At 37.4% G+C, this 55,872-nt stretch overlaps 2 protein-coding genes and 1 long non-coding RNA gene across 5 annotated transcripts; 1 reads left to right on the forward strand and 2 right to left on the reverse strand.

Moving 5' to 3' along the window:
• Nucleotides 1-201: 201 nt before the first annotated feature.
• On the forward strand, nucleotides 202-3,882 carry LOC103960227 (metacaspase-1). 3 transcript variants are annotated; one of them, XM_048591738.1, is made up of 6 exons: nucleotides 202-721; nucleotides 2,085-2,415; nucleotides 3,029-3,149; nucleotides 3,223-3,388; nucleotides 3,428-3,513; nucleotides 3,661-3,882. In XM_048591738.1, the coding sequence occupies exons 1-6, from the start codon at nucleotides 343-345 to the stop codon at nucleotides 3,718-3,720; spliced, it is 1,143 nt and encodes a 380-aa protein (XP_048447695.1). In that variant the 5' UTR covers nucleotides 202-342; the 3' UTR covers nucleotides 3,721-3,882. The 3 variants fall into 3 exon arrangements, with proteins under 3 accessions (XP_048447695.1, XP_048447696.1, XP_009370934.2); XM_048591739.1 differs by having other exon boundaries at nucleotides 3,431-3,513; XM_009372659.3 differs by having other exon boundaries at nucleotides 3,223-3,513.
• An 812-nt stretch (nucleotides 3,883-4,694) lies between these two features.
• On the reverse strand, nucleotides 4,695-13,628 carry LOC103960228 (eukaryotic translation initiation factor 4G). The gene is made up of 10 exons (XM_009372661.3): nucleotides 13,457-13,628; nucleotides 13,141-13,347; nucleotides 12,750-12,886; nucleotides 12,403-12,552; nucleotides 12,114-12,187; nucleotides 11,937-11,993; nucleotides 10,289-11,653; nucleotides 7,093-10,193; nucleotides 5,527-5,721; nucleotides 4,695-5,426 (listed from the first exon to the last, which is right to left on the reverse strand). The coding sequence occupies exons 2-10, from the start codon at nucleotides 13,299-13,301 to the stop codon at nucleotides 5,096-5,098; spliced, it is 5,571 nt and encodes a 1,856-aa protein (XP_009370936.2). The 5' UTR covers nucleotides 13,302-13,347; nucleotides 13,457-13,628; the 3' UTR covers nucleotides 4,695-5,095.
• A 19,163-nt stretch (nucleotides 13,629-32,791) lies between these two features.
• Nucleotides 32,792-35,777, reverse strand: LOC108868155. The gene is made up of 3 exons (XR_007261009.1): nucleotides 35,505-35,777; nucleotides 33,240-34,973; nucleotides 32,792-33,164 (listed from the first exon to the last, which is right to left on the reverse strand). It is a non-coding gene; the product is annotated as an uncharacterized LOC108868155 (long non-coding RNA).
• Nucleotides 35,778-55,872: the final 20,095 nt, after the last annotated feature.

The following is a 55,872-nucleotide window of genomic DNA, read 5'->3' on the forward strand; positions in this document are numbered from 1 at the left end:
TTTGTAATTTTGAACACACAGTTGCATATTTAATTAAATTTTTTTGTTAGACTAGAATTCCCTAGTTGTAATCATTAAAAAAGAAAAGAAAAAAAGAATTGTATTGAATACGCGGATCCAGGCTTTTCTTTTTTCTTCGCCGTTCGCGGGTACGGAAGGATCTTACACGCCATCTCTCTCCATTAATCCAATTTCAGAGTCTCCATTCATCCCCAATCCAAACCCAGTTTACATCTCTCTCTCTCTCTCTCTCTCTCTCAGCAATCACAGAAATCCATAACTTCAACTTCATTCCCATCCTACGCCTGCCCTTTTATCCAAATTCCAGTTTGACCCACCACCATGTATAACATGCTGGTGAACTGCGCCCACTGCCGCACCCCTCTCCAGATTCCCCCTGGCGCAGAGTCCATCCGCTGCGCCATCTGCCAGGGTGTCACTCTAATCGCCGACCCACGCGGCCTCCCTCAGCCTCCAGCCTCCCACGCGCCTCCACCTCCCGCTCCATATTCTCACGCGCCTCCGCCTCCCGCTCCATACTCTCACGCGCCTCCAGGCCCTCCCCCCAACGCGCACGGGCGGAAGAAGGCCGTGATCTGCGGGATCTCGTATAAGTACTCGAGGCATGAGCTCAAGGGTTGCATCAATGATGCCAAGTGCATGCGGTATCTCCTCATCAACAAGTTCCAGTTTCCAGAAGATTGCATTGTCATGCTCACTGGTATACACACACACATATACATATATATATATTTAATTTGAATTTTGCATAACCTAACGTGTATATAATTGTGAATATTTGTTCTTGGTGTGCAATTATATGTTCTGTTTTGGTTTCTGGTGATGTGATTTGAATTGGTATGTTTTGAAGAAAGTGAAAAAGACTTTGGAAAGTGAAAAAGGCTTTGGGAAAATAAAGGTTGCGGATTTCGGGTTAGGGTTTGTGAGAGAAAAAGGTTCGGATGAGAATTGCAGCTGAATATTCTTAGGGGTAGGGTTTGTGAGAGAAAAAGGTTCGGATGAGAATTGCAGCTGAATATTCTTAGGGGTAGGGTTTGTGAGAGAAAAAGGTTTGGATAAGAAATGCAGCTAGGTGGTAAAAGTTTCGATTAGGAAAGCGGATCATTGTCAATGTGTTTGCCTCATTTTTGTGAGAGGGTTCGGATGAGGAAAACAGCTAAAAACCTTATGAAGTAACGTTTCAAATAGGAAACTGGAAGTTTAGTGTTCGGAGTCTTTGGACATTTATCTTAGGAGAGAACTGACGATATGAGTGATTTAAAGGTATGGAAATAATCATTAGTGATAAAAAGGAAATAATGACCCAAAATTTTGTGAACTACTAGGTGTTTAATTTGCAATGTGTGCATTATCTTTGGTAATTAATTACCAAGATCCTGTTAGCTAATCATTCTATGCTTCTTAATTTTCTTTTGAGAACATTAGATAACATTACTTATCAAGAAAACAATAAATTCTCTGGTAATGTTGGATTAAACTGAGCATCTTCCAACTTCCCTAGCTGAATAGTCAGTTTCAATGATTAGATCAACCCAAGGCATGTTGTATGTTAACTTAGGCGACAAATCAGGGCTCTTATTCTATATGACACTTTTGGATGTTCGGTTGACTCTCATACTTGGCTTTTACAGTCCATAGGAACCTTAAGAGTGGTAGATATGTACAGACTGTGTTAGTACTTGCAGGATGTTTAGTTTATATCAGAACTTGCAGGATAATATTACACCTCTTGGATTGTTGTTATTAACAGTTAAAAGCACTAAAATCAATCAAATATGATTTTTTTTTTTTGGTAGCTTTATTCTGATCGTAATCCGTGGTTTTTTTCTTGATAACCTTTTCCCTCTTCATATCAAAGTTTCTTCCCTTTTCCGAGTTAACCAATGACAAAGCAATTGTTTATGTTGGGATTGGACTGCTAGCAGTTTCAAAGAATTAGTTGTATTGCAATTCCCTGTTCCAACGTACTAATCACTCTCTGAACCCTTTGGCGAATCATATCTCAGTTTCTTGTTTTTAGTAACATGTGTACTGTTAATTTATACTCATGTTCTGAACTGCAGAAGAAGAAACTCACCCCTCCAAGATTCCAAACAAATATAACATTAGAATGGCATTATATTGGCTTGTACAAGGCTGTCAAGCAGGCGACTCCCTCTTTTTTCATTACTCTGGCCATGGTTCACGGCAGAGGAATTATAATGGCGATGAAGTTGATGGATATGATGAAACCCTTTGTCCCCTTGACTTCGAAACTCAGGGTATGATTGTTGATGATGAGATAAATGCAGCAATTGTGAGACCCATTCCACCCGGGGCTAAGCTTCATGCAATAATAGATGCTTGTCATAGTGGCACTGTACTGGATTTGCCATTCCTTTGCAGAATGGACAGGTTAGTTTCCAGTAAATTTGGTAATGATCTGTAGATTGACATTTGTCTGACATGCATGCTTATCATCTTATTAGTAACTGGAACCATACGAAAAATCAACAAATATCATTTCTGAACATTGTACTTTCGGTGAGATGGACTTCCAGCTAGTAATCATAGCAGACCTGTCAGGAAAATGGCCATTTCAGAGGGGAGACACTTAAGGCATTTGCCATGAGCCCCTTTTGAGCAAAAGATTTCACACTATAAATTTGTATAGGTCCATTTTAAAGGAAATGGCGGCCCAGTAAAGTCCTTCAAAATTCTTTTTTCTTCAAGTTCTATAGTTTTAGTCCAATGGTTTTAACCAGTTTTCATATGGTCAAGGCGGGATTTTCACTATGGTTCTATAATCTGAACTTATACATGTATGATCTTTAACGTTCAATTACATGTGATGTTTATGAGTATTGTCACCATTGTCGAATTCTATTGTGTTCTGACCCTGATTTCCACTGTGCTTCAAGTTTGAATTTTTTTCTCTTACTGATAAGTATCATGAGTCTGCCTGCTCAATTACCCCTCATCTAAAATAGGATTTCTTGTGATAAACAAATTTCACTTCTTGGTTTAGGAGTGGACGATATGTATGGGAGGATCATCGCCCTCGATCAGGCATGTGGAAAGGATCAGGCGGTGGAGAAGTCATTTGCTTCAGTGGTTGTGATGATGATCAAACGTCTGCTGACACAGCAGTAAGTTTGGGCGAAGAACTCTAGTTTAAACTCCTATTAGAACATTATCTGATATGATGCTTTATGGGAACAGGCTCTATCAAAGATCACATCAACAGGAGCCATGACTTTCTGCTTCATCCAAGCAATCGAGCGTGGACAAGCGGGCACCTATGGAAGCATACTCAATTCTATGCGCTCTACCATTCGGAGTACAGGTACGGGTGGTGGTGGTGGTGGCAGTTTAACATCTCTTCTTGGTGGTGGTGGTGGTGGCAGTTTAACATCTCTTCTTGGTGGTGGTGGTGGTGGTGGTGGTGGTGCTGTGACATCCCTAGTCAGCATGCTTGTGACAGGAGGCAGTGATACTGGCGGGCTAAAACAGGTATTGTTTTGCACAACATTTACTAGTTTTTGAAGTTAAAATGCTGATCTATAGTCATACGAAAGCCCACAAGGCAAGTTCCATATGCATGTTACTTAAAGAGAATTTCCTGCGACTGATGTGTTGCTCTGTTTTACTTTCTCGCAGGAACCGCAATTAACTGCCTGTGAGCCATTTGATGTGTATGCAAAACCCTTCTCCCTATGATTCTTTTCTGTCTACATGCAGCTTAACATGTATATTTATATTGTGAAAAGAAAAGGTATTTTAGGTCTGGATTCTGGATGATACAAATCCTTGGATGAGTAATAAATAGATGAACACTTTTGTTTATTGTTGTGGTGAAACAATGGAAGTGTGAATTATGAATTTGTGTGCGTGTACTTGTTACGGTTCTCGTTTTAACAGGTTAGTAAAGTCTTGTATTGTGTTTTTGGTTGATTACTTGAGGGCTTTGTTGCGTTAGGTTGTAGAAACAGTTACAGTATGATTCTACCAGAATTTTGGTTTCTTGAAGAAAAAGAAAAGAAGCTTAGTGTTACTGTGTTTTGCGATGGCTTTTCGACATTTTTGTTTATTAAGGTTTGCAGTTCTCTTGGGAGCCTAAAACAGTTAAGATTCAAAATGAAAGAAATTATTGAAATTTCTATCCAATTGGTGGTTTGGTCTTTAATTTAAAAATTCATGAGCATTGATCACGAACGTGTTACAATGTGGAGGGAGTCCTTTTAGATTACACTCTTAGTCGTTAGAACTTGTGTCCCTTAATTGCTTCTTAAATCTTTTTATTTTGGACGGAAGTTGCAAGATAACGAAGATTGTTGTGCATCAAAGCTCCAACTGGTCATATTTTCTTCCGGAATGAAAGCCACAACGTAAGAGTAAGAGGATCCTTCAGGCAATTGAACATTATCAAGGAACCATAAAAGCCCTTTGGTCTCGCGTTGCACGGAATCGAAAACTGAACACGTGCTCACGCTTTGTATGGAATAAAAAACTGAACCTATTTTAATCCTAAACTCATGGTCTCGCTTTGCACGGAATCGAAAACTGAACACGTGCTCACGCTTTGTATGGAATAAAAAAATGAACCTATTTTAATCCTAAACTCAGTCAATCGACTTTAAACTTAGTCGATCAACTTTATTGGACAGAATGGAAACCTATGCCGATCGGCTTTATTGAGCAGAACAAACTATCAACTTTATTGGAAAGAATCAAAACCTATTTATTGAACAGAATTGAAACCTGGACATATTCTATCGGCTTTTTCACAGCTTACAGAAACCGACGGAAGAAATCGATCGAGCATTCGGATCTACAAAGTAGTCATGATTGCAAGGAAAAACACACTAATTACTAATTAGGATCACAAAGATACCCAGAGAGAGCAATTAAAAGGGGGCTAGAAAATTTGATGCTCAATTGAACCGTTCATAACTGCAGTAAATATTGTTCAGAAATAACATTAAAACATGGAGAATGACTACTCCCCATCCATCCCATCCCCTCCCCTCCCCTCCCCTCCCCATCCCATTAGATAAATTCCTTCTAACACGATTACAACGAGCATCACTAATCTCTAAATAAATTTCTCTAGTAACCTTGATTTGAGAGGATTTGGGGGCCGAAAAGTCTCCAACCGTAAGTTGGAGGTCTTACGGATCTCGTTCAAACCGCTATCTCCTTTCTCTGACATGATAATCTCCAATACGTTCCCAAGAATGTTGCCTGCAAGCCCGACTTCCAGAAGACGCCCTGGCTTCTCTCCACCTTCACGTATTAATTGACCAATCTGATTCAGGGAAACGACATTTTCTAAAATGACTTTGGCAAAGATAAGGCCAAGAAACTCTGGTGCTCTCGGAGCATCATTCACGGCATCCTCTAAGGTTGACAGAACAGTTTCAAACCTGGGCAGATATAACGTAAGAAATTAAATAATAGAAAAATGCACAACACCGAGAAGACAAGCAATGTCAATAACCAAATGCAGACGTAAACTTTCCCTACCCTTCGATGAGCTGAGATTGACTCAATGTTCCATCATGGGTCTTTGTAAGCTTGACTAGAAGCTTTGCCAAGAGATCTCTTTCTGCATCCTTCCTCTCAAAAGAGTCTGTGACCCAAAGGGAGATCATTGACGGATGGAAGCTTGGTGAGTTCAATTCTTTAATGCATAAAGCAACCTCTTTCTCATCTCGAGCACTGAAAATATGACGGAAACAAAATTAAGGAAGAGCATATGAAAAATCTTAACGAGAGTTATCAGATAACATATCAGAAGTTCTATAATACATCCCACCCATCAAAAGACAATGCTACAGTTATAATTGTCAACATAAACCATATATTAGGTGCGTGAAAAGAAAAAAAACACTGCAGACCTATTCCAAAATGGATCCATACTTCTATAACAATTCTGCTTGCTTTTCCGAAAGTATATAATTAAAATAGACAAACCACATATATGCACGATCAAACTAAACACATTTAGACATCACATTACTTGTCATTGCACTCACTGCATTCAAGTTTCCAAAGTAGCAGTTCAAATGCTGTACTACAACTCCATGCAAAACAACTTCCCAAGGTTTCTCAATATCCATGAATGCACAACAATAATTTCGGCAAAAAATTAAGAGGGCAGATAACACTAAAAAAATAAGACATACATGAAAATTGATAAAAAGATTTTCATCTTCAAAAGCATAAAACCCTGTTACATGCTAAAATAATCCGAACTTATTTATTTCTACATCAGTGTAACTTATGCACAGAAACCCTACAGTATATTTTTCAATAGATGTGAAAAAACATAAACATTTAAACAATTTCAAGCATGCGGTTTAACCAAGACAGCAACTAAAACAACTGGCCAACTGCACATGAAGTGAATTTTTCCAACTGAGATCTAACAATTAAAGATGAGTTGGTTACCAGAGGAACATTAGAATAGATAGAAATCACTGTCTTTGGCCTACATTCTTTTATTTTCTTTTCTAACACAAATATTTGAACTTAGGACCTCTGCCCACACCTCACTCATCCCATGCCACTTGAGCTTGGTTCATGGACCCCATATTCTGACACCAGCTACATTTATGAGACTCCGAACAAATTGTCTCTACCACTTTATAACATAGTATACAAGTAATCTCACAACAAAATCCATCACAACTAACTCAACTCCTTCACTTTTATTGTTTTTTTTTTTCCTTTTCCCTGTATCACCTGTGGGGTCCATTCAATGCCAGAGAAACAATCCCAATTCTACTTATGCAACTTGAAGTTGACCAAAATAATTGGAAGATGACCAACCATTGCTCCTAAATCCTATCCATTCCCCAGGCACAGAACCATGCCCCATTTTCCTTTCAAGAATTGAATACACACTCACATTAAGCAAATTAGGCAGACTTTTTTCAAGCTGAGAACTATCACATCTAAAAGATGCATTGAACTAAGAAAAAAAAAAAAAAAAAAAATTAGAACAGTCTAAAGCATGCATGAGACAATTTCTTAACCTAAAAAAACAAGTACTGAGAAAGGACTGCTCTCTCAAAAATAAGAATATACCTGTAAAATTCTTTAATTGCTGCCAAAGACTTATCTCTAAGACGGTCTTCAGTCAACACATTTTCTGATGGAACATTTTGTGTTGAAACTGCTCCATGTGCACGTGTGGGTGGTGAAGTTGGAAGAGTTTTATCAAAACTACGATCTGAACTCCTAGGGTCCCTACCACCAAAATTTAAATCACGCTCTGGCGCACTTGACTGATCATAAGCAGCTGGACCTGAAAATCTATCTGGCATATATCTTGGCACAAGATCCTCCCTTTCATTGTATGTTGTCCGCTCTGAAAGAGAACTGAAACCATTCAAACCAGCAGTCATCCTCCTAGAGTCTCCAGCAGTGGGAGGCATCTCAGCCAAAGGAGCAGCTGACATTGATGGTGGTCCTCTGATGGACATTCCTTTGGCAAGACCACCCTGGGGACCCAAAGTAATAGAATCATCACCGATGGGTCTTTGAGTCAAAGGAACTGACAAGGTCCTACTCTCATAAGAATGTCTTTCATCTGTGCGGACATCCTGACTACCATAACCACGAGCCTGAGCAGGCATCCCACGGAAACCACCCATATGGGCATTAGGAGAAGATAACATAGTCGATCCTCTTGGACTGAATTCCATAGGAGGCCCCCTTCTAGCTGATGGGTTGATTCCAGGACCACGGGCCAGCCTACTAGACTGTGCCTGCCGTTCTTGTGCAGCATCTCTGTGCACTTCCTCAATCTTTTTTGGTCCTTCAACTTTCCTCCTCTGCTGCCATTTATTCTTTCTCAAATCAATTGCGTCCTTCAACATGAACCTAACTCTAGAAGATAATTTCATGTTATTCGATAAGCTTTTCATTCTTTCAAAATATGCATCCATGTGCTCCTTGGCCTTCGGATGATCAATCATCTCCCCAATTGTGCTCATTAGTTTGCACAAAGCTTCAATATCTTCCTCATCCGGAGTCTGTTGCTGACCTAACAACTTTTGAATGCATGCGTGCATTATTCTCTCGGTCAACATTTTCTTTTTGTAAAGCTCCCCAATTAATCTAATATTACCCAACATTCGTCTTCGCGCTTTAATTCTTTTCTCCTCTCTTTCTTCTTCAGACTGTTTCACCTGACCCTCCTCATCAGCCTTATTGGCCTCCTCTTGCTCTCTTTCTCCCCTCTCAAATTCCTCCTGGCACTTGTTCAAAAGCAATCTCTTAAAAGTAATCTTTTCATTATCTTCACTGAAATCAGGTAACTCTCCGGCAAGATAAAAACAGAAGTTTGCATACATCTCACAGAAAGTAGGCTCCATAAGAGCCTTGTCAAAGATCTGTGAAATGACACCAGTTAGAGTCGTTGTATTATCTATATTGACAGCTTTTACTTGCTCGAAAAGTTTTTCAAAATTTTGTGGAGTTAACTTGTTTAGTATAGCCTTTAACTGCCTTTGCTTGGCCTGCTCTTCATCACTCACTTTACCCACCTCATACTTCCTGTCAGCTTTGTGCATCACCTGTAATGGAGTATGAGGAGATGGCATCAAGCCCTTTGGTTGAAAATTCGTAGCTCTCTGCCACCTGTCAGCATCAGAATTATTTCTTTGCATCCCTCCCTGATGGCCAACAGAGTGGGCAGGCCCAGGCAGGATCCCTCTAACATGCTGCTGACCTGGTGCCGGTGCACGTGGATTCCTCAATACACCAAAATTTGGTCCTTGGGCAGTTCGGACAGCAGCTCCCTTATTCCATCTATCATCATCCATCAATCCACTCCCACGACGGTCAAGTCTTGCAGCCCCTCCTTGCCTGTCAATAATTCTTCCCGGACTAGGGAGTGAATCATAAGGAGCAGTATTCACATTAGCATTGAAGATCTCTGCTATATCAGATATAATTTCAAAACCTTTTGGAAGCTCAGTAAATTGCACAGAAAACTTCAAAAGGAAATCTCTGGAATATTTATTCGTCCCATGTTCATGTCCATCTTTGTCAGAATCCTCCACTCCATGGACCTGCTCTACAGTATCTGAGGTTTCCAGTTTTGGGGTAGAGATGTCAGCAGCATCTTCCCAATCCTCAGGCTCAACTTTAACAGGTGCATCTCTCTCCCTCCCTAAAACATGTTGCTGAGGAGCATCAATAGCTACCTGCTTTGAAATTAAACTGGTCATAGTACTTTCGGTGTCTTCAATACCCTTCTTTTCTTCAGGGTTCTTGTATGCCCCATAAAGATCAGAGGTCACACCAGCAGCATCTGCCTTTGACAGAACTTCTTTTCTTTTCTTCTTCGCCTTTGCTATAGTACTCTTAGTTCTACTCAGTTCATGTTTGTCCCTGAAGCCTGACACCGTAAGAGAATCGCCACCACTACCAATATTCTCAATATTTCCCCCACCACCACCAAAATTCTCCTCACATGTACCTTCAGTTTTTGAAGTTCTGCCTGAAAGTTCGGTAGTTTGAACAGAAGCAGAATGCTGCTCTAATTTGCTAGGTTTTGAAAAAGAAACTTCATTGCCACCCATTCCATCACTTCTGCTTAAAGAGGCATCCATTCCGTCAGATTCTGCATGGAGACTTTCATATTGGCCCTGCCCCCCTTGTGCAGGGTCTGAGGTTGCAACTGTACTTTCTTTAGCTGTTGCCTTCACAACAGAATGCTCCGCAGGTACTTTAGCAGATTCCAGAGGTTCTACGGAAATAGAATCTGCAGAAATACCATGACCTTTAGTATCCTGTTTGTAATTTCCAGACAAAATTTGTTCTGCCTGTTTTTCTGCTCCCGTCAAGTCAAGTTGTCCTTGTTCATCTGGTTGTAAAGAATTGTCTAGTTGACTATGTTGAACAGAATCTGAAGTACCAACAATCATCCCAGGACCAGATATTTCAGAGGTGATGGGAATAGTGCCTTCCCCAATAGCTTCAGTCTTTGATTCAGAACGATCAGTAGGAGCACTAACATCTGACAGTGGTTCCTTCGCTGACTCTGACACAGATGCACTGCTTACTGGAGCAAGAGTTGTATTAGCTTCTACAGTTCCAGAAATATCACTACTAGAAGGTATACCATGTTCTGCAGACTGAGACGGAACACTTGATGTAAAGCTAGACTGCCCAACAACCTGTCATCAAGGGTGTAAAATGATGACACAAATTTAAAAGCTACCGCTAAAGAGAAGAAAATGGAAGGTTATCTGAAAGTACTGAAAATAAGTACCTGAAGCTGTGGTTGAACATTTCCTTTCTTCCCTGTTTTCTTTTGCTGATCTTTAATTGAGTTGGACCGACTAAGAGTTTCCTTTCTTCTGGGTTCAGTGGTGGTCACAACTGGTACAGACTCCTCAGTTGGAGCAACTGAAGAAGAGGACAAAGGATTTGAAACCTGTTTTTCAACTGAAGCAGTAGCAAGTCCACTTGCAGATACTTTTTCCATCACTGTCAATGATTTGAGGATGTTTTGGTCACCTGCAGATTGGATAACTTCTCCCGATTGTCTCAAAGGCTTCGATAATTCACCTTTTTCAACAGCAGCTGAGCTGTTTGGCAATGGGTCGACAGCCTTCTCTCCAACAGTTCCAGCAGGAGGTTTAACTACAACAGGAATAGTTGTTGATGGAACAGAGGCACTTATATTATGTACATCGCGTACGTGTTCCTGGTTAGGTGGATCCACCACATTGTGCACAAGGGACCCAGACTTGCTTACAGGCAGGGTATTATGAGATGATGGATTAATGAAAGGTACAGGTTGGGAACCCTGGCTCACTTGATAGCCGAACCTCAGTGCTTGTGAATTGGGTGGCATATGACTACTAGTTAAGGGATGAGAACTTGGAGCCGGATAATATAGGGAACTGGGATTGTAAGAATTGGCATAATAGTTGGTAGTATGAGGAGGTGCAAATGATGGTATAGGCTGAGATTGAGGAGGAATATTAGGGTGAGTCCTGGGGGCTGATGGCCCACTATCCGAATATGAATCTGTCCGTTTATCAAGCCTCAACTCTTCATGTGTATCTGGATGTGTAATCTTGACAGGAGTTTTACGAGGGCCACCAAACTTTGCACCCTGTTGTTGGGGGTATTGTGACGCCATGCTGATCCCCAAGTTGCCTATCGGAAGTATCTGAGGACCCATTTGGGAGGTAAAAGTCAGGTTCGGTCCCTGATGTATAATTCCCTGGGGCTGCATTGGATGGGGCTGGTGACCTGGAACAAACACTGGCTGCTGTACTTGACTACTACCAATTGGTAATTGCATAGGCATTGGCATTTGAAGTGAACTGGCAATCATACTCTGAGATTGGATCTGCTGGTTGGGGCCACCAAATTGCACCGGAACCTGTGGCTGATGAAATGGCATTGACATGGACATCCCCGGTATTGGATGAGAAGAAGGTTTCTGAGTTTGACTAGTAGGGGGTGCATGTGAGACTTGCTCATCCTTTTTAACCTTGGGTACCATATGAACCTCAGTAGCATTAGGCTGATCAATGGAAGCTGAATCTTTCCTTGGTAACTGCTGCTTAGGAACAGTAGGGACTGGCACTGAAGGCACAGCTCTAAAAGAATCATAGCGCACCTGCATGCTCAAACATGACACAATGATTTCACAACTAATAAACAAAAGTGAAAAGTGTAATCAGCCATAAAAACTGCCCAAGGATGCGGAATTACTCATTGAAATTAAATAACATTTAAATACAAATACAAAGAATACTATTTCATTATATTAGCAAAGAGGACATATAGGAAGAAATGTACTGTACAGATATTCTGTCAAAGAGTATCATGTGCAGTTGAACCCATCAGACTATTCATTAAAAAATAAGCAGGAAGATGAGAGAAAAGGAAAACACGCTAACCTGATCACGTTTCTGCTCATCCAAATTTGGGGGAGCTGAGCTGGTTCGAGCAGGAATCTACAAGGAACACAACCTTTCCGCTTTTAAAAACATGCTATAAATTTGTTCATCACATAGAAATACAAGAAATTTCAGAATTTACATCAAGTGTTCGCAAGCAATAGCATATAACAATACCTGCATCCCATTCATGAAACCAGGGCTTATAGACCCAAACTGAAAGGCAAAGCCCTTGGTCGCATCTCCTGGGGCTAAAACCAACAGAAAAAGTTAAAACCTGAATACTTGCATTTATCAATATATCATAAATCAGCACGTTAAAATCATTATTAAATTGCCTATTTGGGAGAACACTGCCAAGAAAATCTAGCATTGACATCATAATGTTGCTATATAACACTGAAAATATGCCGATATTCCCCAACAGCGAGTACAACAAAATCCATGGTCCAGTGTGTGAACTTACGCTTCGCTGGTGTAGTGGGTGTTCTTGTGTCAGATGCCACAGAGGCAGATTGAGAAGTTGGAGCCTTTGGAACAGTTCGGGAGCTTCTCTGAGGAGCTGATGCTTCAGCTGTCCGGGGAGCTGTGCTTGCAATGGGTGCATCAGAACCTCCTACATTAAATCAATCGCAGGAAAACATTGCAAAGAAATGAAAATCAATCAAAATGGGCAAAACAGATTGTAAAAAAGAACCCATTTATCTCATACGCCTATACTCCTTCAACTAACCATAAAACTCTACAAAACAATCACGATAATATCACATAAATTTTTAGACTGAAAGAGAACTGAAATTTTGAAATCTGTACCATGCAATTGGGGCTGTACATGGGCTCCATTTTGTACACCACCACGTTGTGCAGAAGCACTACCGAAATCCTGAGGACTTATGTAACCACTTGCCCTGGATTGCCCTCCTTGTGCATTGTTATTATTCTTCTTAAAACTGAATATTTAAAATAAAAATCATCAAACCCTAATGTCCAGCATCTCATAAATTCCGAAACGTATAAAAAGAACAAAAACGTAAAATCACAATCCAACGCAATATAATTGCAGAGATTGTTAAAAGTGAAGTATAACTGATCAGAAACAAACCCTACGCAGGGACACAAATGCAAATAAGTAGATACGATACACACACACAGATATATATGTATGTATATATATAAATATATATATATATGCATATATGCATACCTGCGGTTGGAGGAGATGGAAGGGGCGGGCCCACCGGAGGCGGCGGTGCCCTTAGGGTAAGCGGGTGAGTATCCCCTGTGCTGCTGATTAGAGCCAGTTGATCGCCCTGTTTTCCGGTACTGCGTCTCGTTCTTGTCCGACCTTGATTGATTGAAGGACATATATTCCTACGATTAATTCCCAATTAACTTTTCCTCAAAATTTTCTCTGCAACCAAACACGCAGATCCACAAACGCCAAATCAAATCAACCAAACCTAATTAACCGAACCGTAAAGCGAGTGATTAAGAGAGTGATCGGGGTCTGATTGCAGTACCTGGGGAGTGAGAGTGTGGAGAAAGATAAGGGTTTTATTGAGAAACCATGAGAGAACAACTTAAACACAGAGAGAGGAAAAGGGAGAGAGAGAGAGAGAGAGAGAGAGAGAGAGTTGTTTTGGTGTTTTTGGTAAGGGAGAGAAGGAGAAGGGGGAGGGGAGAGAGAGCGAGGGGAGAGAGAGAGAGAGAGGGGGTAATTGTTTGTGGTAACAAACTGAACCCGTCAGGCGGTCAAAAGGTAGGTTCTTTAGGAGATCGGAAATCAGAAAATCGAATGGGTCTTGTTCGTTTTTGCCCCTCTCTTTTCGTTTTTTTATTTTATTTTAATTACAACTTTTTTTAATTACCGTTCAATTTCCTCTCTTTTTAAATATTTTTACTTTTTACAATTCATTCTTACCATTCAATTTTTCTTTCCTCTCTCCTTCAATTTACCCTAGAGACTCACAGAGTACACTGTTGTGTAACCCACCTCACCAAGCAACCTAAAATAATGACAAAAACATAAAAAGATTAGTTGTGCCCCTTTAACTTTCTAGTGTCGCCGCCGCTTAGTCATATAATCTTGTGATATTTTTTTTATTTGTAAGTGAGTTGTTTTAGTTTGTCAATATATTGTAAATGTGACTTACAGATTCACATATATAAATGTTACACACACACACACACACTACTTGATCAATTTAATGAAAGTTTGACAATCAATTCGGCAAAAAGTTAACCTTATACAATTTTAAGTGAAAGGTCTAGTGGTATTCCTCTTCACTTGTAAGTGAGAAATCTTAGGTTCGATTCTTGCTAAAAGCGAATTTGAACTACATTACTGGTAGCCCATTGTGAGGTTAAGTGCACCCCCTCCCCCTTAGTGTAGATAATATTGTTTGTAGGAAATGTAGTTCGTCAATACCTTATCATTTTTATTGTTCACTTGAATTTTAATTTGGTATCTCTCTATGTGATTATGTTTTTTTTGTTGTTTCGTGATAGTGTTCAAACAGTGATATCTTTTGATGAAGCTTGTGTGTCTTGATATTTACGTTTGTGTTTCAAATGAACCGTTTTGAGGTGTCCATTATAACTTCATATGGTGTTTTAGTGAAGCATCTTAGTCTAACAAAAAACATTGTACATATCTCTCCCTTAGGCTTTTCCAAGAGGTTGAGAAATAAAAAAAAAATTAAAAAAAAATCCAAAATTTGGGCCCAAAACCTCTCCCCGAGGTGTATTCTAGGGGTTAGGTCCATCTTCAACCAATCCAGCTAGAGGACCAAAGGACCAGAGGGCCAAAAATAGACTGAAATGACACGAAAACCGTATCCAGCTGAGGGCTAGGCCAAATGGCTCGTGGGCCCCACCAGGCCAAAAAAGAGGAATCAGACCAACATGCTAGCCCCTTTGGGCCAGCCAGCTAGCCCCGAGCCAGCCCAAGCATTTGAATCCAACGACTACTTGCTAACATCAGCTAGCCGTTAAATTTGATTTTTTTTTTTTACAATTTTTTTAATTTAAAAACTCTATTTTTTTTTCCTATAACTATTTTTTTTTTCCTATAACTACCAAAGCCATTAAACAACATTAAATAACACTAAGTAACATTAAACAACTTTAAACAATATTAAGCAACATTAAATAACATAAAACTTAAACAACATTAAAAAAAAACATTTAACAACATAAAACAACATTAAGTAACATTAAACAACATAAAACTTAATTATTGACATTCCATCTCGAAAAATTATTGAGGTAGTTTAATTTAAGTAACCAGATTAATTCAATTAAATAATAAATTATGTTTGGCCCTATGGCCCTTTGGCCCCCTCGGTTGGAGATGATTTTTTGTTATAGGGCTATATATGGCCAATGGCCCTTTGGCCCCTCGGTTGGAGATGTAAGTGTAACATCTCACATCGCCCAGGGGAGTGGATCCTCTAAGCTTTATATGTACATTCCCACCTCCATTTAGCACGAGGTCTTTTGGGAGCTCATTGGCTTCCGAGTTCCACTCCGAAGCTAAGCGAGTAGCGCGCGAAAGCAATCCCATGATGGGTGACCCACCGAGAAGTTCTCGTGTGAGTTCCCAGAAACAAAACCATGAGGGCGTGGTCGGGGCCCAAAGCGGATAATATCATGCTACGGTGGAGTCGAGCCAGGAATGTGGTGGGGGCACAGGCCGGGATGTGACGATTTGGTATCAGAGCCAATCCCTGCCCAAAAGTGTGTCGACGAGGACGTCGGGCCCCTAAGGGTGGTGGATTGTAACATCCCACATCGCCCAAGGGAGTGGATCCTCTAAGCCTTATATGTACATTCCCACCTCCATTAATCACGAGGCCTTTTGGGAGCTCACTAGCTTCGGGTTCCAAAGGAACTCCGAAGTTAAGCAAGTAGCGTGGAAAGTTCTCGTGTGAGTTCCCAAAAACAAAACGGTGAGGGCGTGGTCGGGGCCCAAAGCGGACAATATCGTGCTACGGTGGAGTCGAGCCCGGGATGTGGTGGGGGCTTAGGCCGGGATGTGACAGTAAGAAATATGGTATGACACTGTTTATGAAAATATTAATTTCTTGGAGGGCTATAGGGCTAAAACGAGCTCTTTGACCCTTCTTCGGTTGGAAATGACCTTAGAAAAATAGGATTTTAGGTTTGGGGGGTGGGAATTTGTGATTGCTTCCCACTCCAGGTGGATAAGGTTGAAGTGGACCAAGGGCCCCATCTTTTCTCCTTCTGCACGTGAGACAAGCCCATACAGGCCCCGTGCCAAAGTTCTAAGCAGACAAATTGTCTGCGAGCAGGTGCACCCAACTCACAGCCCAGATTATATAGTCGTTACCATCCAATGGCTAGCGCATGCTTTAGGTTTTGATCCAGTGTAGCGCCTAGCTGCATTAGTTTAATCAATTTTAAATCCAATGGCTCAAATCTAGTTTAATCACTTTTAACGGTAAAAAAAAAAACCCAAATGGCTCAAATTTAAATTTAACAGCCAAAATAATATTATTAATTATCCTAATCAAATCCAAAACCAAAACTCAATAAATACCCATCCATTTGTACCAAATTTGAACTTTTTTTTACATCAAAATATTTGTAAAATAAAACAAGGTAGATTGCACAAAAATTATTCCAAAATTATTAGCCAAAAAAAATCAACGAAATATTAAAGTTTAGCAAATTATAAAGGTGGGGGTTGGAATTATAGGTCTCATACCATTGGAGGAAAAAATTGGCTAACCTCATACGTATAAGCGAATAGTTGAAAATATGAGACTAAATTTTGAAATTTTAAACGTGGGTTGGAGATAACCTTAATGCATGGAGCCCACATGCCATTTTGCTTACCAAGTGTCGATAATTTTGTATTATAAGCACAAGTCATCTAATGAGTTTTGTTTTTTCCTTTTTCTGGTTTTTTTTTTTTTTTTTTTTTTTTGGTCGAATTTTGTTCTTACCTACCGTTTCTCTTTTAGAAATTTGATGACGTTCATTTATCCTTTTGCAGTTAAAACTAGTCAATTTCTCTTTTTTAAGATGCTTTTTATTTTCATTCTTACTGCTTCAATTTCTGTTAACTTTTAATCTTTATCTCCATCTACATGTCCTTTTAATCTTGATAATGTTTCTGTTCTACTCATGTGGGTACCTACTTGTCATTCCATTTATGATTAACATATCTTCTTCATGTGAGCATCATAATCAAAACAGTTTATTCTCTTTACCATCATCTAAAGTTATACAAGTAAAAAACTTCGTACACTGTAGATTTGACAAAATTCCACCTATAAATGAACAAACACCGTTAGCCTAATTGGCGAAACCCCTAAAAGGGGTAGGGTGTCAACCAAAAGACCTCTGATGCCTAAGTCAGAAAAGTTGTAAAGAGAAGAATAGAATTTGAGAGAGTTCTAAGTGGTACGTGAAGATTACCGTTTTCTCTTAATGACTTGGATATTTATATGGAAAAACCCTAGTCGGCAGCTGAGAGGTGAGGTTGCAGACCATACCAGCAATCTTTAATGGTTCAGCACAATCTCTGCAATTTTGTTTGCTAGCAGTTTAAAAGTCATGTGCTAAGAACGCAGTTGCGTCGAACCCCCAATAGGAGATTCAAAAGAGTCGGTACCCTGCCACCATTTGACTGGATATGGCACGATGGCTGGATGTACTATGGGCGACTCGGAGGGCCCATAATTAGGGGTGGCCACTTGGAACCGAAAACCGAAACCGAAACATAAATCCAATCGAACAGCACTGAACGGTTTGGTTTTGCGGTTTTGAAACGTTTTTGGTTTCAAAACCGAACCGCAACAAAGAAAACAGTTTGATTTCGGTTTTGGGTTTTCAAAACCGCACCGAAATCGAAACCTCACCATATAATAAAATAAATAAATAAGTGTTATATTTTAAACTTTTAATCTAGTTTTGCACTTCGGCTCCTGAAGGCTGAAACACATCTTCATCTCCTTAACTCATCTTTTCCTTAACTCATCTTCTTGAAAATCATCTTCAATTCTACGACCTGGTGCAATTCTGGTGCAGATTTGGTGCAGTTTAGCTGAGTTTTGGTGCAGTTTTGCTACATTTTTTATGCTGCTTTGCTGCTGTTTTTTGCTGCATTTTTTTTGCAGTTTTGCCACTGTTTTTTGCTGCATTGTTGTTGCTGCAATTTTGCTGCATATTCATTAATTAATATATGAGGAAAATAAGACCGTCTTATGCATAAATAGGTGTATATTTTAAATTGTACATTTTTTTCTCAAAAACCAAACCGAAACCATTTGAAACCGCACCGAACCGAATCAAATGGTTTGGTTTCATTTCGGTTTTGGCTTCAAAACCGCACTGCAAAAAGTTTCAGTTTCGGTTGTGGTTTCACTCGAAACCTGCACCGCACCCACCCCTACCCATAATAATGTCATGGGCAGCCCGAGGAGCCCATGGCCCGTGCCATGTGTCACGCCTTGATCCGAGATACATCCGAAATCGACACGTGGCAATAGAACAATACAATAATTAAAAAATAAAAAATAAAAAACTAGATTCCGTACGTAAATATAATACAATCTAAATGAGGTGTCTCACACATTTATACAAAGTTTACAATATACAACGCCCGTAGACCCTTAAAATGAAGTACTAAAAAGGAAAATAAAATAAAGAACATTCACCTAGCCATTCTAGATGCTCAACCCCAACACAGTTACACTTGAAGTCCCTTGTATCGAATGATACTTGTCAACCGATGTCTATGCGGGGTGAATGACCTGCTGACAATCTTCGCTTGAAAGATGTCCATGCGACTATTTCATCGTAGTTGACAATCTTGGCCTTCTCGGTCTTGAAGTGTTGTATGTACTCCATGATAGACTTGTTAGGCTTCTTGACTAAAGATGTGATTAAATAGTTTGTTAATAACTCGATAAGATGAATACTACTTTGTAAAAACGATGGCAAGTTCCTCAAAACTGTCAAAAGCCTAGGGGGCCAAAGTATGGAAATCCTAAGTTTCTCCTAGCAAAGTCATGGCAAAGACTTCAGTACATCTAGGCTTCGTCGTAACTTTGCACATCAAGGCTTAATTAACACACCTCGACCCGAATATTTAGTGGCACCGAAGTCAAGGTGTGTTGGCCATCATCCAGAAGGGTGACGAAGCCATGATACGTATGAAGTCGTAACTAAACTTATCAACTATTAGAATTGACCGAAAATCCGGCTGAACTTCCCATAAAATATAGATAAGCTCAAATTAAAACACATGTAAATAACCATATTAATTTCAACACCTCCCCGAAAAGGCCACAACTAATAGGTCTGTGACCCTATAATAATTGAATGATAATAAGTTCAGAGAAAAATACAAGTTCTACTAATAATGCTGAATAGATAGCGTACCAAGTAAGAATGTGCCAGAGCTTTGGGTAGATGCTTCAACATTGAATATGCTTACTGCAACTGCTACTGATTCTGGTGATATATCACAAAATATCATACATTAGTCGTAACCAGTGTAACTGATAATATGATCACATCATTACTAAGTAGTCTCAAAGTAATAACAAGATGAGTATAATAGTATAATCATGTCATTATGAAGTAATACCGATGTAATGACAAGCTAAGTATATATCATACACTTGTAAATTAAATACTATGATTATACACTAGTCATGGCTACTGTAAGCTAATTTATACATTCATATACTCTAAGGTCTGATTCTAATTCATAAAATATATGTTTCCTATAAACATAATTAAAACCATATTTAGCTAAGCATGCTTAATATTTGATACTACCGACATATCGGAAATAAAGATCCACTCACTTCTTCAGCTTGCTTCCTAAGACTAATTCCAATTGACACACCCCAACCCGGAATGTCCACTTGGACTTCGAATCGAGTTATGCTGGCCGACACCCGAAGGGTGACGAAGCCATATGGTGTAGTGATGTGGAAAATGTGAATAAATTTAAACCTAAAAGTGCCTAAGTATAAGAGTGCATTGGTGACCAAGAATAAACCCATATCACACGTGATGTCAGAGCATAAGTAAAGTCCTAAGTATAAGAGTGCATTGGTGAGCAAGAATAAGCCCATATCACACGTGATAAGTAAAGTATGGTAGAGTGGATTCAGAATTATACCATTGGAGGTAGTCTCCAATACCATATTTGCCAAGAATCCTCGTCGATACAAAAGTTCAGCTGTTAAACCTGGAAGGACGAGAAATAAATGTGAGTGGGCCTAAAAATAAAGTTTTATAAAAACCTTTTTGAAAGCGTTATAACCCCTCGCTGTAAAACAAGTATAGTTTCCAAAATATACATACTATGTATAGTATGAAAATACCTACTGTAGCCTGCAAAATCACAAGATTGCCATATGTCGCAATATTGTGTAAATGAACATATAACAACCAATAACACATAATCTCGCTTAAGCAAACGTATCATATTGGGCACTCATCGACACATGCTGACACACAAGTTCATGCATAGGTATTCTGACATGAACAGGGTTAGGTGTAACAATAATGTACGCTTTAGTGCTACAATCAGGTGAAGATTGTCGCTATTCACGGTCACATACGAGTTAGAGTTGCCTATTGCAACATGTATGACAGGACTGGCACCTACTTGGATCCAAGGCAAGCGTACGGTGCGGATGTGAACATACATGTGAAAGACTGGCCCTGGCCCTAGGCGAGCACTGACACCGGTGCAGCAAACAATGAGCAAATAACATAAATCTAACCATGCCACAGTGATTCGATAATTCACATCAACACAAAAGAAATAAATAAAATATTAATCAAGGCCGTAATTAAAATCCCATAAATGTATGCATACCTGTGCATCCCGTAGGATGTAGCATAACATTGTAATTTCTATCAATGCGCTAAATCTTATAAACCTCACGCTAATCTAAGTGTATTGTAGAAAACTCTTTATGAAATGTATAAATGGAAACTAACAAGTACACACACACACACACACACACACACACACTATATAAAAGAAAAGACCCACTCAGAGATCACATCGTTGAGTTGAACTCGTTTGAACTAGAATAGCCAAAGCCAACGATAATAATCGCACCTAAGAATAATATTAGGACCCATTAGTAAAACTCCACTAAAACAATTAAATTTGGGAAAATGGAGTGCGAATTTGGAATTAGGGCGTCAAAATTCACTAAGGAGGGTCCCAGGAAAATTTTGTAAAAAGTCAACGCAAGGTCGACAGTCAACCCCAAAAAAAATCAACCGAGACATCACGGTGGTCAACTACGTTAAAACTTTAGAATTTCACTAAATGGATGCCAAAAATGGACTCAAGGCGTCGAAATTAGCCTAGAAGGGTTTCCGAGAAATTTCCAAAAGATCAACATAAGGAATATTCCAAGAATATTCTCAGCCCATTTGGAAATTAGGCTGGGTTGGAACCTTTGGGCCGGTTGGGTTAATGATTTGGGCTAAAGGTTTTGGGCCAGATCTGAGCTTAAGGCTTTTTTTTTTTTTTTTCTCTTCTTCTTTCCCAGTGGGTCATTGAATTTTGGAAAAGAATTCGGCCTGGAAACGTTTCCGGCTCCACTAGCTTTGAAACTCAACTAAAACTAGCAACCGAATATACCAAAATGAAGCTTAAAGAATGAGGAATTGAAATGTACCATTATAACACCCGGTCGTGGCCGGAGTAAGCTAGAAAACAGCTCCAAGCGGTTGAGCTCTTGCCGGAAAAATCAGGAAAAGTACACCCAAGGTGTTTCTGTGCCAAAACATTACCAAAGTCCATAAAATTACTTGGAAACCACACCACAACGCGATCCATAAATTTTTGGGGTGGTTTTCGAACTTACCATCGTCAGAGATGCCATGGACTCGCCGGAGTCTCGTCGGTGTTTATGTGCAACGAGCACATAGGAAGGAAGAGAGATAAGGGTTTGCGACAAAGGAAAAAGGGAAGTGCCGTGACGATGGTGGTGGAGAAGTTCGATGGGGTGGCGACCAAGGTGGTGTTTGGGTCTTGGTGCAGCCTTTGGAGAGGGAGGAAAGAGTTAGAGAGAATAATCGGGAGATGAGAAACAGCTGAGAGGGTTAGAAGGAAGAGTGAGGTGGCAATCATCCATTGGAAGAGTAAGATGATGGAGCTTTGAAATGCAAGAGAGAGAATAATAGATTTTGGGAGAGTGAGAGACACGAGGACAAAGAGTAAAATGACCCACGTGGTGGGTTCCAAGCACACAAATATCCAATAATAAAATAATAAAGTTAAATATCTAGAATAGCGAATTTACTAAAATGCTCTTCCGCTTTGTAGTTCAGTAAAATCTTCATCGTAGCTCCAAATTCGATTCCGTTTGTGCCCATATGTTCATAGAAATGAGTTCTACAAGGGTATGCTAAAAGAATGTTTCATACGTCTCCCAATACGCAGGTCAATGGAAGTCAACACCCTTGCCTCTAGGGGCATTTTCGTCAATTCATTCTTTTTAAATTCATAAAATCGTAAAATTAAGGACGGGTTGTCACAATCTACCCATCTTAAAAATAAATTTGGTCCCCGAAATTTGAAATAAGTTGCTATACATAAAATACTAAAAGATAGATAGAAAATACAATAAAGTGAAGTTAAAATAATTGTATTGAAATCAAAATTGAAAATAGAAAATTTTCACCTAAGCAAACATATCATCACTTACTCCGAAGGTATGTGTATAGTATCCTTAGGTCAAGCCAAAACAATAAATAAATAACTAAAAATGCTAATGTAAAAGGACCTACTTGTCCACTTGCTTAACGAACTCAATGTATAAGTTATTGGTATTACGGTTTGCAGCCCGCAATACCGACAACTCACTGTTGTCTCGATAAGCAAGCAACAAATTCTCGAGGGTTCAATATTACCATCTTGCCCCTCATTGGGAAATACATATACGTCGTCTGATCAAAGCCTCGATTATGCTCATGCACTACCCTCTTGGGCAACATCGTCAATAGCACATAATTTCACTACATCATAACCTTGTTCCTGTCAATCATATGTTAAGCATAAAATCTTTAGACAATGCCTCAAATGGTACCATACAAAAAAACCAAAAGTGTAACCGTCGTTACACACAACTCTAACAAAGATAAGTGTATACTACTATCATGCTAAAACTATAGAACGGATAACGTAACATGCCACAAGGATCCGGATGGTTCATTTTTGGTACCTGACAACAACTTTGCACCTATAGCCTTCAAGGAGACTTCCCAAGGCATAGAAGTGAACCACGTGTCACGGCAAGATGCAGTAGTGACAAACATGCTATATATTCGAACAATGCATTTCACAATAACATAATGAGCATATTCATATTGAATTTCTCTCGAATTTAGTGAAAAATTATGTCAAGAAGGCTAACATAACACTCGAGAATTTAAGGATCAAAACAAGTCCATCAAATCTAGGATACAAGGTAATTGGAGTGAATGCATCACATCTCGCTACTATGGTAGTTTCTAGAAGATTCAATCACCAATGGTAAAATTCGTTCAACAGAGTATTTGTTAGGTAATTGAAGAATTAATGATCACAACTAGATTTCAATGTTCAAATGATTCTTCTGAACAATCTACCTGCCTCAGAAATGATACAAAATGCAATAGGGTAGACACATACCCGTTAATTGGAATTCCTTCTGGCACAAGAAGTGAATATGGAATCATAATCAGAGTAGATGCTGATCGAAATGTCAGAACATCTAATAGTTTCAATAATGAGGAATTTTACCAAGTGGTCTAAACGTAGTCCCTCTGGACCAACGAAAGGTGAGTTGACTTGTCAAGGGGGTCAGTAATCTCCGAACAAAAGCTTATGGTGATATTTTCCTATCTCTATTCAGATACAGGAAGTGATTATAACCACTCGAACGATTTCTTGATGATTTATAAAAATTCAAATTGATGCTTGTGAACTCCAGCTGAAATTTGATAGGAAAGGCTAGAAATGTTCAAGGGTAGATATATCTTTTGTAGTGGTAAACAGTAACTACGTTTGCACAATCGAGATGATACACGATAGTGTAGTCGTAGGCATTGATTTGGTTCTTCCATCATCGCTATCAAAAATTTAGTTCCCTTCAAATGAAGATGCAATTGAGAGGTCTAAAGTTGATAAAAATTTTGGACATGTTTCTCCGCATAGAAGTGTCATCCGATTGTCGAATGAAGAGGATAACTATTAACTTTAGGTCATGTATATAATGGTTCATTTCGAACGGTTCTACACGTTGGGAAATATAAGCAATACTCTGCCATGCTACCTCTACACCGCCAAAACATCCAAAGAACACGTCATCATGGATTTCAAAATGATTGATGTCATCAAAAGGCGTAAAACAGAAGTGAGGTGAGACAACAGTTCGGTTGTCAGAAACTTTATTCATAATCAATATCACAACTAAACTACTTTATTCATAATCAATATCACAACTAAACTAACTTTCCTCGGTTGATATGTGACGAAAAACACTATAGTCGAAAAATCGTTAACAGTTTATCGATAAAATCGACAAGACCAAGAATATTGCATATTTCACAATACTTTGTGAGAATTTTAACTTTCTTCCATTACAACCTTTTGGGAAAAAGAAAGGAATATTGTCTACTGAGATCACGTCTCCCAAGAAGAGTACTAATTTAAACAAAACTAACATTTGAGAAATTTGGTAGAAAGCTGACTATCGGTGTTTAGAAATTTGACCTCCTTGCTGAAGTGGGCGAGAAAGTCGTCTGTAAGACTACAATGAATTCATCAAGCTATGGAAGAAAACTCAAGTTCCAAGGTTGGTTGGGTAGACCATCAATTCGAAGTATGGATATTAACGATTTTAATCGACTGAGTTGCTAAACTAGGTACGATCCTAAGGTTTAATATTTCATCTTCGCGGATAGGTTTGAGGTTCCCAAGATAAAGCGTTTAGTTGGGTAAATTCCTAACCGGTAAGCTTTTGTAAATAAGTTCTCTCAACAAAGTAGGAGTTGTTCGAGAGATACAAGGAAAATTGATGTAGTACAAGAAAGTGAATCAACGGTGTACTTTGCTTCACCATTTGGTGATAGCTTAGATACAATTTTGAGAAATGATGCTAGAGATATACATCCTTGAAACATACCATACTACTTCCTTTCACTACACCACGTGCTAATAGGTCTTCATAGCTTTCTCGATAGTTAATTCACTCTAACAGTAAGAAATTAACTCATATTTCGATTCTACTGTCTACCTGTGGAAGTGATCGAAAATGTGGCTAGTCAGAGAGGATATGTTTACCTGGATAGGTGATAAGGTTAAACAACTATGACTTTACTGATCTCCAACAAGACTTGCTCCTAAGTTTCCACGATTGTAATTTCTTCAGTTCAGGTTGTCACTGTGAATCAGTTAATCAATCTCATCGCTAATTAACACATTTATGATATTTTGATATTATTTGTTACCCTGAAATTGTAAGCTAGCGTTCTAGCATAAGGGTATCACTCCCAGATACTAGCACATGTGTCCGGTATACCGCCTGAATACTGGTTGACAGTTCCTGGATATCGGACAATATCGTCAATTAGTAGCGCCACAATAGACTGATTATAGATTGAAGCCCGCTCGGTTGGATGATGTCGGACAACTAGTAAAGAATTGGTCCTAAGAGGTAGTTTGGAAAAATACTTACTACTTCAAGGATTTCTACTAACCATAGGTAGAATAACTCATACATATGTGCTTATGCTCGTCGAAATGACGAGTACAGCACCACAAGAATTTCTGGAAACTAGTATTGGTAGGCATGTCCTAAGGCCGAAAAAGGAATTTACTAGTAATCTACTTTAGGACGGACTTAAACGAAAGTCGATCTTCCTCCTGAAGATTCGGAATGATCACTAGTGCGTTTCAAAATATTAGTGTTATTGGGGACCAAAAGTGGTTATCCCAGGATGTTCTTCCATCAAGTGCAACCATTTTCGCATCAGGTTGTCTCTTAAGATATTTATGAAATCTCGATGAAAGTAAACTTTGTAAGAATTCTAATAGGTGATATACTAACGAGTACTGCCAAAGAATCAAAGCTATTTCTGATTTCCTAACTTGGAATGGTTGGTAATGATGGTGTGAAAATAATGGTGGGATTGAGTGGTAAGTCTCTGGTGATACAAAACTATCGATACATTAGCTCTACTTTAGGGTCATCAACTTGTCTCTATTTGGGATTTTTCCTTGGCACTCAAAACTTAGAATCACCTAACATGTTGTTTGTAGTCGACGAGGTGGCAAGATTCAACACTTAGGTTCAAGGACCAAAAATGCTTACATCATGCCTGTGATGAACGCAATACTGCCCAAACTTATGCTCTGATACCAAACTGACACACCCTAACCCCGAATGTCCATTTGGACTCCGAATCGAGCTATGCTGGCTGACTCTCGGAGGGTGACAAAGCCATAAAGTGTAGTGATGTGGAAAATATGAATAAATTTAAACCTAAAAGTGCCAAAGTATAAGAGTGTGTTGGTGAGGAATGAACCCATATCACATGTAATGTCAGAGCATAAGTAAAGCATAGTAGAGTGGATTGAGAATTATACCATCGGAGGTAGCCTCCAATACCATATTTGCCAAAAATCCTCGTTGATACGAAAGTTCAGTTGTTAAACCTAGAGGGGCGAGAAAAAAGGTGAGTGGGCCTAAAAACAAAGTTTTATAAAACCTTTTTGAAAGCATTATAACCCTTCGCCATAAAATAAGTATAGTTTCCAAAATATACATACTACGTATAGTATGAAAATACCTACCATAGCCTGCAAAATCACAAGATTGACATATGTCACAATATTGCGTAAATGAACATATAACAACCAATAACACATAATCTTGCCTAAGCACACATATCATATTGGGTGCTCATCGACACATGCTGACACACGAGTTCATGTAGAGGTATTTTGACATAAATAAGATTGGGTGTAACAATAATATATGCTCTAGTGCTACAATCACGTGGAGATTCGCACTGTTAAAGAAATAAATAAAATATTAATCAAAGCCGTAATTAAAATACTATAAAGGTACGCATACCTGTGCATCCCATAGGATGTAGCATAACGTCGTAATTTCTATCAATGCACTAAATCTTATAATCCTCACGCTAATCTAAGTGTATTGTAGAAAACTATTTATGAAATGTATAAATGGAAACTAACAAGTATATATATGTATACTATATAAAAGAAAAGACCCACTCACAGATCACGTCATCGAGTCGAACTCATTTGAACTAGAATAGCCGAAGTCACGATAATAATCTCACCTAAGCATAATATTAGGACCCATTAGTAAAACTCTACTAAAACAATTAAAATGGGGAAAACGGAGTGCGAATTTGGAATCAGGGCGTCGAAATTTGCTAAGGAGGGTCCCTGTCAAATTTTGTAATAAGTCAACGAGAAGGTCGACGATCAACCCCAAAAAAAAAAATCAACCGAGACGCCCCGGTGATCAACTACGTTAAAACTTTAGAATTTCACTAAATGGATGCCAAAAATGGACTCAGGGCATCGAAAGTAGCCTAGAAGGGTTTCCACGAAATTTCCGAAAGATCAACATAAGAAATATTCTAAAGAATATTCCAAAGAATATTCTTAAAATATTCTCAGCCCATTTGGAAATTGAGCTAGGCTGGAACCTTTGGGCCGGTTGGGTTAATGATTTGGGCCAAAGGTTTTGGGTCGGATCTGGGCTTAAGGCCCTTTTTTTTATTTTTTTTTTCTAGAAAAGAATTCAGCAGGGAACGTTTCTGGCTCCACTAGCTTCGAAACTAAACCAAAACTAGCAACCTAATATACAAAAAATGAAGCTTAAAGGACGAGGAATCGAAATATACCATTACAACACCTGATCGTGGTCAGAGTAGGCCAGAAAATTGCTCGAAGTAGTCAAGCTCTCGCCAGAAAAATCTAGAAAAGTATACCCGAGGTGTTTCTGTGCCAAAATATTACCAAAAGTACATAAAATGACTTGGAAATCATACCACAACACGATCGATAAATTTTTGGGGTGGTTTTCGAACTTACCATCGTTTAAGATGTTGTGGACTCACTAGATTCTCGTCGGCATTTATGTGTAGCAAGCACAGAGAAAGGAAGAGAGATGAGGGTTTGCGACAAAGAAGAAAGGGAAGTGTTGTTACAATGGTGGTGGCTAGTGGTGGAGAAGTTCGCCGGGGTGGCAACCGAGGTGGTGCTCGGGTCTTGGCACAACCATTGTAGAGGGAGGATAGAGTTAGAGAGAAGAGTCGGGATAGGAGAGAAGGCTGAAAGGGTTAGAAGGAAAAGTGTGGTGGCAATCATCCAATGGAAGAGTGAGATGAGGAAGATTTGAATTGCAAGAGAGAGAGAATGAGAGATTTTGGGAGAGTGGGAGACACGGGGACCAAGGGTATTAGTGACCCACGTGGGTGGGTTCCAAGCACACATATATCCAATAAGAAAATAATAAAATAATAAAGTTGAATATCTAGAATAGCGAATTTACTAAAATGCTCTTTCGCTTTGTAGTTCCGTAAAATCTTCATCGTAGCTCCAAAGCCCGCGTGTCTGTAGAGATGAGTTCTACAAGGGTATGCTAAAAGAATGTTTCATACGTCTCCTAATACGTTGGTCAACAGAAGTCAACACCCTTGCCTCTAGGGGCATTTTCGTCAATTCACTCTTTTAAAATTCATAAAATCGTAAAATCTTAAAATTAGGAATGAGTTGTCACACCAATCATTGGAGTAAGTTATAAAATTTCCCTTCTATTGCCCCCCCTCAATTTCATTCCAACCCTTGTTCTAAAATTGGGTTAAGTGCTAGAACTCCAAAAAAACTAAAATACTAGCCAAGAAACCGGCCTAGGCTAAATATCCTGGCCCACTATGTGCGTAGACATGATGTGAAAAAAAGAAAGTGCACTAGTTAACGCGCTAAAAGCTTGTCAACGTGCCAAAAAGCAAGGAAAAGGGCACACTTTGAGGGGAAGTGGGACCCAACCTGATGGGGTTGTTGGCAGCCACCCATATGCAATCCCATCTGCTTTATTTCTATCAGATGGCATAGATTTCCATCTCTTTTAAATCTAACGAGTGAGATTCATTCTTTAATAATATGAGGCTAAAATTTTAGGCTAGAAGGGTTGGAACAGAAAAGTTGTTTCTAGGTTAAAACCTAAATTTTCTAGGTTAAAAATTTTAGGTTTTACTCGAAGGGTTGAAGATGGTCTAAGGAGTTTTATTCTTGTCAATCTAGTAAAAGTATGTATTTAGATCGAAGCACAATAATGTCTCATTTCGAAACATGAATGAAATATTTAATATTATTTAATCTTATGGTTGCATATAACTTTTGAGTTAGACTGCCTGCTTACCGTGTAAAGGGATCAAGCCACTCGTAGTTCATCTACAATAAGAGAAATTTAGCGTCTGCTTCATATTGTTTGGAATTATTATTGGTTTACCAATAGCAACCGCACATATACAAGGACACTTAAATCAAACAAAAAAACAGCTTTGTTCTTCGCAGCCAACTTTTATACTTCCTTAAAAATCTTTTCAATACATTCAGCACCTTTCTATTTCCTTGCATTTACCTTTATAGCTCTACTACTTTTCCTGTAGTATTGATTTCTTGTATTTCATTTCATTATAAAACCTCCCATTTGCTAATTTGTTTATCTTTATGTTCATGTTGTAAATTAACAAGCACTTAACTTCATTTAACAAGTATTTACTTAATTGTACTTTCAATCTTTTACTGTTTTCAGTTAACTTGCCTTACTTTCTATCTTTACTTTATCACGAGGATTGCAAACTGATTTAGACCAGTTTTGATCAGTTTGTGGTTGTATCTAGGCATTCCATATAGGGAAAGTATAAAGTCCTTGTCACCAAGGCATGGAAAAGAACTTAAGCATAGATTTAACCACTTTATGGACAGTCTCTTGGTAATGAAGCTCGATTTACTGGTGGCGCAAGCAAATGATTTAAATAATAATAATAATAATAATAATCAATTTGTCTATTGGTCTTAGCCAACAGTGGCACACCTGAACAACCAATCTCAGCACTTCAACCCTTAACAAATAAGCTAAGCCAGGTCCATTTTTCAGGCCCCACCCCCCCCCCCACAAAAAAAAAAAAAAAAAAAACCCCATTAATAGGTTGGCCCAAAGTCAAACCCAACTTCTAGGGCAGCCTAGAATAGACTGAGGGAGGAACCAGCCCATCTGACGTCAGCCATGAGCTGAGTCTTTTTTTGTGGCTGGCGCGTGGGCGTGCGTTGCTGACAACAATCAAGGGTGGGGCCCGTGATGCAGGCACACTAATGTGATGCGAGACTAGGGCCATGTGGCGCGGCGATGGCTGTTGGATTTCCAACAGTAAAAAAATTTTGAATTTCAAACCTAACGGCTAGTGACGTGGTAAAATATGGACCGTTCGATTCCCAGATCAACGGTCTATGTTTTTTTGGTCAAAAAACGTTTAGAGAAAATGTTAGAAATCTTAATGTTGGCCACGTGTCCAATTTTGGCTTGTTGGATTTCAATATTTTTGAAATCCAAGGGTCCAGATTAATTAACTTAACAAAAATTATTTAAAACTACAGAAAAAATAAAACGAATTTTTATTTTTATTTTTATAAATACCTAACCATCATCTTCCACCTTACACCACATTTCAATAGTTTCATCACTTTAAACCAAAGCTTTCTTTTTTGTCCATATAAATCCTACATCCATCTTTTTTGTCAATGTGAAAAGGAAAAACACTTCGCAACATGTCAAGAAGGGTGTAGGAAGGATGTGGACTGTTGTTTTGGTATCTTGCAAGCTCGTTGGACAATTGTCAGGAGTGCTGCCATGTTGTTTGATGTAGAGGCTCTTTGGTCCATCACGATGACTTGTATCATTCTCCACAATATGATTGTGGAAGAAGAGTATGATTATGATGTCATCGATGATTATGAGCCGGACATAATCAACAATTCCAGAACACGTATATAGTGTGCTCATGACTGCATACCCGTGCAACAAGAGCCATTGAAAAGGGATGAACGTTACAATCAATTGGTCATTGAATGGTACACTTCAATGCAATGACCATACTTGCACTTAAGCCGTCAAAGTGACTTGATTGAGCACTTGTGGTGATTGACACAAGGTGAAGAAACTTAAAAGGAGCTTGTGGTCGAAGAATAAAGTTCTTAGTTTATTTGGTATGTTTTTTTAAGTTGCATTTGATCAAAGAATAAAATTTCAGATAATGACACATGGCGTGATAAGATTGGTTAAAAATCTTATTCGAAATTAAAACTAAAAATATTTTATTATTTTATAAAAAAAAATTAATAATATTTTAATACGAATTGACTAGACTCTTGCCCAACTTATTTTTTAGGGATGGAGATGCACTTAGCCAATTACTGTTCATTGCAGTCAATTACTATTTATTTAGATGGTTTAAATAGACTTTGGGCCAGCTTATTTTTTTAAGGGTGGACTTGCTCTTAAGATAGCCTAAAGGCCTACTGATAACTTCCCAAAGGCGTCCTTAAACTGGCACAGAGTTCCCAACACTAGTAGGGGGAGTTATCTGCGGATAGCCATCTAACACATGATATACGATTCAACTTAATGCATACGCATATTAATTCTTTCAATATAGGATTGCTTGTAAAGGAAAGTAGCATTTCTTGGCATCACTAATCCTGTGCAATACAAAAAGAAGCTGCCTATAAAGGTGACAGAAGAAACCAGAATTACTTGGTGCTCATGGAAACAAATCTAAACAGTATTTGAGTACGAAGTTATGAAATTTGACGTTCTTTTAGAAGTGAAAAAGAGTATCGCTGCTATGTAGGAACTGACAAACAATGAAATGAGGAACTGACAAACAATGAAGTGACAAACAATGAAAGGTGGTCTTAGTTTCACCTTTTTCTCTTCTTATATTTGAAATGGGTTCAAAGAAAATGGGAAAATACCACTAAGCTTGCTTGTTGCTTCGTATCTGGACATCCAATGCAGCAGAAAATCCAAGCAGGTACAACATAGGATAATTAAGGAGAAAACAATTTGTTCTTAAGATCTGAACGATTTGTTATTTCTGGGAGGTTTTAAGGGTTGGTGAATGTGGTGTGTTGGTGTTTACGTGCAATTTGGTTACACATGTGGTGTTGTTAGAAAAGTTAAATTTTAAATTATTTGAATGGACTGTGGATAAAAAATTGGGTTTAACATAGATTAGTAGTGATGTTTAAATGAAAAAAATACTCTAAATTAAATGAAAGGGTAACTCAATATAAATCTAATTTTGTGAGCTATTATTAGGAATAGTCCACTTTTTAAAAATAGGTAAAGTGACTATTATTTTTTTTGTTAAGTTTGTGATAAGACTGAAAATTTTAAAAGATTATAATAGGAAGCTTTATGGCTGGTTTGATATAGATGTGCTTTGAAAAAAACAATTGTTTTTGCTGTGCTATGAGAATAAGCAACTATGAAATAAAACAGTAGGGTCACAGAGTGTTTGGTAAACTTTTTTGTGAAAGTGCTTTTGGAAAAAAAAAACAATATTATAGTGTTTGGTAAACTTTTATGTAAAACAGCTGTAACTATGTGAAATGACCAAAAATAGTATAATATTGGATGTGTCATTAATTTCATTTTCTTAACAAATAAAGGTGAATTAATAAATATACTTTATTTTTAAAAGAAAAATATTTATAAACTTTATCTTAAATATTAATTAGTATGACAAATTACTTCAATTGAAATATTTTAGACTAAATAGCTAGGATTCATTAATACAATATTGTTAATGTACTTGAAAGTAGTCTAATTAGATGCATTCATCAAACTTGCCGCTATTCTATTTCTTAATGCTTCTATTTCATTTGATCCTTCAACTTGATAATTTTGGTATTCGTCATCAGCATCATCACTACTATCGCTCTCTTCACAATAGTCCCTGAGGTCATCAAAATGACGATCACATTCAGAATACCTCCGTATGTAGTTATGAAGGTGCCCAAACATGTTCACCAGTAGCAACTATATTCGAGAACATCCTATCTAACTTGTCCTCCATCTTAGGACTAATGCCATTTTTTTGCAATTTTCCATATTCTTTGTTTATCTACAAGTAAGAAAGAATATGATTAATACATACTGCATGATATCATAATACATATTAAAAGATAAATACACAAACCTGAAGTTTATTATTCCACCACTCCTCAGAGGCATCAAAGGTACCATTGCTCGAATTCCACCCTAGGCCAGTTTCTTTACCAACTCACTCTTTCCACAACTTCCACTCATTTTTAAGTGCATCCCACTTATTTTTCAGTTTCATAATCATGCCCTGTCTCTGCCTTAAAGTTAGCTCTAATATTTGCATATCCTTCTTTGTTAAAGTGAGTGCTTAGAGGATTTCCGGCCTCAACCTCCTTGATGCAAATATCACAAAATATAGATATATTGTAGGCATTCCATGTAGCTGAAGGATTTGATGAAGATGCCCCCTTCTTTGCCTTCGATACCAACTACTGATTTGCATACACACACACACACACACACACACACACACACACACACACACACACACACACACATATATATATATATATATATTAAAACAAGAACAAATGACAGCAATTCACAGAACCATCAAACAGCAGGAGCTTGGATTGTTTATAAGGGCCATGGCTAACTTAATAAGACAAAATGTTCATTTAATAAGAAATAAAGCAGGGCATGGCATTGTTATGTATCCACACACACAAATATATATGTGACATTGTTTTATTTGAGGCATAAACGTTGTTGATCTATCCCTGAGGAAATGACACACAAGCTTAAATGATGCCCATTAAGGGAATGACACACAAGCTAAACATCAGTACAAATGCACAAAACTCTACAGGGACTCATTAGTTCAGTTAGACTCCAGACCATAGGATACAGGGATGTAAGCTACTGTTTTATAAGCAAAAGATCGAAAATGTACAATAAGGCATCAAAAGGGCCTCAGCCAAGCATCTACTAGAACATTCTTGAAACCAGAAGATCCAGAATCCACATTGGACTTTTGAAATTGGCCAAAGTGAGAGTAAGAAATCAGTCCTTGCAAGAGTGATGAAACAAGACAGTACCCACCAACTTGCATGTAGAGAGAATTATACTGGTCAATGTGAAGCCTACCAACCCAGAAATAGGCTATCCACAGCCACTTATATGCTCTATTTTCCTTTTTGGATAGTTAAGCAACCTTCTAATCTCTACAGAAGCCAACTTAAAAATTCAAATATATCAACCCGCACTTAAGCCCAATAAAAGTAGAAGCATAAAATTCCAGAAGCAGAATTATAATGCAGCAACTTTGAAGCCTTGTGGTCATGCAAATCAACATCACCACCAGAATCAAGCTGGCACGAGTCATCTTAATCACGCAGACCCACAACCTTACCTTCCCCTCTGCCCAATCTGCTGTGCAGCTCTTAGAAACTTATGCCCTATGATATGACAGACGATAGGCCTTATAAATCTAAGGAACCTACCTTATTTCATTAGGGTCATTGACTAAATCAATGAACAAATTGTAGGTAGCTCTGCAGCTTATTCTAAACAATTCGACATTACAAGAACAACCATTACGTTTTAACGTCCTCTGATTTCCACTAAAATAGCAATTGTCATGTCATTTGCAGTTGCAGTTGTTATTTAAGAACCCACCATTCATGTTAATTAATCTAAAAATCCACTCTAACTAATTGCCAATATCCAATACATGACATATAATATGACAGATAATAAGAAAATCAAACAAACAATAACCATCCAAAACACCATTGAAGAAAAACACAAAGCAAGAACTCACCAGTAAAGCAGGATGTGATTCAAAATCTTCCAATTTCCAAACTTTCCCAGTAAGGGGCTCCGGAATCTAAAACCAATTCCCAAACAATCAAAATAAAGAACAAATCTTGAACATAATTCAAAACAAAGTTTAAAAAGAACAAGTATATATGTGGTGCCTCAAAATTGGGAGCTCGGAACCCCAGAGGGACCCCTTTAAATGTATCCTAAACTGCTCCTACATGGTATTCACTCGAGAATCAAATTAATTTCTTTTACTGAGATTGCTAATAGAACCAACTAATTCACCAAAATTGATATATAATCACTTTACAGTATCATTAATTTTAAACTGTGCAATTAATACATTCATCATTTCTTGCATATACTTCCAACATATACCAGACACTCTGACCAACTGAATAGTTCACGGAAGATTATAGACTCGGTTCGAGCGGCTCGAACGACAAGCTTCGTTGCGGGCAGAGAAGTAATCAATTTTTCTTACTTCTCTCTCAATTTTTCTTTCCCCCACAAACCCTAATTTTTTCACTCTGCCATCCCTAAATTTAAAAATCCAAACAAATAAATAACGAAATTTTAGACAAGAGAAGCTTACCAGAGGAAGGACGTCGAGCCGGAGAACGTGACCTGGAGAACGAGAGAGATCGCTGGGAGGAAGGAAGAAGTTTCAGTTTGGCGGCTGCTGGGAGTGAATGAGTGAAGACGAGAGGGAGAGAACTGAGATGCCAGAACAAGGAAGAGAAGTGAGACGCGAGGAGTGGGGTGAGGTAGGATCGCCATTTGAAAATTTTCATTAAAGGTTACTGTTTACCCGTGTTGCTGTGATAAAAAGCTGCTTTTTGAAAGCAGGAAATAGCTGCTTTCCATTTTCAGCTGTTTCTCACATCAACTTTGGAAATAAGCTGAGTTACCAAACAAATATTAAGCTCAACATTTTTTCATCTAACTTTTAAAAAAATCTAAGCAGTACCAAACAGGGCTTAATGAAAAGGCCTTGAGCTATTATAATATTCTAAATCACAAAAATTAAATCCCTTCAACCATGCTGCAATCAATTTATTACTTAATTTTTTCCGAGTCTTTTTTATTTAATATACTTATATAATAGATTTCTCTCAATAATCTACCTATTTCACATCTGTACGGTTTTTAGCGACCTATATTAAAGATATTTTTTTTTTCTTGTAATCTACCTTTTAGAATTAGTTGTATTTGTGGAGCAAAATTATTTCCAAAAGTTTTAGAGATAACACGTGACTTTTTTGTCCCGAAGAAGACAAGAATGCCCACAAATTTTCCCAAGCACTCCCCAGCGTGCCCTTATTAAATGGGTAGAGCTTGCAAATATTTTCCCACGCATAGTTTAATATCCATGGAGGCTTGAGCAATAGACTATGACACCACTAAGCTCCCCTGCTCGTGGAAAGGAAAAAAAATCAAAGACATTAATGATAGGATTAATTGCCAAATCATATCTTCAATACTCTCCTAAGTGAACTCTCAATCAAGTAATGAATCTTTACCACAATCAATCAAGGATACTACCATCATTATCCTAGGATGTTATCTGATAATTAATATCTTTGGGATTATTCTTTCCTCATGACTCGCCTTAACCAATAGGAAGCCGCCGTGTGCAGGAAAAAACCCTCTTCCCCCACCTCATGTGCACGTGAGGCTTTGGCCTTGAATGAAGGTGTTTATTTATTTTAGGTACAATTTTGTCCAAGACCTCTTACCGCATAATTTTGTTACCACAGTATTTAATTCTATCTTAAATATGCTTCTTGGAAAATTTTGTAGTCTTCTTATGATATAGGTACGTTGCAATTGAACTCAATTAAAAAAACATATTAACGATCTGAATCTAGCTGGCTTTTAAATAAATTAAAGAAGGATCAAGATACTAAAAAAGAAAAAAAAACAATGACTGCGCAAAGAGGAAAATGACGTTCAAAAATCAGTTTTCTTTATATATGTTAAGAAGTTTGATCCCAACATTCTTATTCTATACAAAGAGATTTTGCTGTTTTAATTATCATATTCTAGTAAAAATTGAGTGCGAATATGCTCACCACTTTAACAAAGCGGTGAGCATCATCTCATTATAAAGACTAAAGGCTGAACACATGTTCCCTAAGTTAATTATGGTTGTCACTTAGTACTACGGTCTAATGATATTCTTCTTTATTTATAAATAAGATGTCTTAAATTTGATTTTTGCCAAAGGCGAATTCGAACCAAATTATTGCGGCTAGTCCATTGTGAGGTTTAGCTCCCTCCTCCATCTCTTAATGTAGATAATATCAAGAGGTTTTAGTTTAAATATCAATTTTCATAAAAATTTGAGCTACAATACTCTATTTGACAAACTCCAACCTAATAACTAGCAAGCTAAGGGGGTGGTAATGTGTTGGTCGACCCTAAGCCGACATTGTAACCCCACCATAGAATGACATCACAACACCAATTTAATGACAAAAGCCATAGTAAAGAATAAACGATGTGAATGAATTTGAACAAAAAAAAACGTTATTTATTAAATTCAATTATCAACTATCCTGCAAATCCTAAACAATATCCCCACTTGGGGACATGAGTCAAGAGATGCAATCACATTATTATCGCATCATTCTATAGCAGATAGTAGTTCATACAACAGTTTATACAAAATAGTGCAGTGCTATGCATAGTCAAAAGTACGATCATGCAATTTATTACAAGTAGATAAAAAGTACAGTAAAGGGATCATCGTCCAAATCCGTAGGTGACTGCCTCACCGCCAAGCCCACTCGTCACTCCCAAGAGTCTCCTTGTTCTCGCTCTGTTCCGAGGGGTCGACAAATTAAAGTGTGAGTGGATCAAGTTTATCTAATCAAAATAATTTGAACATACTAACCCTCGTTTTGAAATCAGTAAAAAGTTACATAATAGTAATACTACTATAATGGTAATAAAGTTCTCATCATATTGCTCATCATATCAAAGAAAGTAAACCTATCAAACACACCAAGTAAATCAATTTATAGAGAAAACAGGTGAGATGACATATACCTGATCGATGATTAGCGTCTACGTATTTAGCCTCTACTAGAAATATATGTGTCTGCAATACCTACGACCGTAGCTAGCTATATGATATGTATGATAACAATGTGTGGAAAATAAATCACCATGGCCTTAAGATATCATTTAAGATCTAACTAGATTCAAGTCTCATCAAAGACTAACTGATAATATTAATATCAACATATACATAGTTTTGCATGCGCCGTTGCAAAACAAAAGTTGTCACATGATTCAGAACACCAAAAAACCCAAGGATATGTCATGGGTCTTGCATGCGCCGTTGTGCTCTAGTCACGTGCGCCCAGGGTGGTGCCACGCACCATCTAGTGTCACTGCAATGCACTGTTGCCAGCAAATGTGCCGCCATACTCGTCTCTACGGTTCGGCGAGTAGGCGTCGCATGCGTCGTCGTTGGGACACACGCCGGTTGTCGAAAAATGTTTAAAGGGTTAACGGTTATGTACCCTTTCCGTCAGTTGATTTCGTTATTTTTAACAACACGGCTAGGCTTAGTTCTAGTTCTAAATTCGATGGTTTTCATCTCCAAACTTAACCAAAAATCACCCTAGAGGTTTAAGAACTCACCCAAAATTGTTTTAGGAGGAGAGGAAGTCGAATCTATCTCGGATTTGACGAGTGTTCCTCGAAATAGTTCGCTAGAATCTGGAACGAAACCACACATGCAGAGGTTAAAACCTCCCGGATTTCAAATCCAAAACTCAGAAATCTAGTTGAGTAACTTACCAGGATTAATTTCACAATGGATTGAGGGGATTTTTGATGCGAACTCAAAGGAAGTTAGCCAGAATTCGTTGCTAGTTTCTGGAATTCAAAGCAGAAGCAACACATGGGTTATAATCTTAAATCTAGCGACGGATATAGGATTTCAAGATTGGGGTCCAAGATAAAAATTAAAAAAAAACAAAATTAATTTAGTTCCATATCACTATTTTCTTTTGAATTTGGTTCATTGAATAAATTAAGATTAGTCTCAAAGGTAATTCTTCTTAGCAACATAAAGCAATTAGTGACTCTACAAAGATAAAATTTGTTAAAGTATCATATATATATTATCAATTGGGAGTTGAGACTAGAGTCTAGGATTAAAAACTTATATGAATTTATAAAATTAGGCAGTTAAAAGCAATAGAACGGCAAATGGTGGTGGGGGATAGGGTAACTTGAGCTTAAAGTTGGACGGTTACGATGATTAGGGTTGAGAGAGTTCTTAAATATAATGTGGGATTACTGGAAAGATCGAGGTTCTTGGGCTCTGTAGAGAAAATAAAGATATTTTAGTTTCTAAATTTTTTATAATGATTTGGCTCAAAAACGTTGTCGTTTTTTACTAGGTCTTTTAAAACAAAAATTAAAATCCTCTTCTTCGTTATAAACACTACTGCATGCACATCTATGGAAGCAACAAGCCTCTCCATTGCACCCAATAGCAGATGTAGGATTTTAAGATTAGGTGGTCCCAGTATAAAAGTTCAAAAAAATATTAACACAAAAATATAAATTACAAAGACTAAATTTGTCCACGATGAAGTTTCATACTCGAAAATGTATCATTATAGATTTATTGTCAATTGGGGCAAAAATATCCAGAATATAATTGAAATTATCTAAAATTGGAATTGAACTATTTAGTTTGTGAAGACCGGGGAGGAGACTAGGGTTGTGCCGGTGGGTGGCCTTCAGTTGGGTGGTGAGGTGACTGGAGAATGGGATTAGCCAATTAGGAGTTAGAAATGGAATTGGAAAAGTTCTGACTCTGTTTGAAAGTTGAACCGTTTGTTTAATAAAAAATTGCAAAAATTATATATTAAAGAACGCTGTATTGACACAACGTTTTACTTAGAAGGTTTTTTTAAATCATACATCAAACGCACCGTTTTCCCAAGTCTTTTGAATTAAAAAAAAAAAAATAGTAGTCTTTTTCTCTCTGGTTTGCAGAATACCAGAACACTCTGCAACCCCTCTACTCTTCTCCTCCACCATATGCCCAGACTTGGGTGATCCTCGGAGGTCCTCACAGAAATTTATCTTGCCTTACGATGGTGCTAGGACCACTTAATAGATCCGTCTCTCTGCACCTGCCCAAATTGTTGGAGGGTCCCAAAGGTAAATCACAAGTGTTTCTTTGGGCTTCCGAAGGGTCCAGGGACCCCCCGGGTACCTATATGGATCCGTCCCTTAAATCCAAACCCAAATTCAACATGTCGAGTAAGAATTATACCTACAATGTCGAACGGTATCCACCTCGAGCTCGATTGAGCTTAGTTTCAATGGATTCGAAGCTAAAACCTCACTGGATAGCGTCGGTGCATACTGTCGCCCCTTTCCTCGCACATACCATGCACACAAGACCACCCTCGTGATCCTTAGGTCACAAGGAGTCTGAACATGGTGGTTTGGGGTTAATTTTGAACGGAAAATGAGTGGTGGTGAGGGATGTGCTCTCGATGACAGAGAGAGTGCCGAGAAAGAGAATGAGAGTTTGAGAGAGAGTGAGGGTTGCAAAAATGAGGGAATGAGAGAGAAACAGAGTGGGTTAATCCCACTTAATACTTTTCCCTCTTGGAAATTAAAAATCCCTCAATCAACTAAATTTTGTAACATAACTCTCGTAACTCGAATTCTAATTCCGTCTTCGCCTACACATTATGAATACGAAAAATAATTTAAGAAATTAAGAAAATATGAGAAATTGATATTTAAGCTCAAGGCTTGATAATTATTCAAGACATCCAACTAGAGGCAAATTTGGTAATTTCACATGGTTCGAGAATAAAATACAATATTTTAAGGTACATGTTGTAACAATGTTTTAGTTTTTGGTACCAATGAAAAAGTCAACCAAAACAATTCTAAATACTATTATAATTTAAAATAATCACAAAATTTTCCCTCAATCCTACCATGTTTCAGACCAACCAACATTTTTACAAAGATCGACTGATCAATTTTTCCAATCTAAAGGCCATTATCCAACAGTGAGTTTCAGAAAAAAGCATGTAAAGTGATGAATTTTCTCATTAGTTCTTTCATTTTATTGTGCATACATGTGAAGAAACGATGAGTTTTTTCTATTTAACCCCCCATCACCTGTCTAAGTTCACTCCAATTTCACTCTATTTTGCCTTAATCATTAACTTAAAATCTAATTATGCTTGTTTTAATTTGATTCAACACTGCAAGCAAACATGTCAATATTTACCATGTCGATCACCTAGTTTTGTTTTGGGTCTGTAAATTTTGATTCGTGCTCATAATGTCACATTTGGTATCCTGTCCTGAATTTAATGTGTCGCGTTGATGGGCTAATCGGCTATGGCAGTTGTGTAAACTGCTGTTGATGGCTACATGCTCACACTCGATATTAACCACTGACGAGAAAAGAAAGGGTACTGGAATGCACAAAACTTGGGCCATTTATTTCTATTTTGTCTCTCTCAAGTTTATTTCCTCATTTGGGAGGAACAACATTATCACAAGATGCATAAAGCATCATAAGATTAGTCTTTTTTGTTGGAGAAGAATATGAACAATTAGGGTTTGTGGTCTATAGATAGAAATATAAATCTTAAATTTAAGTAATATGTTTTGTTCAAAAAAAAAAAAATTAAGTAATATGTCTTATTTTGTCTTTTCACACATTAAAAACTAAAAAAAAGTTAAAACTTTTTTATTTTTTTGAACAAACGATATTAGCCATACTAAGGGAGATTGGGAGGACTTAGCCTCACAATGGGCTAAGTAGTGAGGTGAACTTAGATAAGTTGTGGTGTTTAAATACAAATACTCAACAATAAACATAAGTAAAGATGACAAGTTGAACCTATTGACACACACCGACCCGAAATGTCCACCTAGACTCCGAATCGAGCTGTGTTGGTCGACACAAGAGGGTGACGAAGCCATAAAGTGTAGTGAGGTGGAAAATGTGAATAAATTTAAAGCCTAAAAGTGCCTAAATACAAGAGTGAGCTTGTGACTGGGAATGAACCCATATCACACGTGATGTTAGAGTATAAGTAAAGTACAGTAAAATTAGAATGAGAACTATACCATTGGAAGTAGCCTCTGATATCAACATTTGCTAAAAATCCTTGTCGACATGAACACTGCAACTAAATCCTGGAGGGACGAAAAACAAGGGTGTGTGGGCCTAAAAATAAAGTTTGTAAAACCTTTTTGAAAATGTAATAACACCTCGCCATAAAATAAGTATAGTTTCCAAAATATAGTATGAAAATACTTACTGTAATCTGCAATATCTCAAGAAAGTAATAGGTCATGACATCTCGTAAATAAACACATAACGTCAGGTTTTCACATAATTTCGTATAAACAACATATCAGATCGAGTGCTCATCAACATATGTTGACACACACACGAGTTCATGTAGAGGTATTCTAACATGAACTAGATTGGGTGTAATAATGATTTACGCTCTAGTAGTAAAATCATGTGAAGACTGGTGCTATGCGCATCAAATATGAGTCCTAATTGCCTATAGCAATCTAGGACAAGACTAGCACCTACAATGGATCCAAGGTGAGCATACGGTGCGAAGTGAACATACACGTGAAGTCTAGCCCTGCCAGGGTGAGTACAAACACAAGTGTAGCACACGATGAGCATATAGCATAAATATAGTCGTACCACAGTGACTCGATAAATCTAGTCAACAACGTATTATTCAAATAAAATATTTATCATGGTCCCCTAGTAGTATGCATACCTGTGCATCCCATAGAATTTAGTACACTCTAGTAAATTCAGTCATTTCATTAATTCTTATAAACATTCATCTAATCTAAGTATACATAGTAAATTCTTTGTTAAATATATATGTGAAAACTAAATAAATATATAGTATTTAAAAGTAAAGACCCACTCACAAGTCATGTCACCGGGTCAAACCCGCCTCATGGACATCAAAGATCCTTGCAATGCGTTTCATCTAGAAACGAAACCATTTACGTAAATATATAACGTATTAACTTAAATACGCAATTTTGTACAAAGTACGACTATTAAAAAAATATTTTAAATGGTCGAATTGCGAAAAATAGAGGGCGGATTCGGGTTCGGCACGTCGAGAAACCTAAGTAGGGATCTCAAGTTCTTCCCCATGTCGCCGCATGCGCCGCCACAAGTGGCTGCACTGGCAACCACGTGCCACACGCGCTGACAACCAACATGAGCCCATGCACTTGTGAGTACTATAGTACTCGCCTTCCTCACAAAGGCTTGCGTTTGCAGGTTATAGCTTCGACTTCCATATCTCATTTCGAGATTGATACTCAACCAAAATCAATGATTCAAAAGCCATATTGAAGCTAAGAAACGTGCAGAATAAGTCCATACCAAAGTTGTTTACCACCCCGATTAATGCCTAGGCGTTTAAAAATTAAGAAAGGGCGCCTAGACCTATTAAGGCACCCGCCTAGCCTACCCAGAGGTTGTGACTCACTTAAACAGAAAATAGATAACTTTCATTTTACATTTTATTTTTACAATAAATTGTAAGAGACTCGCTAAATACTCAAATAGATACACATTGCATGCATGTTCCCCATGTTTTCATTATGTTCCAATACTTCCTAATATAATTGTCATTCTATTTTGTAGTTTATAATGAAATTATATAAATTTACTTAAACCCACCTAGTCCGCCTAGGCGCTAGGCCCCAGCTCACCTAAGTATCCATAACCTAAATTAAAAACATAACAAAATACATAAAAAGTTAGGCAAGTTAGAACCTAGAAACGGCTCAAGGTGGAGGACTCCTCCTCTTCTTTGATGTTGTGTATTTCTTCCCCAAATGTTGTGTATCTTTCTCCTATTAAAAGGCTTGGGCATTTTTTAACATCTGACACATTTAAATCCTTAAATTGACTCTCATTTACAGCTCATTACAACCAGCTTTTAGTACAGGAGTAATTAAAAACTAGTTGTTATTAGAATTTGTAACTGAACAACTCATCTTTATTCTGTCATAATTTCTTGTCGAAACCTTCGAATCACAAGCTGTAAAGACCATGAGAAAGATGACTTTCAGGGCTTTCCAACCATATATGGTCAATTTTCTAATTCGTTATGAGCACTTTGGGGTAAAGCTCACAAGTTGGCTATTTTGTGAGGGCCTTTTCTGGTGGATCTTGGGCCACTTGTGGGCTATGTTTTGGTCTTGGGCGAGTTGGGCTTCAAACTATCCATTCTAGGCTCCTATGATATTGAAAATAAGATGATTTCTTCAAGCCCTTACTTTCATCCTAAAATACAATACAAACAACAAAACACCTTGTGATGCATAGAGATTTTAAGTCAAAAACCTAAGTAAAGGAGGGCGTAATAGTATAACCTTATACACTCAACAATGGGATCCTCTTTTCTTTGTGCCTAACATATCTTCTTTGTGTAATTGGTGGTAGGACAATTCTTTCATGCACATCATCAATTACTATCCAATCGGTCTGATCACCAACTGGCCATATAGCTTCTGCATATGCAATGACTAAAGAATTTGTAGTATAATAATGAGAACACATAGGATAACATGAAATTGTCTGTGTCTACATACAGCACAAGTATGTGAGCAAGGTAGTTGGTCAAGATCAAATTGTTGGCATATGCAACTTTTTTCCTCTAAATTCACAACTTCAATATGAGATTCATCGTATATATGAAATGAGTAAGCTGCAATGGGCGATACCTGCATATTCACACACACACACACACACACACACACACACACACATATGTTACTCAAACAAAAGAAGAACTAAACAACAACAACAACAACAAAAATCCTTTTAAAAACTACAAAAAGCAATTTTCATAAAACTACAACAAAATTACGTTGAAGTGACATTAGATATAGGTTTTAACATTTTTTTTTTGTCAAACCCAAGTTTTAACTTTACTTTCTTACATTGCAAACATACATATATTTATTCTTTACTAAACATGGTACTGATGGATAAGCTACAGATTATTTGATATGATAATCAGTAAAATAGTTCAAAAACTTGAGAACAAATCAAAATGTGCCAAAATTAAATAGACAAATTAAAATAAGTTCTAGTTAAGTGAATGAAGTAAAATACCTGGAATGATAATCTTTGCTTGTTATTTTCTAGCACCAACTTGTCTCCCCAATCTGTCAAATGTGTATTTATTTTGGCTGCCTTGGTTCGACACTCATAAGACCACTTCTGGAGAATATTCATTCTTAAATACTCAAGAAATCATGTGATAGGTAGCTTTCGAACATCTCTAGTGATTGCATTAAGGCATTCAGCATTATTGGTTGTCATGATGTTTTACCGTTGTCCATCAAAGTACGCACGAGTCCACTTTTCATATCCAACCAAATTAAGATAATCACCCATCTCAAAGTCGACTTTATATATTTTGGTCTTGAAACAATGAAATTCAAGAACTCTGTATGCCTTAGCAGCTGTAAAATACAATTTATGTGCTCTCTCATGCTTAAATTTGTGCCTAATGTTTTGACTTATATGAAATATGCATGCACCATGATGGGCATTGGGAAAAACAGTTGAGAGAGCCTTCTGAATGCTTTCATGTCTATCAAAAATGAACACCAAGTCATCAATTTCCCCAATTGCTCCCCGTAATTTTGTCAAAAACCAATTCCATGATGTGTCATTCTCTGAATTTCCAACTCTGAATGCTAGAGGGTATATTTGTTTATGCCATCCATGCATGTGGCAACAAATAGAGTTCCAAGATATTTACCCATCCCATCGACTACTATTACCGGCCTAATAGTGCTTCAAAAACCTCTTATGCAAGGTCCAAGTGACATGAAACAGTGCAAAAAACAATTATTCTCATCCGTTCCAATATGTGTTATCGTACCTGGATTTTTGGCTTCTAACACAGCGAAATAAGATGGAAGTAATGCATAAGATTCATCTGGTGATCCCCTAACCAACTCCATTGTATGTCCCTTAGCTCTCCAAGCCTTCACATAACTTATACTCACACCCATGTCCTTCCGCATATCTTCTATGATGTCATGTGGTCTATGTACTCATGATACACCCTCGTACTTAGACTTTATGCATTGACCAATAAAAGAACTACTTGCCTGTTGATGATGGCGATTGATAACATCTAATGAGCATGAGTGCATAGTAACTTATTTCCAGACTTTAAAATAGGATGATTGTCGTAATTTAGAAGCACATAGTTTCCACTTGAATTCATCTCCAACACAACCCCAACTTCAAACCTTTCTTTGCTTGATCTCTTCACTTTGAATTCATAATTGTTCTTCATAGCATCAATACCCAACCTTTTTTTTAAATCCTCCTTAGTCTCGTGCAATTGACCTTTAACTGTCTCTCCATCTGAATTGCACATGTCCACCATGTTTGATTCATGTACAATATTTTTACCCTTGTGAACCTTTGATCGGTTAGAGCTGGATTCATCAGATTGCACGGTAGTAGACATTTTCCTGAAATATAAGCAAAACAGTAAGCAAAGAAGAAAGTGACATACGGATTGAAAAAATTAATTTAATATTGGCCAAATTATTGGTACAATTAATTTAAAAAAAAACACAAAAGATAATATATACATATATATATATATATATATATATATATATATATCATAAAGTAAACCCTAAATTTTCTAAATGCAGTACATGAATTTCTTGGTCCCCATGGTTGCGGGAAAACAACCTTGTTATTGGCCCTTGTAGGAAAACTCGATAAATCTCTCAAGGCGAGTATTGCAAACCATGAAGTTTACATACCTCATGACTATTCATATGTTAATCTCAAAATAAATATATAATGGAGTGTAAACCATGTTACAATCGTCATAAAAACTCATGTTTTTGTTTCTTCACGTTGCAGGGGAAAATTAAATACGAAGGAAAAAACTACAAAAGCAAAGAGAAAACGTAGACAAGAAAAAATGCAAGAAATTAGCCATTTATACTCACCTTCGTTTAGGGGTGCACAAGTCTCCACCAACCATCAATGCCTTCACTAGGTCTTCACCATTTTTGAGGTTTTGCGGTGACAATTCTTAATTTAATAGGGTTTTGATTTTTTTAATTTATTAGGTTTAAAAGCTTAAAGGTATTTGTGTCTATTTAAGTGATATTTTGGATACATTTGAAATTTTTTTTTTTTTTTAAACAGACATTTTTGAAATTAGAGACTAACATTTGGCTATATTTGATGCCTATTAATAAAACGGTGGTTGTCAACCAAACTCCAGGAAATTATTATTTTAACTCACTCACAAAAACTAAACAAAAATAAAAAATATGGGCAATTTTGTAATTACATAAACATCAATTTTGCTGTTTTTGACACCAATAAACATTAATATTATGATACAAGTCATGGCATGCATTTATACCATGATTCAATGAGCCCAAGCCACTTAACGGGGCTTGCCGAGTCGTTCGTGGTGTGGATGGTTATAGAAGTTTACTGGGCTTATGTGGAATCAGAATTATGGAAGACTTTTGGGCTACTTGGGAGCACCAAAAGTCCAAGCCTGAATTTTGGCTTAACGTGGGAAGGCTTGAGGAGAGAACAACTTTAACCTTACCTTTTCCCTTGCAAACCAACTAGAATACTTAGGCAACAATCAAAAGCCAAAGTCATGCTAACCAAATCAGAACCAAATCACATGTTTATCTAGAGCGCCACACCCCTTTTATTCTGCAGAAAGGAATCCTTCCTTTTCAAGTTCACATAGGAAAAGATGAGAGAAAGCAGAGATGAGCGTTACCAAACAATAGAGTTGTGATGTGGAACTTAGTCCAAGAAAGGTGTTGTGGGACTTAGTCTAGCAAAAGAGAAACTATGGGCAATGTGCTCAAACAGGCTTCACAAAGTTCCTATCTTCTGCAGTGTTATACCAAAAAGGAAACTTGTAGCTGCAGTCATTGAAAGATGAAGGAAAACTTAGTTGATTTAGAAGAGAAGCAGAAACCAAAAGATTCTTTAGCTGGAGCCTAGAATGATCCTTGTTTTTATGAATACAATGCATCAATACACTGTACAAAGAGAGACACAACCACGCAGAGGAAGAAGAACGACAAGGGCAAGAATACACCACATAGAGCAAGCTTTCTTTAACAGTAGAAACCCTAGTTCTTTAGGTATAAGCCTTCCTTCCATCATGAGCCTAAAAATAAACCTCCTTAACTCCTGCAAAACCATCAAACCATTAGAAACCCTAGATTAGCTACTTCGAAACCATCAAAGAATGACCTCTCTTTCATGCCAAACTAGTGGGCTTTTAGCTTCCACACCATGCATCGTTCGTGCAAGTCATAATTTATTGTGAGTACTTAGTTGTTCCCAGTGTTTGTTAATTTAACAAATACTATTCAAGGCCACCAGAATTAGTGCCAAAGGAAGCACTTGTTAGCGCTGAGGGAAATACTCCACCAGCGCCAAGGGAAAACACTTGTGAGCACTCATAAAACACTTCGTCAGTGCCCATGAAAATACTCCATTAGCGTTCAAGGAAACACTCCATCAACATAGAGGGAAGCATCTCACAGGTATTGGAAACACTCAACATAACACCAGACCAAGCATCCAGGAGCTGCTAGAAGGTTAACAAAACATTCCCCAAGACTTGCTTTTCCTTCAAGATGTTTTGGGCCTAGTCCTAGCTAACTCAGAAACGGGGAACGTGAGGGTTTTAGCTCGTCTCTTTGTAACATAAACCTATCAATGCCCTTTAACACAAGCGCACCCCCCCCCCCCCCCCAAAAAAAACAATCATATAATTGCATATTTTTATGTTAGAGTCAACCAGAGTTATAATTGATATTAACAAGGGCTTATTAATTGGTTTGCTCATGAAGCTGCCATTTAGTCTCACTTTACCCCTTGAAATTGGTTTTATCTCACTGTGCCCCATGAAACTGCCTTTTTGACTCAATTAGTCTCAGTTCACTCCATTTTCGTCCATTTTGTAACGTTAAAGTAAAGGGTTGTATGGACATTTTATTTTTGGCACAACTTTTTGCCTCCAACTTGCCTGCTAAAACAACACTAATTACATTTTCAATAACTTTAATTGCAACCCCTATCTATCTTTCTTGCTGATTGGTGTAGAGTTGTAGCTACAGCCATTGGCAAAACCAAATAATGAGTTATATTTCAAAAGCAAATAATGGGTTGCATTTCAAAAATAAATAATGAGTTGTGTTTTAAAATCTAATTCAAGACACGCAATGAATCCAATGGCTTCAACTATAACTCTGCATCAATTAGTAAAAGATATAGATGGGGGTTTGAATTAGAGTTATCGAAAATGGAATTGGAATTGTTGTCGTGTCAAAAATAAAATGTCCATACTACCCTTTGATTTAATGTTTATTTGACGGAATGGATGAAAATGGGGTGAAATGAGACTAAATGAGACGAAAATGATAGTTTCATGGAGCAAAGTGAGACAAAACCATTTTCGGGGGAAAAAATAAGATTAAATGACAGTTTCAAGGGGCAAATCAATGAATAAGCCTATTAACAAATAACCGATGGAGTTGAATCTAAAATATTGATGATTGTCCAAGCATTATACTTGTCACATCCCCGACCAGGCCACCACCACATCCCGGGTTTGACTCCACCGTAGCACGATATTGTTCGCTTTGGGCCCCGACCACGCCCTCACGGTTTTGTTTCTAGGAACTCACGCGAGCAAAACTTCCTAATGGGTCACCCATCATAGGATTGCTCTCGCGCGATCTCACTTAACTTCGGAGTTCATAGGAACTTCAAAGCCAGTGAGCTCCCAAAAAGCCTCGTGCTAGGTATAGATGGGAATATACATACATATAAGGCTTACATGATCCTCATCCCTGGGCAATGTGGGATCTTACAATCCACCCCCTTTAGGGGCCTGACGTCCTTGTTGGCACATTTCCAGCCAAGGATTGGCTCTGATACCAAATTGTCACATCCGGCTGGGGCCCCCACCACATCCCTGGCTCGACTCCACCGTAGAACGATATTGTCCGTTTTTGGCCCCCACTCCGCCGTAGCACGACATTGTTCGCTTTGGGCCTCGACCACGCCCTCATGGTTTTGTTTCTGGGAACTCACGCGAGCAGAACTTCTTAGTGGGTCACCCATCATAGGATTGCACATGCGCGATCTCGCTTAACTTCAGAGTTTATTGGAACTTCGAAGCCAGTGAGCTCCCAAAAAGCCTCGTGCTAGGTAGAGATGGAAATATACATATAAGGCTTACATGATCCTTACCCCTGGGCAATGTGGGATCTTACAATCCACCCCATTTAGGGGCTCGACGTCCTCTTTGGCACACTTCCAACCAGGGATTGGTTCTGATAACAAATTGTCGCATCCGGCCGGGCCCCCACCGCATCCCTGGCTTGACTCCACCGTAGAACAATATTGTCCGCTTTGGGCCCCCACCACCCCCTTACGATTTTGTTTCTAGGAACTCATGCGAGCAGAACTTCCCAATAGGTCACCCATCCGAGGATTGCTCTTGCGTGATCTCGCTTAACTTCGGAGTTCCGATGAACTCCGAAGCTAGTGAGCTCCCAAAAGGTCTCGTGATAGGTAGAGATGAGAATATACATATAAGGCTTACAAGATCCTCACCCCTGGATGATGTGGAATCTTACAATACTACTACAATTCTACACATTTGATCGGGTAACCTTTGAGATACTACTTCAATTGAAAATCTTTACAACCCATAGGGCTTAGCTAAATAATTTTTGTCATGTTGCGTTTCGGTAGCAAGAAATTCCCTACCTCCGCAAAATAGTTGCAACAAATTGTTGTACTAACACAAAAAAATTTCATTGCACATGTAAGTACAAAACAATGAAAACCCTACACGTTATTTAAAAAAAAAAAAAAAAAAAAGGACAATATTTGGCTCCTTACATTCCTTTTGTGATGTTAACAAGTTAGAGGGTACCAATTTAAATAATATAAACATATATACATGGTGAAGCAGTGTACGAAAAGAAAATGCAAACACATAAATCATTTCCACTTTTCAATTCAAAACAAAACCCAATCAGCTCCAAGCCTTAAAACTTTGTACCCAACCAACCGGGAAAAGACAATACTTTCAACCATCGATGCCAAAACATTTTATTCTACTTGTATTTGTAGAATCTCATATCATTTTCATTTACTACGTCTGGCCACCAGTTTGGACACCAAAGCATGATCTCTAATTAAGTAATTAAATAAAAACAAATACAAAGTTTTAAAAACCAAAATAACATATACCATAGTTGTGATGGATTTAGAGGGTGCACAAATCTATACTGTATATGTGTTATGACCAAGTAATTTTTATAATGTTGGGTTTAACACAAGGAAATTCATCTACATTCACAACAGCAAGTAATGACTAGCCATAATTGTATCAAATATGCATCCCTATAGGCTCTCGTACACATGAATATTGTGAGAAAAAAAAATATTACATGAACATTGATATTCTAAAGAGATTAGAAAGACTGTTATATACAAGGGAGAAAACAAGAAGATGTATGATTGTTTGTCAGAGAAGGAGATGAAATTTGCATCTCAAATAGACCAGTGTTCCTTATTTACATGCAAATGCAAATGTAAATGAAATTGAAAAATATCAAATTTGGCATGAAAAGTCAATTCACATTGTAAACTTTAATATTGTTTCATGCTAGTTAAAACACATAACTTTATCTTCCCTTGCCAACCTATGACATTAGTTTAATAATCTTCTTCATGACTGCCTTTTGATTTTCAATTAATCTCTAGAAACCTGACAACATACTTGAAAGAGATTAATCATATATAGAACAAGTTGTATAAGAAATGTAATACTACATTTTCACCATAAGAGCATCCCCAATGGGGTCTTTATCCTCCATGAGGCTACCACATTTCTAGCCTTAGCGATAAATTTCATTCCCAATGAGCCAAAAAATGGGGCTAGATTCACTACTGGAGCTAGCAACTTCCTTTCTTGGGTAGCATAAAATCGGGCTACATCTAACCCCAAAAAACAATGGGTCCCACAAAAAAAGTAGTAACCCATTTGATCAAAATTTTATCATTCTCCCTCTACTTGTGAATACACTTATACTCTCATTTTATTATTTTTTAATTCTTTTTTTTTTCTTACTTATTTTTCTTGCAATTTGGCTAATTAATGATTGTTTTAAATTCCATAAGAATTAAAATTTCAAACTGATTTAACGTTCATGGGCATATTGATGGGTGAATTTTTCAAATAAATTTTTCTTTTTTCAAAATTGTATGATACTAATTTACCAATTGGTGCTAGGTAAATTGTTGTGTTATACGTGAAAATCCAATTATTTCATAAGGCGAAGTGGGAGTTTGTTTCTTTCAAGGGATGAGATTGAAATAAGGGAATCTAATCCAACGAACAATTCATAAGTGATGAAATCTAACTTTGTCACAAATTGAACATTTTAGGTTGAAACGTTCATAAAAAAATTTAAGATAGCACTTCCAAAAATCAACTTAAGAAAAGGTAACACACACACACACACAAAAAATAAAAAAAAAATCATCGCTTAATCAAATTACTACATAAATAAATAAATATATATATATAGCACTATATAGAGCCTGAAAGATATAGTCTCTCATTGGGAGAGATTCTTTATAAAGCCCCAAAGATTTCTCGAAGCTCTAAAATGGGCTATATCCACCACTTTTGCAGCCTCATATGAAGCCCCTCACTGAGGATGCTCTAAGGATGTCAATAATATGAGAAAACATTATGGAGCCAATTTCTTCAAAATAGAAACACTTTATGTTGCAAAAGAATAATACATTCACTTTAATTCAAAGCCAATTTGTGATATCACCTAAATGATTTTTTAAGTCAAACGGGTTCCTTTTATATATTTATTTCCATAGTACAAGACTAGTAAACATTAGCATTAAAAATCATACATTAGCCTTGAAAGAACAACCAATTTTTTTTTATTCCTAAGGAAACATCTCCAGTACATGCATTACTAATTTTTAAATACCAAATTATGCTTTTATGTGTATATACATATACTACAGAACAGGTGATTAACTTGATGGCAATAAGCAATCAACACCAATAGGAAACCTAAGAAAGTGTCACGACATAGGTGGATTATAGCAAATAGACAAAAATTATATGAAGCCATGTGTACCTATGCATATATACATACGTTTGAGAAGCAAGATAAACTCAATTCCAATTCAAACACATCATATACCAGTTTTAATACATGTTGCTTAAGCTTAAAATCTGGATTCATGTAGATTAATTCCACAAGACCAGATTGACTACGTACCTGACTTAAGCACAATATCCAATATATTTCCATGCCAAATAGTATTTGCCAAAACCTCTCCAACAAGAGAATTTTACTGTTGTTGAAGCTGCCAGAGAAGAATGCAAAACATTCAAATAAGGGCTAAATTTTATATAAGCACAATTATGAAGTCTTTATATATACATACATATATATATATATATATATATATATTTACACGTCCCTGTGTGGACTAACCCTAAAACACGTTCCTGTGTGGACTAACCCTAAAACCTAACCCATAACTAAGTACCCACAACTCAGGACCACCCCGGTTTTCATCCCCGCAACACCCACCGTTATGCAGAAAGACCAGCTTTTACAATAAATCATTGCATACTTGCCATGGGTTCCATACCTCTTTTAGTGCAAATGCAGTACGCATAAGCATAACCTACTTTCCTTCTTTCCATTTGAATGACTCAACACTGCATAATTTCCCTTTAAAGGGTAATCATCCCTTTGAATAAGCCGATAGGAATAGTTGCATACAAACGAGGTTCCAATTCCGTAGAATATTACAGGACAAGTCTAAATCATGTCACAAAACAATAGCAAGGTATAATCGTTAATTATAAATCCACGCAAAAATGGTTTTAGTTGAAACTACCATGAATTATCATACAACAGCTTGCTATATTCAATGCAATTGGTTGCAAGGCATGCGATCACAGGGAATAGACTCATATATGGTCATAATTAACGACAATATAATATATCAGTTGCTCAAGAATTATCACTACATTGTATTGATCAGCTTTCTTGCCTACTAGCCTAAGCTTGTATTGGTTTTAATTATACAATCACATGGGCTATAATACCACTTGTTAGCCTGATATAATTATACGATTAAAACACAATGGTTAAAGAAAGATGACTGACCTGAAAGTATCTCCATGAACCGTCATTGAGTCGATTGGAACACCAAGAAAAGCTTTAGCAGTACCAAAATCTTCTACAAATACCTATTCAGAACAACTTTCATGAGAAGCATTATGTTCTGTATGTCTAGGATTTGCAGGACCGTAGTATTTATACAAGCTAAGGGCCAGAGTTTCTGTCCATAAAGAAAAGATAATCCCACTTTCTTAGCTACCAAGAAAGGTATCATAATCACATGTAATTAAAGACTCGTCAATCCTACTTATATTATAAGACACTGGATATAAAATTGATATCTTAAGAGAGCAAATCACAATCTACATTATTCTCTAGTATTAATTATATTCCTATTACATGTAGAAGACCAATTAAAGGTTAATGAAAGTTCTAATTAAAACTTTTATTAAACGTAGTCTTCATTATCCCTAAAAAGAATCCCAGCTAAACCAGTTTAATCAAAATTAATGGAAGGATTGTCTTCCCTTCTTATGTAATGTCATTGAAACTATGAGTCCTCCATTATTTTATTTTATTATCTTTGTATTTGTAGATAATTGTCTTTATGGTCAAATGATCCTCTTCGCTAGCGGGACTTCGAATTGTGGTGGTAGTTATAATCTAGGGTTATGATTTTTTTGGTTTTGGTTGTTTGGGCTATAGGCTCGAATTCCGGGTCATACAAAATGCCGTTGTTATGAGTTTTCAGTTATTTATGTGGATTTTGTCCGTTTTAATTTAGCACTTAGAGGTTGTTGCTTTTATAGTTAAGTTAAGATTCATATATTATGCATATTTTTTGTATATATTGTTGAAATTCGTTAATGAATATCGTTGTTTTTTTTTTTTTTTTTTTTTTTTTATATTTAACGCACATCAAATTTGTAGACTGAGGATTGAAGATTTTGGCGTTTTGGTTGGATTAGGGATTTTGGGTTTTGTGGTTTGGTAAGAATAAAATAAAGGAACCTTAAGTATGTGTAAGTGGATCACTTAGTACTACGGTCTAGTAGCATTCTTCTTCACTTGTAAGTGAGAAGTCTTAGATTTGATTAATGTCAAATGTGAATTTGAACAATATTATTGTTAGCCCATTATGAGACTTAACTCACTTCCTTCACCTTCTTAGTGTATATAATATCATTTGTTAAAAAAAAAAAAAATGTACAAGTGGCTTCATGGTAGAGGGCTGACACGCAATGTTAGTCCTTAATACTCTCTCTTATATACAGGCCCACTTTCAAAACAGGCCTAAAACAAGGATTTAGGATTATATAGTTATAAAATAAGGATTAATTACAAATACATGCCTTGAGATATCACGTTAGGTATTAAAAATTACACAAACACTTTCCGAGTTTCCGACGTTTCAAAATCATTTCACAAATTCCCCTGACAAAAAACCCCTAACAGCCCTGACTAAATATGAATAATACGGAAATGCCCTTACGACAATTAAGTGTTGCTTGACTACAAGTTATTGTTACCGATACCTACGCAAGAAATCTCAAGAGATGTACCTATAACTAATCCTATAAGACCAACTCCAACATTTGGAATAGGTTCTAAAATTTCTCTTCTATTCTCCCCTCCCCCATTTCTCTCCAACCCCTATTCTAAAATTG

Source organism: the organism of the source record quoted next, unplaced genomic scaffold (assembly GCF_019419815.1).
Source record: "Pyrus x bretschneideri cultivar Hongxiangsu unplaced genomic scaffold, Pyrus_bretschneideri_v1 Contig35, whole genome shotgun sequence".
Lineage (NCBI taxonomy): Eukaryota > Viridiplantae > Streptophyta > Magnoliopsida > Rosales > Rosaceae > Pyrus > Pyrus x bretschneideri.

Coding starts and splice junctions, on each gene's coding strand:
- LOC103960227 (XM_009372659.3), top strand. CDS start 343: ATGTATAACATGCTGGTGAACTGCGCCCACTGCCGCACCCCTCTCCAG. Junction 722..2,084: donor TTGCATTGTCATGCTCACTG/GTATACACACAC, acceptor TCTGAACTGCAG/AAGAAGAAACTCACCCCTCC. Junction 3,514..3,660: donor ATACTGGCGGGCTAAAACAG/GTATTGTTTTGC, acceptor ACTTTCTCGCAG/GAACCGCAATTAACTGCCTG.
- LOC103960228 (XM_009372661.3), bottom strand. CDS start 13,301: ATGTCCTTCAATCAATCAAGGTCGGACAAGAACGAGACGCAGTACCGG. Junction 12,553..12,749: donor TGTACAGCCCCAATTGCATG/GTACAGATTTCA, acceptor GATTTAATGTAG/GAGGTTCTGATGCACCCATT. Junction 5,722..7,092: donor GCAATTAAAGAATTTTACAG/GTATATTCTTAT, acceptor TCATATTTTCAG/TGCTCGAGATGAGAAAGAGG.